The following is a 61,735-nucleotide window of genomic DNA, read 5'->3' on the forward strand; positions in this document are numbered from 1 at the left end:
GCAGAATATATTGTTCATGTAATCTTAAAATTTATGCCCATTTTAATTATGCTTAGCAAGCATATGTCACTTCAAAATATTCCATAAAAGCTTGTTATTTTTTCTAAAACTAGTTCAAATTAGGAGTTGATGTTTGTGGTGTGTATATTATATACTTTTCACATATTCAGTTTTTTTGGAATTTATAATAATTCTAAATTCCCATTAAACTGATATTCACTGAGAATGCAAGACAGGGTTGCTTTATCATAGTTACTTATTTCATTTTTGAATTAGTTTTTCAAAAGTGTGAACTGAATGCATTGGATATTTAATTGAAATTCAGTATTTCAATCAACCTAATTATTTTCAATGTATTTCAAAGTTAAAGGTATTTTCTGTAATATTACTTTTATATATTATATCAAATAGGGAACCTATATTCTGTATAAAGTTATTTTAACATAATGAAGGAAGTGCTGTTATCAGGATCTGACTAATATGTATAGTGTTATTTATTGTAGTAATAATGGTGTATTTGTTTTTTTGTCAAAGAAATATTTTTGACAGTTTTGTATTAATTCCTCTTTCCAGACCAAATCCTGTATGGCCTTAAAACTTTTGGAAAGGTGATGCAGCTGTTTCTGATTTTTTGTATATTACATTATTATTTTTTATTCATTGGAAACTAATGTAAATCAGTATATGTTGCAAGTTTGTAGACAAATTTCATTATTGATCTCAACATTTAAATGTATTGTAGACTGATTTTGCAGCTGTTTCTTTTTTAATGTTATCAGACCAGTGGTTAGTGTTTGTGCTGTTTCTTACTGGACATGATGTGAATGCAGATGTTTTAATGTTGTAGCTTGTTGGCTTACTCAGTGACTTTTTTGCTTCATTTTTGAGGATCTCACTGTAATATCTTGTCAAATAAAAAATAATAGCTTCATTAGACTGGAATAATATGCAGATATTGTGTACTTGTGTAACACAAAATTTACATAGTCTCTTACTAGGTGGATTATCCTTTCCACTGCCTATTCGGAAAAGCTGAATTGAAGCAATTGAAGTTCTTTTCAAATTAGGGGCTCTATTAGTTGTTTTCAGATAGATGTGTAAGAGTTCTTAAGGTCATCTCTGCCGTATGCTTTTTCAAACTTCAAATAACATGGCCTTGTAACATGGTATTTTCTTATAACATGTAATACTAATGCATTAGTGCTAATCCAAATGCAATACATTTCATTAATTTATTGTACTATTTATAAGTTAGTTTCCTGCTATAGAAAGCATAATTAAGCTATTGACTTGACATAATTATGTAAATATATAAGGTGTTACAATGAAATGTTCATTGTTTATAAGTATGTCTTCAAAGGATAAGATTATGGACACCCCTATTTGAGTAACTTCATTCATATATATGTGTAAGAAAAAAAGGGGGGGGAAGAAAGTGAGGGGATACCAGATAATTAATAAAATGTGCAATAAGAAATAATTACAAAATTGACAAAATAAGAATGTTGCTACACAACTTGCAAAACTGGCCTCTCATGAGCTGCCACCTGCCAGGATTGTTAATAAAATAGCAACATGTCTTCTTTTCTGATGTAAACCATAAGCCAAAAGGTAAAAAGCAAAAATATAAATAAAAATTAGAATAAAATATTGTTACCAAAATAAAAATTACAAGGATTAAAGGGGGGGGGGGTTTGAAAATGGCTTGTGAACTTTACAGTTTAACACTATGAAGATGAGAAATTAAAACTGGAATTGATAACAGAAATTTGTAAAAACTTTTCTATCAGTTTTGTAATTATTTATTTCGTATTATGTATATTTTATTAGTTATCTTCTGTCTCCCTTCTATTACTATCTGCCTATCTCACTTTTTTTTTACCCTTTGTTGTCCATACTCTGCTTAGGTTTTGCATTTGCTGCAGTTGACTGCACTAGACTACTTCCCATCTCTCTGTCTTATTTACACTTTCTTGTTATACTATTCAACGTATATATTTTACATATACAGTATATGTATAATATGAAAAGCCTGGTGCATGTCACTTCTGTGTATAGTCATCATATATTAAATGTCAATGACACTAAGGAATCTATCCGAGCACTTTTAGCTAGAAAATAAGTGTGCTGCACATTGCCTCAAGTTTTAAATTGCTTGAAAGTCAGACGTTCATTTAGGGCTCTGAAGAGATGTAAATCACTTGGTGCAAGATTAAGAACATTCCAATTGTAGTGCCTAAACAACTCAGCTCATTAAATGGCCTGGCATTAGCAGAGGCATTATACTGCACCCATTTCATCCATACACATCAACCAGTAGTTAGCAATCAATTTCTGCTGGTCTGTTACTCTTAAACACAGAAATTAGATCATGCTGCACAATGCTATATTGGCCTGCCACTTTGAAAGTGGCAGTTTTAGGATGATCCTCAAACTCGCAAGTGTGGGAAGATGGGAAGAAGGCATAGTCTTCTTGTGCTATTAACCTCCACAAGATCAAGGAGTGCTGATGAAATGTGGTTTGCCAGAACTGGAACTGTTTCAAAAGCATCTGGTGCCTGAATTCCAAATTGTTTTTGTCACATAATTTTACAGCAATCTATAGGGATCAGCAGCTAGGAACCAGATCTGGCTCTTGTTTCACAATGGTCATTATGATTGGGTGTAATCCCCTAAAGCAGTTCAGTGGGTTATTCTATTGCCTGGAAACTTTCTAAAATGCCAAAGCATTAGCAGTGTGTCGTGATGAGTGCACTTGCTGCATGGGCAGATGCTTGGAAACAAATAGCAAACAACATATGCTTGGTTCCTTTGCTGAAGCAAATGTTTGCTCACCTTTCCTGCAAATAAAGAGCACATTTGTAGGTCACATGATTATTGTCACCACTGCAAGGCAGCATGAATCAGAACGCTGCTTTGTTCTCAAACTGGAGCCTCCAAAAGAGAGAGAGAGACTCTGTTTTTAATTTTGACACACTTATCATACTGGGTCAACATGTGGTCTTCCTTGTGGTTTCCTTCAGTGACCAAGAATGAGTTTTCTTGGATGAAAACTGCATGGAGTGGTTTATGGATGAATTGTTTGTAGTCAAGATAACAGTGAAGTGTGATGGTAGGAATATTCATTCCATCAGGCTAAAATACACAAATGTCAGAGTGTTTACCGGTGCATTATGCCTTCATGGGGGGGGAGGCAAAATGGAATTTGGGGCCCTTAGTTCAGCTCTGTGTTCTTCTGTCACTCAACATTTAATGTTCTTACACTCATTAAAATCAAAAACTGCCGAATTATTCTGCTGCACCTCAGTTCTGCTTGGACATTCACTCATGACTGGTACATAAGATCGTGGCTATGTTCTCCCTGCTACTATGCTGCATTAAGCATAAGGGCACCAGATAATTTAAGGCAGCCTTTATTTTTTCATTTAACTCAACTATTTAAGGAAGAACTAAATATATAAGGCACACTGCAGCTTATGCACCCTTAAACCCCATCACACACATTAAATATATAATTTCATGAAAATCAGTAAAACCATTTTTGAAAAAAAAAACAATTTTTCAAATTAATCTTCAAGTAAAGTTCACTGATCTTAGCAGGTAGAAAGTTCGGTTTCCAATAAAAATCACAAAAATATTAGTAAAAAATAGCAATGAGTTTTTGAAACCTCCCTCTGATTGGAGCTAGGCAGATGTCTTTTTTGCCTATAGGATAACATGCCACTGGTGTTTGCACACTATTTCAACAGGTATGATGGGTATTTTATCCTTCAGTACCTTCTGGCCATGCCAATGAACTGGGTTGTGTATAATGATTCAAAAATTCTTGGCATTTATCACAAGCTAAACATTGTTTTTCTTGACAGCTTTTCCTATTTGTCAATTTCTGCTTTCCCCTCTATATATTTCTCACTGAAAAAACCACAACTTACCAGGGTCCATTTTGCCATTAAAAAAATAATTTTCTGGCCAGAATATATGTAGCTTATGTAAGTTATTAAAAAATATAAGTTGGTTTGGTTGCTTTGTTAACTTTGCCAAAATCACTTACAGAAGATGCCAGGTGATGCCTAGATGGTAGTAGTGACCTACCTCCTCATGGTGGGGGTGATGGCCCGTCCCCACCACGAGGCCAAATGGTCGATAAAAAATGTCTTATTTTGAGTTGACTAGTTGGGTCTTTGACTAACATTGTTTTGTTATAAAATCATTACAGTTGAAGAATTTTGTTGAATGATAACAGAGTTGCATATGAATGAAAATCCACGAGGCAACCGGGATGAAAGCTCACTCAAATGACAGATGGCCAGAATATATGTGGGAAGAAACAAAACGCTGAATTCAAAACATACCAAAAGAGGTAAAGTGAAGACTACTGTTTCAAATCTGAACAGCTTACCTACTCTTGATGCTTTAAGAGTGTTCAAAGGTGTGCTTGTGTGTGATAAATTCCATTCCTTTTGGCAACCACAAGTGTCAATGCTTTCATCAATGCATAACTATTGCAGATGTATGTGATCGAGTTTCCCCTTCAAATTATCTCCCATCAAACATGATGGCTATCTTGCCACCTGCTGGATACAGGGGAGAACACAGCTGAAAGGTTTTAATTTTGCTCACCTCTTTGCATCATTATACATTTCTGCTCTGTAGTTGAAGCTAAAATAGGCCCATATTTTGTAGATGGTTTGTACAATCAAACCATCTATGAATTTAATGGGTGCCTGAAGTGTTATTGAGCAAACAGTACAGACATACCAGAACATCACAAATGGATACTTTCTGAAGCTGCACTGGACAGGGAATCATACCTTCAAATGCAAGGTTATAGAGTGGATTCCGTATGGGAGTGCAATTTGATGAATAAATAAAAACAAATGCCACTCTTAATAAACTTTCAGATACAGTCATCCTTACTGAAGGTTTAACTCCTAGAAGCAGTCTGCACTGAGGAAGAACATATACATTATCATGAGGTTGCAGAGGGCGAAGAAATCCATTATCTTGGGTTCTGTTCTCTGTATTTTTCCCATTGCACTCAGAAGTTATTCTTCAAAACTGATTACACACCTGGTGCATACTTTGGTATTTACCATGCATGGGTTGTAGCACCTGATGAACCCTTTTTACTGGTTCTGCCCTTCAGAAATGGTAAACTTAATTTCTCACTATGTGGGTGTTGCACTGATGAATTGTTGCCCCAGTATCCTCATGCAGATCTGTTCACAGGAATATGGTGCATACCTGAAGTCAACCTTGCTGTTTTCCGCAGTTATAAAGTGATGGAACTTTATGAAGTTTTGCATTTTGCTCAGAAAGTTTGCAAGTTATTTGGGCAGCATATGGATACCTTTTTCAAACTACAGCAAAAATTATATTTCCAAAATAAATGTAAAATTTGATTTTTCAACTTGTGGCATTTTTTTTTTTTTTTTTTGCAGAATTAAATTACTATTCTTTAATTAATTACAGTGGGACATGCATCATTTTAAAGAAAATTCCACAAATATTTGTTGTAGCTTTTACAGATTTCATTCCATATTTATGACTGAGAATCGTGAGATCACGTAATACATTCTCATACTGCTTAATATCAACGTGTTTCCAGATCCAAGTCATTCGAAAACGAGAAAGTCTCAGAAATACACTTTTCAAAATATTTGTCAGACCTTTTCATTTCAAAATATTTTATCAAATTGTTCAAGGCTTCTGTACATTCTGCAATATTTATTTTAGGATTTTGCAACATCTTACTAACAATGTTGACTTTATTTAGAATGTCATACTTCATGGACTAATGTACATTCACACATGAGGAATTCTTTAGGGAAGTGGAGGAAAGAAGCTTATTAAACTCTGACAGGGAGCTTAATGATTTTTGTAAAACTGAGAGCAAAGTGGAGGAGAAATTGTTAAAGTTAAACATAAGAAAGGCACCCAGGGAGGATGGGATCTATCCAGTAATATTAGAGGAGGCTGCAAAGGAAGTAAGCAAACCATTAGCCATAATTATGGGAGCATCCTTGGACTCAGGGGAGATCCCATGGACTAGAGATGTGCAAATGTGTCCTCAGTTCACAAAGGGGGATCAAAGGGTGACACGAGTAATTACAGACCTGTTTGCTTAACTTCTGTTCCGGGGAAAATAATGGAATTGCTGGTTAAGAAGCATTGCAGTATTGTTATGTTTGTTATTTGATTTTTAGGAGCATTAGCAACTAAGGCCATATTGCTCTGGAGATATGCGGTGGTCATTCCCTGACCTTTCCATATTTGGTGGTCATGGGCTTGAACCCCGGTCTAATCAAGAAGTGTGTGCTACACATTGCAGGATCATCTAGATAAGACTGCAGTAATAATTCAGACACAGCATGGGTTTGTTAAGGGAAAGCCTTGTCTGACAAATTTGATTGGATACTATGATGTGGTTACACAGGAACGATGCAAAAAATAATTTTGATATCAATACTTGGATTTCAGGAAAGCTTTTGATGCTGTTTCACATGGTAGACTACTGTTCAAATTGTAGCAGTATGGTATTAAGGGCAAATTGCTACAATGGATAAAAGGCTGGTTGAGTGGGAGACAACAGAGTGGTAATCAATGGATGCTGCTCTTTGTGGGCAAATATTATTAATGGTGTTCTCTAGAGTTCAGTGTTGGGCCATCTATTGTTTTGTATATTTATCAATGATACTGATAAAAGTATATCAGGCTTAATGTAAAAAATAATTTTGATATCATATACTTGGATTTCAGGAAAGCTTTTTGATGCTGTTGCACATGGTACACTACTGTTCAAATTGTAGCAGATGGTATTAAGGGCAAATTGCTACAATGGATAAAAGGGTGGTATGCAGATGATGTAAAAGTTGGCAGAGTTATTAATGACAGAATTGGCAGTGTGCTACTGCAACAGGATCTAGAAAAGTTGGGCAGATGGGCTGAGAAATAACTGAAGTTTAAAATTGACAAATACAAAGTACTGCATATGGGTAGAAGTCACCCAGAGAATGTACCAACTGTGTGGTACTACACTTAGAGTGGTAAAAAATGAAAAAGACCTGGGAGTAATTGTGCAGTCAGATATGAAGTTTTCTGAGCAGTGCAGACAGAGCAGGTCATGTGGTATTGTCAATAATATACAAGACTTTTGCTAGTAGTAAAAAGGAGGTGATTATCCCTTTGTATAAGACAATGGCCAGGCCACGCCTTGAGTACTGCGTACAGGTCTCAAGGCCTCATTTTAGTAAGTATGTAGAGTTGCTTGAGCAAGTACAGAGAAGGGCTACAAGATTTGTTAGCAAAACTCTTACCAAAAAAGGCTTAAGTTCTGGAAATTGCAGTGTCTGGAGACTAGGCACCTGCAAGGTGCCTGGTCTCCAGACACTGTGATTGAGTTGCATAAGGCCCTTGAATGGGTGGAGCAGGGTCAATTCTGATGAGATTGTTCTGCTTGCTCAAATTACAAACAGTCTCCAGACACTGTGATTGAGTTGCATAAGGCCCTTGAATGGGTGGAGCAGGGTCAATTCTGATGAGATTGTTCTGCTTGCTCAAATTACAAACCTGAGGGGGCATAAATTCAAATTGAGGAAAGAGTTGTAGAATAGAAGAATAGACAAACTTCCATCTACTAATATTTTACAACAAAAATAATATATACTAGTTGTGTATATATATATACTAGTCACAATTTACCTTTCACTGTTTCCTAATGTCCTTATATAATATACACTTGAATATCGGCCTTTTTCATTCGAAGTAAATGAAACATTATTCACTTGTTTTTTCCCAATTTCCACTATCCACTTTCTTGATAAAATTTTGGGCCAGTGACAAGGATCCTTGATAGCTTCTCTGGGTATGTTTTCATCTACTGCTTCTGATTTTACACCTTCAATAGAAGCATAATTTTCTTGCTACACTATAGGTTGTCATATTACTTTATCAACATCGGAAATTTTCTCTGATTCATCACCTTTTTCTGCATGTGCAATAGTTGTAGTAATTTTGCAATACTTTAACAGGTTTGATAATAGAGCTATTAAGTGCTCGATATTTCCTATATTCTATTATATTATGAAAACAACAGGGTTACCTTTATTTTTGATATAGGATGCTTTTCCAACCAACTCTCTTAGTCCAACACTAACAATCCTTTGTGAAGGCGATATAAATTTTACAAAAAATGTGGAACATCTTCCTCACTGTCAGAACAATAGTGTTCAGACCCCTCAATATTGAGCGCTCAACCCAACTTCTGTCTTCAAACACCTCTGCCAGCAAGGAAACCATTACGTAGATTGACATTAAATTTAAATTTTGAAGGTTTTAAATTTAAATTTTGAACCTTTTTGCACCTTCAAAAATATTTTGAAGGTGTAAAAAGATAAATGGATATGGACCGATTATTCTCTTCGTTCCTTTAGATTGACATTAAAATTAAAATTTATGGGTCTAAAAAACTTAATGAATATGGGGCGATTATTCTCTTCAGGAATGAAGAGAATGTTCTGACAGTGAGGAAGAGTTTCCACATTTTTTGTAAAATTTATATCGCCTTCACAAAGAATTGTTAGTGTGTTGGACTAGGAGAGTTGGTTGGAAAAGAAGCATCCTATATCAAAAATAAAGGTAATCCCTGTTGTTTTCATAATGCAATACTTTTAACATACTTCCTTCTTGTTTTTTTTTTTTTTTTTTATATTCTGTTGCACTTAATTTTTTCCTCAGAAACATCTTACCTGGGTAATTAATCCAATCATTTTTTTAATGATTTAAAAAATTAATATTTTTTGTATTTTGCTCTAAGATATTTGAGAAATTTTAACTGACTTTTATTTAATGAGTTAAAAATGCTTATCTTTATTATTTGTGCTAATTATAAAATTTTACTACTATTAAATTAAAAAAGTTTAGCGATAAAAGCGCTTTTCTAAATGATAATATTCTGTGTTCTTATACGTTGTGTCCATGCGTCTCTTTAGTCTTGACTGAATCCACCTTTTGCACAACACACCAGTACTTTGTCTGCAACTTGGCGCCACAATCATTGAATATGTATTTCGCACCAAGTATGTAAGTAACAATCGATACAATAATAGACAACATGAAAAACAAAATGCAGTAGTTATTATTATTACTAGCCATATAGTGCATGGAAGCCTGAGGCTTATTCTGCACCAGCCAAAAAAAAATTTCCAATTACCCTGAGAGAGAGAGAGAGAGAGAGAGAGAGAGAGTCAGAAGTAGAAGAGAATCACCAAGAAAGAGAAGAATGATGATACCCAGCTCAAGACCCTGGGTGTGTTTTTGCTCCTATTGATATAAAATGTATTCACAGAGGCTAGTGCTGATTTTAAATCTTTACGGGATTTGGCGCCTGCGTGTTGATCACGCATTCCCTGCCACAGAGTAGTAACATATCTTACTTCTCTGTGTTCTCTGCACTTTTGAGCAGCCGTGTTTGTAAAACAGAAGTAAGATATGTACTACTCTGGCTTATGGGCTCCATCTTGAAGTGAGTGTGCTAGCGTCGGTGTACCCCAGGATCAAACTAACCCACGTTGGCTGAGATTATTCCTGATTTAAATTTTTTGATTTTGAAGAAATATGTTAAAGTGAATTGTCGTATTTTCAACATAGTCGTGTCGAATCCTCTCTTGAAATTTCGTACACCGTTACTGGCAATTAAAAGAGATGATTATATGCAAAAAAAGAAGTTAGCTGCTTGTGCTAACTAAGACACAAAATCAATAATAAAAAAAAAAGAAAGCAGGCAAACTGCTCACTTTGTTGTTGCACCGAGCGAACATATGCTTATGTGCTGAGCCAGATTTAAACTTGTGACCTCTAAACTGCAACATCTATGAGGCCGTTCACTGTGACAATATTAAAAAGAATTTTTAAGATGGAACGAGGCCCCTTGTAATATGAGGCCCTAAGCTGTAGCTTGTTTTGCTTATGTGTTCGCTCGGTGAAAGATAAGCATGATATAAACATTTTATATCATTCTCGACTATATAAGTTTGATGATGTAAAGACGAAGCACATTAATCTTTTCATTAAACCTTTTGAATTTTTCATGTGTATGGGCAGCTAATTTTTTGCATGTTATCTTTTATTTGCGGAGTTATGGGTTTCTACATGGTGGTGAAGGTTTTCTTGTCATATAAAATAACATACAATGTAAAGCCTTGCAAAAACATTATGTATTTTTATATTTATTATTAATATTTATTTCATTATTACTGGGATGGTAGATTCTAGATTATTACTAAATTGCTTTTGTTAGCGTTTATTAGCAGTGAATTTAAGATAAGTAATTGATTAAACGTACGTTTCATCGCTGTCACATGATAAACTTGATTACAAACACTCCCATTTTACGGAAATGAAATCTAACTTGGTAAGAGTCCTGTTTTGTGCCTCCCACTAATCTCGTTTCTCTGCTCTACCCCTTTTCCCGCAGCCCTACATCCTTTCTAAACTTGTCAAGTCCTTCCAGACCAAATCATCTTGAAATGCTACACTACAGTATTAATTTTCAATATGAAGTTAGCGTTTGCTTAACATTACGGTGGAAAGAAACCACGACCACAGAAGCTCATATCATTATGAGCAATTAGACTGGTAAAAGTGTTTAACTAGGGTATGACATGTTAAGCAATTCTCTGGAATTTTGACTTGTTCGAGTTTGTAGAGATGGTAGTTTAATGTCTCTAGACTGATGAATTTGAATTATTCTGCTGAGATATCACAGTTTTATAGGACTATGCCATAACTCGGTGCTGCTTTGTGTTTAATCCAATTGTAATGTACTGTATTTTCTTCATATTATCAGTTTCTGGTGAGAATTTTATAATGCCATGGTTTTCACCTACGGTCTGGATAGCATTCGTTCAAAATGATTTTAAAAATATTTTCATATAATAAGAAACAGCTGTCTAAACTACATTCTTTTTTATTTATATACATTTAAACAGGTAACATTTGGGAAAATATTAAAAACTAGCTCAGAAATTCAGTATTTAGATCCTATAAGATGATTATTTAAAAATCGTCATTTTCCTTCGATATTTTTTCATTTAGGCATAAATTCCTGTTTATCAGACATATACAAGAAATGCGCAATGATATTTAAAAAATATTCCGTAGTTACAAAATGTATCAGTTTATCTCAAATATGTTTATTCAGCAGCATGAGTATGGACAAAGAACACAACTGAAAATAAGCGAGTGTAGAATTTTTCTAGTCATGTGCTTTGATTATTAATGTCACTCTGATTATCAGTTATACAGAGTTTTTATTTTAAATTTATAACGAAGCCTTAGACAAACTTTGGATTTTTCTTAAAAAACATGCTTCCGTGTCATCTTCGTCAAGGACAGATCGTTGGATCATTACTTCTCCATCCCAGGGTCTCATTTTCATTTTGCTTCTGCAGCCAGCGTATTAAAGGCTGGAAATACTCTAACATTGGCTTTGTATCCATTCGATTAGTTCCTCCTCTAGTTATGATTCTCATGGATTCTTGCCAAGGGCGTGAACTACCAAGCTTAAGAACATTGCTGTATAAAAATAAAAATAGTTCTCTTTTAAGTCATTATAGAACAATTTTAGGCCAATTTTCAGTTTTCAAATTAATAACGATTTTCATTTAAGCAATAGAGATTTTCTTTCTGAACAACCTTTCTTGGTACGTATACATTCCTTGAAGATTGCACCTGCCACACATTCAAGTCTAATTTTAAGAAACTTTTGTTTTTTTTCCCCAAAGCTTTACTTATCAACCAGTAACAGTTCATATTTAGGATTATTGTGAAGCATACGATTCATACGGCTATAACGACTAGCTATGGGACTGTGCGTTTGGGAATGTGGCAGTTTTAGGTTTTGTCAACAGAGCACTGCTGTTCCTAAATTACCTTTGTTCATAAATATGTCTAATGAAGCTACCGAGTCGGTATAAATATCTGACTTCCTGCTTTTGAAGCGCATAATCATGGTATTCCCAGGAGAGTTGAGTTTATAAAAAATGTGTTATACCATTGGAAGGGATGACACAGCAGAACTCAGAGATATCGTTGGCTACTCTTGATTCGTAGCTGAACATATTCAGAAATTTGTATATGATATCATGACGAAATTTGAATAAATGCATTGATGAAAACAAATGGAAATGGACATGTGTTTTGTAAAGGGCGGCTCCTAGAACGTCTGTTCAACTCTGCCTCGTATCTCTGTGAAGAACAGTATCACTACAAATGGGCTAGGTATGTGTGTGATGTAAGTTTGTGCATTATGTGTGTGTGATGTTGTTCTGTTCTGGCCTCTTGGCTACCCAGAAGCATCAGTCACCTGGACAGATGATTCTGTGTACTCGTCCACACCACGGGAAGGTGGGCCAGTCCCAGTAAAACACATACCGTCTCAAAAGAGACTCTGACTCACCTGATGTTAAAAGGTGGACCAGGTTCCTCTGGGGACCCATTCCAGAGGAAGAGAAAAAAAAACAATCCCTGTGGTGTAATAATAAAAAAAAAAAAAAAAAAGATAAAAACAAATAAGGAATAAAAGGTGTCCTGGCTTCAAAACCCGAAACTCCTGAGTGCATTGTTCCAGTAATTCACGAGTCATCAGTCGCCAAATGGGACAAAGCTCTATCTGGATTAGCTAGAATAAATTTAAATTCTCTCAACCCTCTGATATTCGTCATAAATGAAAAAAGTGTTCCGGAAACCCATCTTCCACAAACTTTTTATAACTCCAATGCTCATATTATTGTTAAAATGTTTCACTGGCAATGTTAAGGACTTTCCCAAGTTCATACGCTTTAATTCTTCTGTTTTCTAAAATTTTCTTTACCGATGACAGTTGTTTCAGAGTTGATTGCTTCAGATGGCTAAGCAGATTCACTCCCGTCCTTTTTCGAACTCTGCCGACCATCTTGCAATAGTAACGTAACTGGGCTATGCTTCTCCTAAACTGGTCATTCTTTCATGGATTTCTTTGGCATCGTTCCCCCTCTTTGGTCAAAAATTTGATTACTGAACGGTGCTCGATTTTTTGGGTATTCATCCTATTTCCACCTATCAACATAAATATATATATATATATAATTTAGGAACTGCATAAGACATTAACATGCAATTTTTTTTTTATTTTTTCGTGTTATTTTATAATGCCATTAACAATTCTATAAAAAATAACCTATTTATTAACACATTTTATATACCCTGTTCTCTTTGACTTCCACTGGTATGTACGAGAACACAAGCACTGGTCGTCGAAGTATTGTACCCCGAAATACGTAAGTTTATTTACGAGGGGCGTTCGAAAAGTAACATGACAAATAGCCCTGAGAGATAGGTATTATAGAAATAAGGTACTTTATTTCAGAAACGCCGACGATTTCAAGACTATTTTAAAGATACTCTTAAAAATACCCGACTAAATAAATAAACTCGACATCTGACCCAAAGTGACGTTAGTAAAGATGTTTTTTTTTTCTTTCTTTCTTTTAATCTTAGGATACATAAGTCGGACGGCGACGGAAATCTGGTGGACAGGATGGATGATTCATCAGTTCAGTGCCTCAATCAACCATTCTCGCGATACATAGTCCACATTGACATAATCACCCTCATATTTTTTGCTTAAGATAACATAGTAGTAGTGGCATGTCATGCAAGAAAGCAAGTGTATGAGCTTATGCAGCGTCAGCCAAAAAAAAAAAAAAATCGCACCATTCCCTCCTGTCCAATTCTTCCTTAAATTTATTCAACCTATCAATTTCTACAAGGGCAGATGGAAGTTTGTTCCAGCAATTAACCACCCGCTGGCTAAAGGCAAATTTCCGCACATCTATTCTACATCTGTCTTTTCTTAATTTGAATTTATGCCCCCTTAGGTTCGTAATCTGAACAAGTGGAAGGATCCCATCAGAATTCAGCGTGCTCAACCCATTCAAGGCCTTATACACCTCAATCAGATCACCGCGCAGGTGCCTAGTCTCCAGCCACTGCAATTTGCAGAACTTAAGCCTCTCTTGGTAAGAGGATCCCTTCATTCCCCTCACCAATCTTGTTGCCCTTCTCTGCACGCTGAAGCAAATCTACATCCTTCCTAAAATGAGGCTTCCAGACCTGTATGCAGTACTCAAGGCGTGGCCTAACCATTGCCTTGAGTACTGTGTACAGGTCTGGAGGCCTCATTTTAGGAAGGATGTAGATTTGCTCCCAGGTCTTTTTCATTTCCTGCCACCTTAAGTGTAGTACCACACAATTGGTACGTTTCTCTGGGGTTACTTCTACCCATATGCAGTACTTTGCATTTGTCAAGGTTAACTTCAGTTGCCACTTCTTAGCTCATCTGCCCAAATTATCCTGTTGCAGTAGCACACTGCCATTACTGTCATTAACAATCCTGCCAACCTTTGTATCATCTGCAAACTTTAACACTAAGCCTGATATACCTTCATCAATATCATTTATAAATATACAAAACAACGTTGGACCCAACACCGAACCCTGTGAGACTCCACTAATAACAATAATCCACGAAGAGCAGCACCCATTCATTACCCCCCCCCCCTCCGTCTTCTCCCACTCAACCATCCTTTTATCCGTTGTAGCAACTTACCCTTAATACCATTCTGCTCCAATTTGTACAGTAGTCTTCCATGCGCAACAGTGTCAAAAGCTTTCCTTAAATCCAAGTATATGATATCAGAATTATTTTTTGCATCCAGTTCCTTTGTAACCACATCATAATAACCAATTAAATTTGTCAGACAAGACTTTCTCTTAACAAACCCAGGCTGTATCTGAATTATTGCTGCAGTCTTGTCTAGATGATCCTGCAATGCATCTTTAACCATTTGAAAAATAAGCTTAATGCTCTTTTGACATTCGATCTATATTCTGTTCAGTTTTGACTCCAAAATGGCAAAATTCAGTAGCAGACTTTGTTCAAATTGAAATCCATGCTGGATAATGGAAACAGCGTGATTTCAACGGCAAAATTATTAAAATTGAACCGAGCCTGTGTGCAAAAGCACTTCGTTGTTTGTATCACAAACAACGTGTACTGCAAGTCTTTCGTACACATATTTTCATAGATAATGGTTATTGTAATTGTCATCTAGATGTCTCCATTCTCCTCCAAATACTTTAAAATCTTTGTGACAACCACCAGTTGACTTTTCTTCACCTTCATTTGTTTCCCCTACTTATTTTTCTGAACAATCTTACTTCGTGTGCATTCCTTAAGATTATGCCCGACACAATATAATGTCCAATTTAGAAACTTCTTTTCTCTGAGCCTGAGCCTATCAATCAATAACGGTTCATATTTAGGTTTATTATGATTTTTTTTTTTCTTTTCCTGTTTTTTAATTTCATTTTTTTAACATACTATACCTTAAAAGCTTTCCGGCTGCTTTGGACCGATAAATATCGCATTTGTGAAGAGGTCCCTTATGACCGGCTGCATCGCATAGCGCCTTATGGAACTGGAACTGGATGATGTAACCAACAAAATATCTGCAAAAATGAAATAAGACGAATTCCTAAACCTGCCTTTCATTTCATCAATAAAATTATTGAGCAAATTAGCAATGTAAAATTTTTGAAAATTACAAAAATAATGTATACACAGTCTACAATAATTAAAATTATTACAACTACACTTTTTAGCATAGGACTTATTCTACTTACAACGAACTCCCCACTCCAACCAATTTTTCCTTTTTTCTGTTTAGAATAAAAATGAAATCTCCTGTATTTGTTTTTAGAAAGATCTCGATATTTTCATTTTATTGTTTTAAATAATAAAGGTAAAATTGTCTTAATTTTCTACAAATGTTAATTACTTTTCTTGATGAGGAATTAACATTTAATAAAATGTTAATTTAATTAAAAATTTAATATTTAATAAAATTCAAAGTCCTCTCTCTCTCTCTCTCACACACACACACACACACACACACACACACACACACACACACAAAGTGCAAATATTTTTCAAATTGGCCTGGCGTTTTTGCATAAACAATGAATATAAATACAGCATACAGTTTTTCTCTGATCAAAGTACGCTATGGTATGATATTTCTTAAAAAATGGAGCTATTTCAGTTATTTTATATTTTTTTTATGTGAAAACATCTTTGGCGGCACCTACTAAATTTTTCGAACTGAAATAAAACCGATTGGTAACGAAAATGCGAAAGAAATGACTTTCTCAGAAATGACTCAAATGACGCTAACTCAGTCACTAATGTTAATTAGGTAGAGTAAGTAGCAGGCGTGTGTATTAAAAACTTACTTTGTTCATAACTTCGGTTCTAGCTGTTTGATTTTAAACGGTTTTGATTTTCGTCAAAGATGTTTTCACATAAAATAAAACATCGTTCGTATGTACAGGATACACAAGCAGTTTTTTTTTGTAGTTGAGAAAGTGATTTTTTTTTAGAATTTCACTGATTATGATCTTAATCAAATCGGCGTATTTAAAACATTAAATGTCCTGAAGTAAAATAATCGTTTTTTTTTTTTTTTTTTCATGTTAAAACTCATTTTTCATTCAACAAACGTTCATACGGAAATGTGAACTATCTGAAGTACTTACTATATTTTAGCATGGATTGGTTTTATTGGTACTCAGGATGGTTTTACAAATTAAATTCTAAGTGTATGGAAAATAAATTTATATGGTAAATACAAGACAATATTGCCTTCGTGGGTAGCACAAGTTGGCATAATCACCGTCTTCCCCACACCAGACGGAAAAGACCTGAGTTCAAATACCGTTAGTAACACGGTGAATTTTTATAGGGCTTTTTCACAACGTGCTGAATTAGTCTGTCTCAGGCCAGCGTGGCATAGTTTCCCCTCCGGACATTCGACTTATCTGTCCAGCATATAGCATATAGCAAACACACACACACTCACGCACACACACACACACACACACACCATTTACAAACATATTTTATACGGCGCAATTTGGCATAAGTTGCGGATGTGCCCAAAACCCTATAACATTCACAAGACAAGATTACAAGCACAGATTACATTTTGGGCCATTACAATGCAAAATTGGTCATCGATCTGATTACGTGAGTTTAGTAATCCATGAATCTAAAATTTATAAACTTTAATAGCTGTGTATAACATAAAATCATCAAAGAATGTTCAATTACCTGATGTACGGCATATCTGCTGGGATGTGGTATTTTGCGCCTGGGTCGAAATCTTTTTCAGTTCGCCTTACAGGTGGGCATAAACCAGAGTACTTCAATCTGCATGGAATAGAATATTTCAATCAAAGTTCTTTCACATTGTTCCATTATTTTTATGTAATCTATGACATGCATTCTTATAAAATGACCATCTGTAAACCCAACTAATTTAATAAAAATATATGGGGAATTTGTACAGAATGCCTTCCAGACCAATAAATTGAAAAGTATTCTTTATATATGCTGAATGGACAGAATTCCTGGTTCCTGGGTAAAGCAACGCTGTCACCTGTCTCGCTAGGGTACAAACCCATCGCTTGGCAGGTATATAGGATCACTGCATTCACATAGTCGGTAATTCGATGTCAATGTAAAGTGTATTGATGTCTAACGGAACCAGGGGTTCCCCCAATCTCCACGTTGCTTTCACTGTAGGTGTACCAATTCACTGGGAAGGCCAGAGATTTAAAAGTGTGGATTTTGTATATGTGTAGTGTTGTGTATCGTTGTTCATCTGGCCGTTTAGCCGCTGGACCCTTACTGAGGCCCAACTTTGCTCACACTTGGCCTTGTGGAGGCAGACCAGGTACACAGAATGAAATTTTATTCTGGCAGGCCCTGCCACCTAGTTTTCTGAGATTTCAGTGACTAGGGCCAAAAAAAAAACGTCGGTAGGGGTGAGCGCTAAAATTAGGAAACCCAATTGAGGTTTATGCGGTTTAATTTGGACAAAGTTAAGTTTTTGCAGTTTGTGTGGGGTTATACGCTGGCGTATTAGGCAGAGTAGGGGGAGCCTGAAGGCTGGGGGAAAAGACAGAAGTATGGGGACGATAGAGAAGGCGACCCCAGGATTTTCAGTGAGGCAGGCGTGTGCCCCACCAGGAGAAGAATAAGGGTTGGCAGAGGAGGAGAGAGAGAGACAAGACTGTCTCCTCCTCCCCACCAGGGGAAAGGGAGTAAAGGTACCGGACAAGGGAGCCCGGTACAGGCATTGACAGTTGAGAGCGCACGAGAGTCCAAGCGATCTGAACCGGATCTTCTTTGGTGATCTTTTTCAATATAGGAATCAAATCCCAGTCGCAAGGTCATACATGAGCAGTCTCGTCCTGTGGTTGGTCATGTAACCTATTCAGGTCGCCTGTTGTGCATGTTATGAGGATGCAGCCTTGGGTCCTGGTGATATCATTTTCTTAGTTCGTGCGTTGGTCATTTGGTTTAGTCATCCAGCTAGTGGTCCAGTGCGATTAATTTGTATCCAGTTCATGTCAAGTCCTGTGTCGGTCTGTCTCTGGTTCAGACGTAGGCCTTCCTGGTTGTCAGTTCCCTCGTGAACAAGGCTAAATGATGGTCATTTTCGTGGTTGTGGGTTTTTTGGTACAGTTTTATTGTGTATTCCGGTTTTCTCCAGTCCTAGTTTTAAGATTCATCATCAGCTTCCGGGTGCTGTGCATGGTGGTTTGCTTTAAGTGCTTGCCTTCTAGCAAAGAGTTTCTGTGCAAAGATGGTAAGGGCTTTGTATTCATATTCTGAGTCGAGAAGATGCTGTTCCATGTTCTGCAGAAAGTAGGTGATAGCAGTGGTGAGCATGCATCGCAAGTCCTCATAGTGGTCACAGTCATACATGAGATGTTGCCATGTCTCCTTGTGGCCACAGAGGCAACGGGGATCCTCAGTGATTTGGAAGCTAGATAGTTTTGCATTAAATGGCCCATACCCTGTGAGCAGAAAGGTGGCGTGGAGCCCCGGTTGGAACGAAGGGGTTTTGAAAAGACTGTTTATGCTCGGGAGGAACTTCTTGGTGATTTCCTCTTTAGTGGATTCTGTCCACCGATCCTGCCATTCCTGTCGGAGGTAGTCGAGCAGTCTGGTTTTTTCAAGCTTCCTGTTGTTGACGAGATCCAACGTGAAGTTATAATAGTACACGGTATTTCTTTTGCCATATTATATGTCAGGGTGCATCTAATGATTTCGAAGTCCAGTGGGAGGGCTCCAGCCAGAACCTGGAGTGCGTGCGTGCTGACTGTGGAGACAGTTCGTGTGATTGTCAGAATTATTGACTGCTGGATACTGTCTAAGGTTCTTCTATTTACCACTGTGGTTACCTTTTTGTACCAAACTGGTGAAGCATATGTGATGGCCGAGAAGAAGGTAGATTTGTAGTAGAGGGACAGGGTCCGCTTGTTTAGCCCCCAGTCCTTCCTGGTCACTCTTGCGACCAATGCAGATCATTTCCTTATCTTTTGTTTAATGTAATTTAGATAGGGCTGAATAGACAGATTTTTGTCAATGATGATTCCGAGATATATGATTTTGTAGTGTCTTGGATTTTCACTTGCGGTTGTCTGGCAAGGTCGAGTCTGCTCTTCAGGAGTACTAAGCAGGTCTTACTTGGCGAAATCCGCAGGCAATGAATTGTAGCCCAGTTTTGCAAAATACCTATTGCGTGGTTGGCTTTTTCTTCGATCTGCACTCGTGAGTCAGCAGCAACAGTTAGTATCAAATCATCGGCGAAGGCCTGGGCACCTACTACTTTGCCAATATCAAGGGCCGGGAATTCATTTAATCATATTCCATAACAGGGGCCCTAGAACAGAGCCCTGTGGGCACCCCCTGTGGATTTGTCTGGTTAGCTTCCTATACGGTGCATGTACTTAGATTGTTCTCTGTGTTAGGTAACTCCTGATTGTGTTATACAGGTTTAGAGGCACTTCAGCCTGCCTAAGTCTCGCGAGGACGCTCGGCCACCAGATGGCGTCAAACACCCCGCAAAGTCAATACTGATAGCAAGAAGATATTTGGTAGTACAGGCTTCTACTTTATCCAGTAGTGTCTTGAGAGCTTTGATCGTGGATGCTAGGTTTGAATCCAAATTGCATTGTGTTTGTTAGGTTTGCCTCTTCTTAATAGTGGAGTAGCCTCTTGTGCAGCATTCTCTCGAATAGTTTGCTTACAACTGGGAGTAAGGCGATCGGACGGTAAGACTCTGGATTTTCTGGCTGCTTTGATGGATTTTTCAATTTAAGTTTGATGTTGGCAATTTTCCAGTCATTAGGAAAAGTTCCTTCTTGGAGGCAGGTGGTATATAGCATTAGTAACAGATCCGGGGTGTATTCCACCATTTTCTTCAGAATTTCCGGTTCAATTAGTCTGGGTCAGGACATTTTTGCTTCTGATTTGCATGGCGGCCGCATGCAGCTCATCCACAGTGAAGGGTGTTTCTTGTTGGTCAGTGAAGTATTAGTCATTTTCTTGACAGATGAGCAGTTGTTCCGGGAGGGTAGGAGTTACCTGTTCCAGGAAGATGGTGTTTAGGATATTGGTCACTGAGTCATCCCACGTAGTGGTCAGGGAACCCAGCGGGGTCATTGTTACTTCTGTGACTTCTCCTCTGGGGTGTCTGTTAGTGGCTACTTTATAAACCATTCCCCAGGGGTTAGCGTTCCCTGCTGTGGAAACAAGATTTTCCCAAGTTTTGCGCTTGGTGTCCTTTATTAATTTTGTATAACGATTCCTTGCGTCTCTATACCTGTCCCTCATGGCTGCGACCTCAGTGACCGGCCAAGATCGCCAGGCCTGTTGGAAGTCCTTTCGTCGTCTCATTACTTCATTTCTCATATTTTCAATGGGATTCTCCTTTTGGATTTTCTTTGGGATTTTCCTTTTCATTGCCTGTTCGCTAGCTTTTATGATGATTTCAGTTACTTTTCTTTGCAGGTTATTTGCCTCTCTGGGTCGGCTCGCAGTCTGGTAGTGTTCCCCAACCTCAGCAGTGAGTTTTTCCTTGAAAGTTTCCCAGTTTGCCTTATTAACTGCGAAGCGGTTTAGTGATGTTTTTGTCATCAGGGTTCTACTGAGTTGGTTCTGTATTTAGTATGTAATCACTCTGTGGTCGGACGTGGTCGAGGAGTCTTGGACCGTCCAGTGTTTAATGTATCAGGCAACATTCACAGTTTCGAGTGATACATCTATTGTGGCCTCCCACAGAGTGTTACAAAAAGTTGGCAGTTGGTGTGGCAAGTTGAGGATCTCAAATATACTGTTTGCCAAGTGATCTTACAGGATCTGGCCATTTCTCGTGGCTCACCTGTCTGGGGTCATGCTGTGCCAGGCCGGGGAGCGGCAGTTTACATCTGCCCCTATGATGATTCTCTGATTAGGCAATGTGTTCAAGAGGGTCTGGAAATATCTAGTTGCGAGGGTTATATCCTCCCCTGGCCAGCAGTACAGGGACACCACAAAGAAAATGCCCAATGGGAAGATAATATGGGCACAAGCAGCCCAGGCCGTGCATAGTTGAGATATTTGCATTACTGTAATGGCTGGGTTTTGGATAATGATGGCCGCCCAGGGGATATCTTCGTCAGTTTGAACGATCTTGTAATTGGCTGGATAACCTCGTACTTTTTTAACATGCGTGTATGGTTCGTGTGAAGGATCAGTATGTCTGTGTTTTCCTCGTTGACTTTCTTTCGAAGTTGCTCGACCACTGCTCGAGCTCATTGTGCATTGACTTGCATGATTTTTAGCAGGGCTGTATTATAGTGTTTATTCACCATAATTTATTCTTTGTTGGAAAAAACTTTGTTTTGAGGTAGATAGGGCATTTGGGGTCTCTGATTGAGTGGTTATGCTCCAGCTTTAGTGTTTTGCAGTTTACGCAGGTCAGTGGTTCAGCCCTGTTTGGACAGTTATTATATTCATGCCCTTTTTCTGAGCAGTGGTCAGAGGTGGCAGCAACCTGGGTGCATGTATGGGAGGTGTGGCCATACCGACAATATCTATAGAATTTGGGCACGGTCACGCGCTCCCAGAAGTTATGACTTCCCCATTCTATGTAGATCCTGGATTGATGAGTCAGTGTTTGCCAGGCGGCTGGCGCAATCTCGACAACCCAGTTTTTGTTAAGTTCCGATGTTCGATTTCGTTGAGTACTTCGGCTGTACACAGCCTTAGGTTCCTGATCTAGCAATGCTCCTGACAGGTTTGTGGTATATATTCCCTGTATTAGGATTTGTAGATTTCTTTGTCTACATTAAAGATAATAATTGATGGTCCTTTCCGCTTTGGTAGCTCTGCAGTCAGACCCCATGGTAGTTATCTTGGTGTTGGTCAGAATATTCTCCATGTCTTTCTCTGTCTCCGTTTCTATGACAATACCTACATTTCTTGTCTTTCTTATTGCCTTAATCTTGGTGGTTTTGAAGTCATCTTTGAGGTTCAACATAACTTTGTTTTTTAGCTCTTCGCTGGTCTCTGTAAACCCCAAATTTGGTCTTATCACTACCACATTTGGTGTTTTTATCAGTGAGGGATTTCCTTAGTTGGGCACTCATGGTTGTAGTATTTGCAGTGTTTGAATTCCTCGGCGCTTGTGCGTATGTGGGAGCATGCTGTAGCATTTGGTTTGCCCCACATTCTAGGTATGCCTCCAGTTTTGTCGAAGCTTTTTTCCTTGCCTTGTCAGTCTGGAGGAGCATGGTCTCCAGTTTTGTCCAGAGGGACACTATCTGCCCCCTGATGCCAGTTGTGACCCTGTTCGATTGGTCTTTGGAAATATCTTCCAGGGCAGTTCTAAGTATCAGGGTTTTTTCCAGGACAGTGCCCTCAGGGAGGGTCGGATCCAGGGGTTTGTCCTGGTGCTTTGGGTCCTTGCTTTGGTGGGGTTGCACGCTGATTCCATCCTGCACATCCCTGAGTTCAGTTTTGCTCCTAGTCTCTATATTGAACTTCGGCACCGTTTTCTTGTTCTTTTTCTGAATAATTGGTTTATCTTCCACGTTATTCGTATCATTCTCCTGCTCGGGCTGCGTTCGCTCATTCGGCTCGGCCGTGATTTCGGTTTGTTTTCCACTCATTGTCAATATTGATGGTAGTTTCCACGAAGTTTGCAGAATTCCGGACTACCTAGGTGAAACGGTTAATCGATGCTTTTAACCCAGTGGGTTAGGAGCGGTGAAATTTGGCGCCGAAAGACGCCAACCACAATTCTGTGGTGTAATTTGGTGCCTATCAGCAGGCTGGCAAAGTTTTGGGCTTAACCGCTTAGTCACGTGAGGGGGGGAGGGACGCCCAAGAGGAAAAATGCTCGTAGGAGGGACTACTTTCCCCTTAAGTTTTCAGGGGCGCTGAATTCGATGGTGAGGTCGAAATTGCAGGAAGATGCATTGGAGAAAGGTTTGTATCTTATCATGTAAAGTCTATGGTGGAGGGGGGAAGAGCACCTGGAACATCGTTTATCACTAGATGCAGGAAAAATGTTACTCGTTTGAGAATAGTGGGACGATGGAACGCGGTGAGAAGCAGGTGGTCGCGGAGGTCAATTGATGCCTGAGGTGGTATAGTGCGACAGAACAGCGTTCACTAAGGGAGGCTTAAACGGCAAGTGACCTTCAGCTATAAATGTATTCACACAGGGGGTTACCCTCCCCAGTGAACAGTGCAGTTCAGCCGTGGTAGCAACAGGAATACGTGTTTGCCACACTCTCCAATTCTAGAACAATGCCGCCAAGGTGGACCGACACATTGTAACTAGCGTTGGATACAAACGAGTTGAAATGCACGAAGAAGGCCCAGAAAAACAAGAAACTGATCTCACCACCATGTTCCTCTTCCTTAAAAACCCTTGTATGGCAATAATCCAAAAGCTGGCACTATTTTAAACTGATGAAAACTATCGATATTCACGGAGAGATTTGCAGCACGTGTTATCAAGAAGGCAGCCATTACTAAATCCCCTTTCGATGTCAGTATGGATAAACGTCATGAGTTAACCGACTTTGAAAGAGGGATGATAGTGATCATAGTGGATGCCCGACGCATGGGTCACTCTATCGCGGAGGTGGTACAGAAATTACACTCTCCCCGTTTGTCAGCATCAAGGATCAATCGGGAATATACCATTTCCGTAATAGCATTACCATCGTGAGCAGCTCTGTGGGAGACGAAAGGTGGTGGATGACAGGGCCGGCTTAGGCTGTTGGGGCCTAATCGTCCCCGCGCTTGACAGAAAAATTAAAATTAAACGAAAAAAGAAAAAAAAAAGATAAATAAAAAGAGAAGGAACAAGTTTTTTTTTAAGTTAAAGGACTCCTGTGAAACCCAAAACAATGACATTTTTTACATAGGTTTAGAAAATATGATTAGCATTTTATTAATGAGTACAAAGGACGCAGACAAAAATAATATTGTTATTATTATTATTATTTATTTTTATTTTTTAATTCATAATATGTGAAAAGCAAAGTGTGTATAATTTATAAAGGTGTGGAAATTTTGGCCAATGTCAGTTTTTACACAGCCCTTGAAATATCAAAAGTAATTAATTTTCATACATATGTACCCAGCTTTATGTATATGCCAGACATAAGGTGGGGTATACATGTAGGAAAATTAATTACAGTACTTTCGTCTGGTTCCCGCTGTATGGCCGAGCAACCCCTCTCGCCCCGCCGAACGCAGTACGCATCGCTATAAAGTTGTATTGTAATGTTGGTGTGTTTTTATTTGAATAACTGTGCTCCTTATGTAAGTAAGTAAAATTTATATTATTCTTCATTTTATTTATTGAGTTGGAGCTGGAACGCGACGAAAGCTGGAACCCAGTGGCATAACTATGCCAATGCAGTTGCATTGGAGCGAGCTTGAAAGGGACCCCGCGAAATTTGGAAGACATTCATTTCTCGAGGCAATTCACGATTTTCATTCATAAACGAACAAGTTTTTTAAATTAAATATAACACATTCTTATCGACCCAGCGGCTGTCCACCACCCGAGTATTGATTAGACTGATTCCAAGCTTATAGAAATATTAGTAAATAAAAGATAGTCGTGAAATATTCAGCAAGACCAGTGTCAAATATAAGTATACATCACAGTCTGATTTTATTTTATATTTTTTGTGTATATGCTTACTCTGATTGTTGTCGTAGAGTATGGTAAAAATATGGTAAAAGTTTGTTGGGTAGGGTAAACATTTGTTTTATTTTACAATACAGATATTTGTCGCAGTCTGGCTATGGACAGTGTTGTCGTTTTTAACGCGTATCGCGCTAGATTTGGCTTTCTTTTTTTTTTTTTTTTTTTTTTCTGAAACGTAAAACTGCAAGGACTAGAATTGAGTTATTACTATGCTAACAAGAGACACATATGAATTGCCCATCCTTTGATCTTTATATACGTCGTTCTGAACCTGACCAGTGTATTGGGATGGACCCTTTCAGTAATTAGCGTTTATCCCGTGTTGTTTAGAGAGGGAATAAGCAATGACTAGGCAAAGTAAATCGTCTACTTTGGTTACTACAAAGCATTAAGTTTCGTTAAATTTATGGTTTTGAGGTTTATTTTCTATTTTCACAAAAACATTCTACCCTTGTCTATTGTTCTGTTTCTATATTGCCATGGGGGATGTCTTTGTGTGTGCGCGATGCAAGGAGTGTATCGAAATCAGGCAACAACTCAGCGTTCTTATGGGCCTATATGAGAGCTTGAAGGACAGGGCGGCTGCCCTCGAAGGAACTAAATTGAGGGGCCCATCAAGCTCTCAGCTGCCCACATCAACGCCAGAGCTTGCACTTGGTCATCGTGAAACACAGCGGCAACTCCCAAGGCAGAATGCGCTGGTCCCAAAGGAACTAGTAGTTCTTGGTGACTCTATTGTCAGGGAAATGGGGAACATGCTTTGTAAAAAGGATAGGTGGAACAGGACCAGGGTATGTCTGCCAGGGGCAAAGGTTGATGACGTTGTAGAGCAGATATCATCTTTTAAGGGCACAAAAGGTGATGTAGTTGTACACGTTGGCACTAATGATATCAAGAGTAGGAGACCGGCAGAATTGCTTAACAAGTACAGGTCACTGTTGAAAAAAAGCCGTGAAATACGGTTGAATTTGAAAGTGTCTGCAATTCTGCCCAGACACGATAGGAGGGAGTATATGATGAGAGCCTTGTCGATCAATTCGGCCCTGGAAAGATTGTCCAAGGCTTAAGGGGTAGAATTTTTTTCAGCCTGGACTGTACTTGTTAACAGGAGAGATTGCTTCTAGAGGGATGGGATACACTTAAATAGAAAGGGTGCAAGAATATTTGCTGATGCTATCGAGGCAGTGTTAGGTGGGTCGGAAAACTGCTAGCTTGGGGGGATACAAAGACGAGTAGATTAACAGTAGCCACTAGCAGAGGTGAAAGGTATTCTTGCACTGCTTCTATTGGAATGAGCAGAAGCCTGAAAAACAAGATTCAGGATATTTCAGAGACTGCTGGGAGTCATTGCGGTACAAGTAAACACATGGCTTGTGTTAGGGTAGCTAAGAATAGAAATAGGTGCATGTATACTTGCGTGTACACCAATGCTAGGAGTTTAGTAAATAAATTTGATGAATTTGAGGTATTGCTCAAAACATCAAAGGCAGATATTGTTGGGATATCAGAGACTTGGTGCCACACAGATATAAGGAATGCAGAGCTGGAATTTGGGGAGTACAACGTCTACAGAAAGGATAGACTAGATAGGAAGGGAGGAGGTTTATGCTATTAGTTAAGAAATACATAAAATCCAAGGAAGTGAAGCCAGTGGACATCGCTGGACAGTGCAGTGTCGAGTCAGTTTGGTGTGACATAAGCATTGGGAGATCAAAATTGAGAGTAGGAGTGTGCTATAGGCCTAATGACTCTGATGAGTATAATAAGAAACTGTACAGGGAAATAGCGTGGGCCAGTAAATCAGAGAGTCTTATAATGGGAGATTTTAATTTCCCAGATATTGACTGGAGTTTGGGGGCTGGTCACTCACACACTAGCAAGGCTTTTGTGGTTTTATTGGATGATTGTTTTCTGAATCAGCATGTTCGGGAGGCAACTAGAGGGAGGAATACTCTTGATTTGATTATCAGTAGTGATTTTTCATGCATTAAGAATCTGCAGATAAATGAACCACTAGGTGGCAGTGATCACAGTGTGCTGAAGTGGGATTTACTCAAAGAGGTAACTACCATTAGGGGTAAAGGGAAGGGTTATTGCTTTCGTAAAGGAGACTACGATGGACTGAGACAGTATTTAAATTCTATACAGTGGGACCAACTGATGATGTTACCAACAGCAAATGCAAAATGGGAAGCATTCAAAGAACTTATCTTGGAAGCTACTAGGCTTTACATACCAACTAAGAAATATTGTTCAAGGTTTAGGCCTAAATGGATGTCAGATGAACTGATGAGGCATATGGCAGAGAAGAAACATGCATGGGATACATACAAATTAACACATGACACAGAGCCTGTGATAGATACAAGTTGATCTGTAACCAAGTTACAAAGGAGGTTAGGCAGGCGAAGGCAGAGTACGAGAAATCTTTGGCAAGGGATGCAAAGAAAAACAGCAAAGAGTTCTTTACTTATGTAAACTCTAGAAGGAAGGGGATTATCAGATTGGTCCACTTGATATCGATGGGTCAACTGTTGATGATCCTGCTCAGGTAGCTAACAAACTAAATGAATATTTTCCATCAACATTCACACATGAGGAGTTATTTAGCGAGGGGAAAGCCAGGGGTGTATTCAACTCTAGCAGTAAGCTAGAGAATCTTGTAATAACTGAGAGTAAAGTGGAGGAGAAACTGTTGAAGATAAACACAAGAAAGGCACCTGGGGTGGATGGGATCTATCCAGTTATACAAATTTGTATTAAAGGAAGCAGCAGAGGAAGTAAGCAAACCCTTAGCCATAATTATGAGAGCTTCCTTGGACTCAGGGGAGGTACCCGCAGACTGAAGATATGCAAATGTGACCCCAATTCACAAAGGAGGATCAAAGGCTGACACAAGGAATTATAGACCTGTGAGTTTAACTTCTCTTCCAGGAAAATTAATGGAGGCACTAGTTAAAGAAGCACTGCATGATCATTTAGACAAGACTTCAGTTATAGCTCGGACACAGCATGGTTTTGTTAAGGGAAAGTCTTGCCTGACCAATTTGATTGGATACTATGATGCAGTCACAAAGGAACTGGATGCAGGGAATAACTTTGATATTATATACTTGGATCTTAGAAAGGCTTTTGATACTGTTGCACATGGAAGACTGCTGCACAAATTGGAGCAGTGTGACATTGGAGGCAAATTGCTGCTGTGGATAAAGGGGTGGCTGAGGGGGAGAAGACAGAGAGTGGTAATCAATGGACACTGCTCATCGTGGACTAATGTTATTAGTGGATTCCCTCAGGGCTCAGTATTGGGTCCATTATTGTTTTCTGTATTTATAAATGATATTGATGATGGTATATCAAGCTTAATGTCCAAATTTGCAGACGATACAAAGGTAGGCAGGGTTGTCAAGGACACTACTGACACTATGCTGCTGCAACAGGATCTGGAAAGGTTGAGCAGATGGGCTGAGAGGTGGCAAATGAAGTTTAACATTGACAAATGTAAAGTACTACACATGGGAAACAGCAACCCCAGAGCAACGTATCAACTCTGTGGTACTACACTGACAATGGTAGAGAATGAAAGGGACTTGGGAGTGGTTGTGTAGGGAGATATGAAGTTCTCTGAGCAGTGCAGACGGGCTGCAAGAGTAGCTCATGGTGTATTGTCAATGATATATAGGAATTTTTCTAGCAGGGATAAGGAGGTGATTATTCCCTTGTATAAGGCAATGGTCAGGCCATATCTAGAGTACTGTATACAGGCCTGGAGACTTAATTTCAAGAAGGATGTAGAGCTGCTGGAACGAGTACAGAGAAAGGCAACAAGATTAGTGAATGGAACAAAGGGGTGCTCTTACGAAGAAAGGCTTAAGTTTTGTAAATTACAGTGTCTGGAGACTAGGCACCAGCGAGGTGATCTGATAGATGTGTATAAAGCATTGAATGGTTTGAGCATGTTCAATGCTGATGGGATTCTTCCTCTTGCTCAGAATAATCACCTGAGAGAGCATAAATTCAAATTGAGGAAAGACAGATGTAGGATAGACGTGCGGAAATTTGCCTTTAGCCAGCGAGTGGTTGGTTGGTGGAACAGACTTCCATCCCTTGTCGTGGAAGTTGATAGCCTAAATAAGTTTAAGGCTCAGCTGGACAGGTATTTTGAACGAACAGAGGGGTGAAGTGGAAGTGGGTTTTTTTTTTTTTTTTTTTTTGGCTGATGCTGCATAAGCTTGCTTTCTTGCATCAAATGCCTCTACTAATGCTAATGCTATTCAGCCAACAGGCCCGGACTTTGTCGCTGGTCATGAATAATACATTTTATAACCGTTTTATGTGTACTGTATCTGTTCTGTTCTGTTTTCGTTTGTGGTGGGAAAATTAGTTGCAAAGTTAATTGAACGAATCACTTGAGAAAAGAGAGTGGGAAATGACACAAAAAAATTTAGCCAATCACAAATGTTCATTTGCTTTATTGGCAGAAAAAGAAAATTCTGCAGCTCTTATTAAATGTGAGTGAATTTATTATTCCAATTTTCATAAGTTTACATTATGGACATGCACAAATTATGAATAGTCCATGACGTCGGCGATCGTCAAGTGTTATATAGTTTGTAGTAATAATATATGTTACTCATTGCTATAGATTTATTTTATTTTATTTATTTATTTTTAATACTATTCTTTGTCTGAGCGGGTATCACAATGGTATCGCCACCATCGTTTCCCCACACCGGGTGGAAAAGCTCGAGTTCGCATGTCGATGGGGCGAGGAACTTTAATGGGCTTTTTTCACTCTGTGGCTGTTAGTCGGTCTCAGGCGTAGATAGGTTTTTCCCCAGAAACTGGGGTTTTTTTTTCCAGCAATAACAGCCAAATCGACCAGAGAACACATGCAATTTACAGACAAAAAAAAAAAAAAAAAAAAAAAAACCACATGGGTTGATGTAATCAATTACGGGAGACCAATAAAATATTTTTTTTCGGAAGCCCCTGTAAGAATGACGCCTCAGACGACTTCTCTGTTAGCTCGTGCCTTAATCCGGCACTGATCAGGAAAAAAGGTCCCTGACAATTACACACGTCTCCAGCGGAACGTTCCCCAATACGCCAGTCGGTGTGTATGAACATCTCATAAAATTAATCAATGTAAAGAGCAGTGCCGGAGAAAATTTGTACAATGTACTGAAACAGGAATTCGAAATACTGTATTAGGATTAGACAACTAATATCCAACAAAGGTTATGACAATGGAGCTAATATGAAAGTTTCAGGTGTTCAGGCAGGACTTTTACAGGAAAATTCAAGGATTTTTTTACACCATATGCTTCTCACAGTTGCAATCTAGTTCTAGGGGATATGGCCAAGACTTGTCCTGATGCAGTGACATTTTTTGGGACACTTCAATGTCTGTACGTGCTCTTTTCAGCATCAAATTTTAAGGTATCAAATGGTCATTTTACAAAAAATGTGATGAAGGTCTTTGTGCAATGCCTCTCTGTGAAACAATGTGGGAGTGTCGAATGCAGTGTGAAGGCTTTAAGGTATCAAGTTGGTGATTTCGATAATGCGCTTTTGGAAATAGCATGAGAAGCTGCCCAAGAAAGAAGTGAAGCTGAATCACTAGCGAACCAGATCAAGGAATACAAGTTTCTTGTTTCATTAGTATTTTTGCATGATTTTTTTTGTGTCACGTAAATAAAGAACTGCAAAGTGATTCTACAGTTCTTGATACAGCTCTTTCTTCTTCATTTAAAAACCTTCTGCACTGGATGTCAAAGTATAGAGAGACTGGCTTTAAACAGATCTTGGTGCCACAAAAGAATTATTATTATTATTCCCCGTAATTGATTACATAAACCCATATTTGTGTCTATAAATTGCGTGTGTTCTCTGGTCGATTTGCCTGTTTTGCTGGAAGAAAAAAAAAAAATTTTTTTTTATACTTATCTTTATTTTTTATCTTTTTTTTTATACTCCGGCATGACCACCAAGTAAGTGGAGTTTACAATAAATCAATCAATACAAATGTTAATCGTATTTAGCAGTCACAGGCTTTAACCCCGGTCTACTCATAGAGTGTGTGCTACTGCACTCGCGCTCCTGACCACATGGCTAAAGCCCCAGTTACTGGGGGAAAAAACCTTGCTATCTACGCCTGAGCCCGACTAACTCAGCCACGGAATGAAAAATTCCTATTAAAGTCCCTCGCATTATCAACGGGATTAGAATCCGGGCCTTTAACCCCGGTCCACTCAAAGAGTGTGTAGCGCAGTGGTATCGTCACCGTCCACCCGGTGTGGGAGGACGGTGACGATACCACTGCGCTACTCATGCAGACTAGTTGGTGCCACAGAACTTGCGACAGAATTGGAAGTATCTCCAGAATTTCGCACAATATTACAAAAAAGAAAGAGGCACTTCAATTACCAGCCTCCTGATGAACCTATAACAAATCCTAAGGAAGCTTACAAGTTAAACTGCTTTAATAAAATCGTAGGCAAGACTTTGCGGTCTCTAAAACCGCAAATAAAATAGCAGTTAATAAAACATAATAATCTTTTTGGTTTTTTGAGTAAATTTCTAAGAATTCTAAAGGACGAGTTAAGAAAACATGCTGCAGATTTAGAAATCTCACTTTCAGATGCTAAAATCATTGAGGGCAACGAATTGGTCGTCTGTGAAGGTGGCAAATACTGATGGCCATAGGGAAGCACTGAAACCAATTCTTCTAGAATCGTGCTTCGAAAATCCTTTAAATATTTTAAAAATTTCTCGCAACTAATGAAAGAGCCACTGGATTGCCGAATTTATTGATGTCGCTAAGAACATTTTTAACGATCCCAGTGACTGCAGCGTCTGGAGAAAGAAGCTTTTTCCAGATTAAAGTTAACTGAAACATAATTAAATAATAAATATTTAAATTAGAAATTATACAAATTATTTAATAAATCATTTGATTAAAACATATCTAAGGTCGACAACGCTTCAAAAGAGACTCACCAGCCTTGCTATCGTATCCATTGAAAGAGGCGAAGCAAGGAATTTAAATTTTGAGAAAGTTTTCAAAGATTTTGCTAATAAATGGGCAAGAAAAATTTCCTTCTGGTTAGTTTTGTTTGTATTATCAACATGTCTTAATATACAAACATGTTGATAATACAACATGTTTGTATTATCAACAAGGACACCACTGACGCTATGCTGCTGCAACAGGATCTGGAAAGGTTGAACAGATGGGCTGAGAGGTGGCAAATGAAGTTGAACAAATGTAAAGTACTACATATGGGAAACAGTAACCCCAGAGCAACGTATCAACTCTGCGGTACTACACTGACAGTGGTGGAGAATGAAAAGGACCTGGGGGTAATTGTGCAGGCAGATATGAAGTTCTCTGAGCAGTGCAGACGAGCTGCAAGAGTAGCTCATGGTGTCTTGTCAATGATATACAGGAATTTTTCTAGCAGGGATAAGGAGGTGATTATTCCCTTGTATAAGGCAATGGTTAGGCCACATCTTGAGTACTGTATACAGGTCTGGAGGCCTCATTTCAAGAAGGATGTAGAGCTGCTGGAACGGGTACAGAGAAGGGCAACAAGATTAGTGAATGGAACAAAGGGTTGCTCTTACGAAGAAAGGCTTAAGTTTTGCAAATTACAGAGTCTGGAGACTAGACACTGGCGAGGTGATCTGATAGAGGTGTATAAGGCTTTGAATGGTTTGAGCATGCTGAATGCCAATGGGATTCTTCATCTTGCTCAGAATAATCAGCTCAGAGGGCATAAATTCAAATTGAGGAAGGATGGATGTCGGATAGATGTGCGGAAATTTGCCTTTGGCCAGCGGGTGGTTGGTTGGTGGAACCGACTTCCATCACTTGTTGTTGAAGTTGATAGCCTAAACAAATTTAAGGCTCAACTGGACAGGTATTTCGAGCGAACGGAGGGGTGAAATGGGAGTGGTGTGTTTTTTTTTTTTTTTTTGGCTGATGCTGAATAAGCTTGCTTTCTTGCATCAATATGCCTCTACTAATGCTAATGCTAATGCTAACGTCTGGTCAATTGTTAACAAATTGTAAGAATATAAAAATAATAAACAATTATTAATAGTTGTTTAGGTTTTTCATTATTTCAAAATATTGAATTTTTCAAGGAGCCCCGCCGGCATGCTCCAATCGGGCTCCGCATTTGCTAAAGCCGGTACTGGTGGATGAACGTGGCCGTCGACGTCTGTTTCAGCTAACCGGAGAGCGACAGTGGCACAAATCACCGCCGACTTCAACGAGAGAGGTGCCAGAAACGTCTCCACCAAGACCATCAGACGATCATTAGCCGCAATAGGTTATGGGAGCCGCCGACCCACCAAAGTCCCATTGCTAACACCACGACACAGGACTCTACGCCTCAACTGGGCGAAAGAACATCAGTACTGGACCTTGGAGAAGGGCTTCTTGGTCCGATGAGTCCCGTTTACAGTTATTTCGAGAGGAAGGGTGGGTGCGTATCTGGCGGAAACCGCAAGAAGCTATGCACCCGTCATGTCAACAAGGAACTGTTCAGGCAGGTGGACGGCGGTCAGTAATGGTGTGGGGCGCGTTCAACTGGCACACGTTGGGACCATCCTTGCAGATCATCTGCATCTCTTCATGGTCATCGTGCACCCACAGGGCAATGGATTCTTTCAGCAGGACAATGCCCGCCCCACAGAGCCGCAGTGACTAGATCATAGTTCGAAGAGCATTCTGCAGATTTTACCACCATGGAATGGCCTCCTCGTTAATCAGATACGAACCCTGTGGATCATCTTTGGGATGCTGTGGAAAGGCCCGTTCGAGCTTTGGATCCTCCACCCAGGAATGCGACGGAATTATGAACAGCGGTGCAGCAAGCATAGTTGGAAATACCTGTGGAACGCTTTCGTGGACTAGTGGACTCAATGCTTCGGCGTGTGACTGCCCTTATCCGGGCGAAAGGTGGGCTTACCTGTTACTAGGTAGGTATTCTATAATTTCTGTCCAATCAATGTATATTGCTTACTCGTTTTGCCTCTCTAACATGCAGCAGTAGAAAACTGTCATCCAATAAATCCACAAAATCTTCCTAGTATGTATATATATAGAATTTGTATAAAGTTCGTTATACCAAAATGTTTAAAAAATGCATTCTTGCGTTAGAGATTAGTTTTCTTCCTTATATGGCACGGAAACCATTTGACATTTGTCGGCAAATTAGGAAAAGGATTGGCATCAGTAAGCAGGCGATGAACAGCAAAAACAATAATCGAATACGTCTTAAAGGTATGATATTTTTTCCTTTTTTTTTTTTTTTTTTTGAGTAATGTATTAACGTTTGTACACTGAATGGAAACTTTATTAGGTACACCTATCTTTTCACCGTTTCATGAAATGGAGCGTTCCTTCAGTAATAGTATCACATATTCATACCATGCTAATAGGTGGAAATATCTGCAGCTGATGTATGTGCAATTCAAAGTGAGAATAGGAAAGTTAAAAGATTTAAGTGGTCGAACGCATTAAAGTCGGCGCAGACGCGTGAGTTTGAATATGTCGGAAAGTGCAACCCTGTTGGGTCTGTCACGTACAACTATGTCTCGAGTGCCTCCAGTTTGGTCCAATAAGTAAATAAAATCCAGTCAAGGTACGACGATTTTGTAGCTGAAATAGCTCATTTATGCAAGAGGCCAACGGAGCCTGACAAGACCTTTGCAGAGTAAAAAAAAAAACCTACTGTCACTCAAAAAGCAGCCCGGTACAACAGCAATAACCAACGAGGCATACTGACAAGTGTCAACCGGCAAGTTGGGGTCGAGGTTCCCACAATGTTACACTGCCGCACAGGATGGGTGGCGGCGGTGTAATGTTGTTGGGAGTATTTTCGTAGTGCACATTGGCCCCACGATGCCTGTGGAGCACCACAGGTTATTTAGAAATTGTTTCTGATAGATGCGTCCAACCAGGACTGCAGTGTATCCATCTGCGAATGGGTTCTTTCAAAGGATAATGCGCCGTGTAACAAGACAAGAATTGTACAGAACTAGTTTCAGAACATGGGAGTGAATTTAGCCTAGTGCGGTCGGTGGTTTCCCACTCACCAGATCTCATTCCATCTAATCTCATTCTAATTGAGCACCTGTGCGATGAGGTGGAATGAGCTCTTCGGAGTAGAGATCTGCAACCATCCAATTCGCAACAAATGTAGCAAGCAGTTGAGTCAACATGAACAAGCATCCCTGTGGCACTTTTTGACACCTAGCAGTGTGTGCCAGAAGTAGGCTATTCTGAAGGCTAAAGGGGAGGAGGACCCACTCGCTATTAGTTAGGGGTACTTAATAAAGTTACCACTCAGTTTATTTACTTCATCGCTCCTAAAGTAATACCGCTATTACCTCATTTCCCACCATTTCCTGTTCATTGTCCGAGGACGAAAGGCACCACTGAAGAGTTTCCACCTCCACAGATCAATTATGTAAGCAGATGGCACAGGAATAACTTTGTTAAGCGCCATGGCCATTAGGTGGTTGAGATCGCCCTCTGTTAAAAAATATCAAAATCACATGGATTATTAAATAAAATTGGTGGTAATGATTGCTACTGACAATGTTTTTATATTATTAGTGAGTGAAAAGAAAAAAAAAAGTTCCAAAGTCTTCGCAGGTACTCCGCTACATTACCCGCTAAGCTTTGCTCTCTCTCTTTCTCACATGTGGCGTAGGCCTGGGTTCGATTTCAGTTGCCTGTTGAAGTCGTGAAATACCGTACGTTCCGGCATATAAATGAAGTATATCATATCTTACCCACTTTTTTTTTTTTTTTCTGTAGTCATCTTTCGCATCTCCAGTAGCGGTTGGTGTATTACAGAAAAATCTGTATTAAAATCACTGTCTATTTTTTAATTCAATTAGGATGCCATGGGCCTCTCTTTGTCGCCTGTATACAATGTATAGAGAATTTCACGGCTGCTCGGACCGTAACTCTCAAGTCTTCCCCCTCCTCTCGTGTTTTTAACTACTCCTCTTAATGTATAAGTAATTTAGAGATTACTTTTTCCAAATGCAAAACCTTGCATTTTCAGTATTAAAATATAGGTGTAACTTTTGCGACCAAGCCAATCCAAATTGCTCTGTAAGAGGACTGATTAGAATTGGTCATTGGTAACTCTCCTGCTCTTGATATCATCTAAAATTCTAACGTCACTCTCTGTATTCTTTTCTCAATGTTATTTAATAAAATGATTGTGCTTAAGAAAAAAGAAGGTGCATATAAGCACCATCCTCCCTACACCAGGTAGAAAAGGCCGAGCTTCGAATCCCATCAATTACGGGAGGAATTTTTATTATTATTTTTTTTTTTTTCACAACGTGACTGAGTCATTTGGCCTCAGTTAAATAATGCAGTTATTCTTTTGTAATTGGAACCAGATTTGTTTTTTTTTTTTTTTTTTTTTTTTTTGTATCGATTATTTCTAATCTTATGGATCTAATACTTTTCATTATTACTTCAGATAAAATGTATCAATTTGATACTTTTAGCTATTTAAGCTCTTTTACTGACAGCATAAATTTTTAAGGAAGTTCTGTTCGGTATTAAATTGTCATTTTATATAAAGTTCCTGTTCAACATTAGCTAACCCATTTTGGCTAATATCAAGATTATCCAGCAAATGTTCAAAATGTGTTTCCTGAATTTTTACTCGCGTGTTGGATAATGTCGAAAGATTAATTTTGACAATATCCAGTTTCGGTATTTAGCCGTAACATGTATATCGGTTTTGTGTGTTCCAAATTTTAATTCTCAGTGGAATGTCTAGATATAAAAAGAGATGTGATGTGGAGACATAGAAATACTTACTTAGGTCATCGGAAACTTCTTCCAACAGACCAATCTTTTTCAAGTGTTGAGGTGTGGAAACAGAAAGAACTAGAGTATCTCCTATTGCTTCAGGGAATCCTATAAGAATTAAAAAAAAAAACTATTAAACAATTTTCTCATTTACTTCCCTTCTGCCTCCGTAGCTGAGTGGTCAAGAGCTGGAGATCTACAGCACGTGCTCTTTGAGTAGAGCGGGGTTCAACCCCCTGAATGCTAATGCTAACCTGCAACTAATGGCAGTTTATAGTCCATTTCTCTCAACATGAATCGTTGGAGAGGCAGGATTTGCTAATGCAGTTTACCTTTTTTTTTATGCTGTTCGATAATTAAATTATATCAATGCTCTTGTAACATTCAACAAATACTCATCTCTTTCATATTCACACAAACATTGGTAATTATGAGTAAATAATGCATTACATGATCTAACGAGTTTATAAACTGAAAACATGATTTTTCCAAAAAAAATAAAACAAAAACGTAATCATTAGTGAAGAGTAGTATAAAAAGTATTTTTTATGTTACTCTTCACTTTTTATCCAGGGATAAAATTGCTTTTATCCCTGGATTGTTTTGATTCGCATAGCAGTCACTGGATCCCAGATAGGAACGTGGTTTGTTCATGACGTCGCTTGACGCTTGTTAAGGGCATTGCACGCTCTTAGACGGTAATTCAATCATCCATTTTATTTTCCTCCTAGGGTCGTTTATAACACCTTTTCTACTGCGCCGATCAGTCTTGCCATGTTAACCGTTTGCTTTGTATGATTCAATCCTGCAAATGTAGAAGCACGTCAGAGTTGTGCTTGAAAACTGTCAGATAAATCTTACAATTCTTTCTAGTTGGGGCAATTTCATTGACGATCAGTATAATGATGCTTTCTGGAATTGCGAGGGTAGTGATAGTAGGAGTATACAGCAGAAAGTTCCAAGAAAATAAGGACATGTCAAACCTTATTTCTCATCAGACAACTCAAGAAATACAGTATTCAAAAATTCTATTTAACAATGGAATGGGACTGGCATGACAAATTTAGAGCAAAATTCAGGAAAAAATCGATACGGAACGAAACCTCAAAAATCTGGACGGACTCATCTGGACGTCTGGTTAGCAGAAATAAATTATACACGCTTTGTTCCACAAGAAATTAATATTCAATTTATTTACTAACTGTCTCACCTTCGTATATATTGAACCTAATAAAATGTTAAGAAATATGATTCTCTTAATGTAATAAGTTAGCTTTCATAGTTCTCTGCGAGCTGAAACAAATGGCGTACTATTTTGAGAGAAGTGAGTTCTAATTGATAAATGCATTTAATCAATCTTCTTCTAGCATAAAAGATGTAATAATAAATTGTTCTCCTGGCCTTTTTATGGCTATGCGACAGAAAAGGGATTCTTACCAGGATTAGCTCCTTCACGAAAGATGAATAGCTGATCCACAAGCTGTTGAAAATACTGGATGTGTCCCATCTCATGATGAATCGCAATAAGGAATTTCATCGAAATTTCGGTGCATATTTTCGTTCTGCAAATAAACGTGCAACAGGTCAATAAAATCGTCTGAATAAAAGCCAGTAATGTGAGAAATGTGATAATAATTAGAAACACTTGACGAAAAAAAAAACAAACTTTTAAATCTTGATATACGAATGACATTTGAAAATTTCGTGGCCTGAATGTGAAGTAGTCTAATAACTTTTACTTTTTTAACATAGCCCCTTTGAAGTCTATACACTTTTGCTACCGATGCTGCAATGCGTTGATTCCAGCTGCGAAGAAAATTTTTTGCTTGGACCTCTAGGAGGCATTCACTGTAGCAATGACGTCACTGTCGGTGGAAAAATGAATACTATCCAGGCATTTTTACCGTTAAATTAGGAAATAGGTGAAAGTCCGATGGAGCTAGATCAAGTGAATATGGGAGATGGTCCAAGATTTCAGAGCCGTACTCATGCAGTGTAGCCGTGGCGACGAACAGACTTGTGAGCAGGCGAAAATCCGTCTTGTTCCTGGTGAACAAGACTGATTTGCTCAGTTTTTCTCGGCGTTTGTCTTTGATGTTTTCATGCAAACTCCTCGCAAAGTCTGCGCAGTATGCCCTGTCACTGTGTGGCCTTTCTGAGGGTAATCCGCTAGCAACATTCCATCAGCATCCTAAAATACCGATGCCATCACCTTGCCTGCAGAGGGAATCGACTTGGCTTTCTTTGGAGGAGGAGAAGAGCTGTGTTTCCACTGTTCACACACGCTTTTGTTTGAAAGCGATGGACCCTAGTATTATTCATGGTCACAAACTTTTTAAGCAAATTTGCTGGATCTGCTTGAAAACGATGCAAATATTCACTTAACCAATCTTGTGCGTTTTTGATCTGCTTTCAACAACTTTTGGACTCATCGTGCTGATACCTTTTGCATTGCATGAACCTCTTATTACGTGGTACACATATTCAAAAGAGATACCCAAGGAGCTAACAGTTTTGAACTTTTCCTTTTTAATCACTCATCATCAGATGAAGCACACCGCAAACAACTTCTGGAGTGATAGACGTTGCAAGGCTTCCAGATTTTACAGGTCTCTCTCTCCTTCGTTTAAATTCTTTACCCAATTCTTAACCATGGAAGAGGAATGGGCATCCTCCCTCAGTGTTGTAACCATAACCTCATGAATTGTCTTTGACGTTAGTGCCTTTTTTCCCCCTCAAATATTGGATGACAGCTCAGTGACTGATTTTGTCAATTTCCTCATTTGCAAAATTTGTTGACTTCAGGACCTCTAATTTTAAAAAAAAGAAAACTCCATTATTGAAACTGCATGAAACTTGGGTTACTATTTGAAGTGTTATAAATTAAGTAGAGAAATTTTTAACATTGTATCGGTACTCTTTCATACTCGTTCCACAAACGTTTCAAAAGTTCCTCGTAGAAATAGAAATTAGTAAAATACGCTGAATTAATAAAATCAAGTAAAATTTTGGCAAAAGTCTAATAACATTAAAATTCCCTGATCGTAGAAGAAACAAAACTCAGTTTTGGTCCTCCCTATGACCAAGTTATAGACTTCTACTAAATTCAAAAATTCAAGCCCGAATACGAATTTCAATATATAAATCCGAAATTTATTCATTGGCTGCTTTTGGTATAATTATATAAATTTTCCCTTTCGTGCTAATAAATTAATTAAATATTTCGTGGTAAAGTGTTGTTTATTAAGTTTTCTTATTGGCAGCATTTCTACGTAATGTCCCTCATAAATTGAATTTGTTAAAGTGCATAAACATTAATCAACTGTATTGGGAATAGCAATGGAAAAATCTAACGTTAAACTGTTTCAACTTGTTGTTATTCAAACTGAAAGAACTTACCGGAAATCCTTACCGTTGCTGAAATCCCATGAAGTAGCGTGGCACACAATTTTTCGATCTTTGGGTTCTTCGAAGATCGAATAATGCCAGAATTCTGGGGTCATTCTTTTGAGGCCTAAGGAGAGGAAGAATTCTTCGGCTATCTTGAACATGTCAAGGGGAGTCAAATTCTGAAAGAATGGTAAATAAAATGCAAAAGCTAAATTATTAAGATATGTTATTGTTTCTTGTTGTGTGGCAGGAGCGTATTAAGGTCGGTTGAGGTCCCGGACGCAGAAGAAAATATTGGGCTCCTTAAAAAAAAGAGAGAGACAGAGAAATAAAAATACATGTTAACCAATTTTTTAAATAAATAAAAAATATTATGTGCTATTAATGTTTTATTTCCAATAAAATTTGAATATAATATATGTATAATATAATTAATAACAGCATAATAATAATCACAAAGTTTTGAACTAATATGTTCAACTAATTTGTTGGGGTTTTGCGTGGGCCCTTCAGAAGTCGGGGCCCAAGGCGGGCGCCCGGTGCGCCCGCCGTTAAATCTGCCTCTTTTGTGTGAATAAATAAAATATTATTTAAGGCATCGACTGTTTTGGTTAATGTGCGCCAGAGAGTATTGTACGCCATTTCGTATGGTTTGCCATGTTTTATGTATTTCGACAACAACCTGTTGATGCTGAAAAATCCAGAATAATTCAGGGGAAAATTTTATTACTCTCCCCATTTGAGAGTAATAAAAGAATATTTTTACCCTCTCCATTTAAGATTGTTTGACTACTGCTATGACCGAAGAGGCTTTTAAGAATTCGTTCAATTTCAGATGGAATTCGAACCCATGTCCCTCCAACGAGCCCACTTTATTGGAACAGAATACATTGAGACATGTATTAGCGTTCTCATTTAAAACAGTTCAAGAGAGAGAGAGAGAGAGAGAGAGAGAGAGAATATCAAAATTTTAAATACACTATTGTTTATTTTGAAGCAAAGCAGTGATTCTGTCAATCTGGGGGAGGGGTCAGTAGAACCCTATTCGGGGCGTTGTGTTGGAAATATTGTGTCATCCCACACCACTAGTTCGCTAGCCCAAGATTATAGACAGAGGTTGTCGGTTGATATTTGAGAGGTTGATCGATGACATTTTTGAAAAATGTAAAATCAGTTCATGCGATTTGAAAATAATAATCACAGTTATTGAAATGATTATTAATATTTCGAAACTATTAATACTGAAATTATTTTACTGTCGATAGGATTCATTAAATTATAATATGTGCAGTATCTGCGAAATTTGTCGAAGAGAGAGAGAGAGAGAGAGAGAAAATTAGTGCCAAGAGGGTAGTTCTTTCACTCGCTCTCTTTGTGAATACTGTACTCTATTAGGTGAGCCTAATAGAGTACAGTATTCAGAGCTGTTGTTAAGCGAAACGTGGACTGTCAAAGTGAGGGCAAGACAACTAAGTATCACAAGCGATGTCGTGTAAAATGGAAACTGGTAAGTTGAGGGAGCATCTATTGCATACTAACAAGGAATTTATAAATGAAGCACTAAGTTATGAATAGGGTACATTGGAATGCAACGCACTGCGTGGTATCCTTTGCCAGATTGGTTATAGCAAGGCAGAAATTCCACTTGATGTTTTAATTAAGATATTCCTGAAAACTTCCAGGAAAACTAATTTCGTGTTGGTCATTTTCCTGGGAATTGTGTGCACTGACAAATCTCGATTCTTTCTGTGACATTCCCTAGGGGCTCACATCTGGTGAGTTCACATCTGGATACCATCATTCTTCTCTTACTTGGTGATTCCCTTCTATTTCTGACTCTCTCTCTCTCTCTCTCTCTCTCTCTCTCTCTCTCTCTCTCTCTCTCAGGGGTAACTCTTTTTTTTTTTTTTTGGTTCGTGCAGCAAAAGCCCTAGGCTTCCTTGCACCATATGGCTAACAATAATAATAATATTCGAACAGCAGGAACCATGTATACAAAAAACAACAGAGAGCATAGTTAGTTCAAAGACACAGACTAATGGGAGCGAGAGTGTCATGATCTAGATAGTTTGTTTCTTTGGAATCGTTGGTTCCTTTGATACAATTCAGGAACGACTAACAGCTGTGAGATGTCTGAAAACTGCAGATCAAGTCTATTCACTAATGCCCCTATTACGATCACTTTAGCTTGTAAATATACACTTTTTTTTTTTTTTTCTAACAACCATCCGTATCATCGTGGTAAACACGATGATAGGGATGGTTGTTACTTGTTGCATATGCCACATCTCTTTGATCTCCTGTCTTATTCTTGTACTTCCTGATTTTTCCCCAGGGAAAAAATCAGGAAGTACAAGAATAAGACAACCTATAACTCTGCAGGTTGACAGTGTTGGGTACCGCTATGTCAATCAGATAGGTAGCCTTTTCCTTCTTTTCCACAAGGGTTATGTCCAGTTTGTTGTGGGGGATTGTCCTATCCGTTATTATGGTGCGGTCCCTGTACAGCTTTCGGTTGGGGTCTCTAGTACTGCCTGGGGTTCGTACTTGTAGTACGGTACACTTTCTTCAATTAACTGGTATTTCCTTGCTGGCTTCTGATGTATTATCCTGGCTACCTGGTAGTGTCTATGAGTGTACTGAGTCTGGGTGATCACCTTGCATCCCACGGTGATGTGTTGGATCTTTCTGAGGCAAAGTGGCATCGTCGACATGTGTCATCGAACAGTCTGGGCTCCTTGGCGATGTATTTTTTATAGTTCCTGGTGTTGATTACCTGGTCTTTGATGGCGAGCATGAATCCTCCAGTCTCGGGGAAGAGCGTTCCGCTCGTGAACCATGCATTGGAAGCAATTTTATCTATGTGATCTTGATGGAGATCATTAGCATTTAGCATTAGTAGAGGCATATGATGCAAGAAAGCAAGCTTATGCAGCATCAGCCAAAAAAAAAAAAAAAAACACTCACATTTCATCCTTCCGTTCGTTCGAAATACCTGTCCAGCTGAGTCTTAAATTTATTTAGGCTATCAACTTCCACAACAAGGGATGGAAGTCTGTTCCACCAACCAACTACCCGCTGGCTAAAGGCAAATTCGCGCACATCTATCCTACATCATTGTAGTGTCTGCCATGGAGTGTCTTCTCTGCTCATCTTTCTAGTTTCGTTTGTACCTCCTGATTGGGGGGTGGGACTCGTCGCTTAGGTTGAGTGGGGGATACCGCTTGTCTATCTTCCTCCTTATGGCCTGGTGGAGTGCTGCTGTGTGTTTCTGGAAGTAATTCTTCAGATTAACTATCGCTGTCTTCTGTTGCTCAATGAGGTCTATTAGGCCCCTTCCTCCTTCTTCCCCGGCAATTGTCAGTCTCTCCACGGCATATTTCGGGTGGCGTTGGCGGCTCTTGGTCATCATTGTCCTTGTCTTTTACATGATACCCTCCAGCTCGGTGTTAGTCCAATCTATGACCCCGAAGGAGTATGTTAGCACTATTATTATTATTATTATTATTATTATTAGCCATATGGTGCAAGGAAGCTTGAGGCTTATGACGCACCAGCCAAAAAAATTTACATGTTACCCTAAGAGAGAGAGAGAGAGAGAGAGAGAGAGATGAGAGAGAGAGAGAGAGAGAGAAGAATGATGATATCCAGCACAGGACCCTGGGTGTGCCAAGCCCGTACTCACCAAATGTCAGCCCCTGGAGGTAGGGTATATAAGCTTCGCTGATTGTGGCTGGAGTAGGGTTGATATTTCACTACAGATCAAAAATTAATATAAACATTTTATATGTAAAACATTTTACATTTCTATATATTTACATATTAGTAGAATAGTTATACAGTTAAATTATTTTAAATTAATTATTGTTTTTTGGATTTAAATATAATTAAGAAAGTAGAACGTTATTTAATATACTCTATCATCTATAAAATTAGTTATTAACTAAACACCAAAATTACCTTAAGAATAAACATTTTTCTGTTAAACGCAAAATTAATTTAGAAATTATTCAAATTAATAAATAATGGTTATTTTTATCGACAGATGTTGCCAGATACGTGGCAAATATTTATATCTATCCTAGTGATAATTACATCGACGCTGTTTCTGTATTCAAACTTATAAAGCGAAAGCTGAAATTTGCATTTTTCTTATTTGCTCCTAGGCGTTTGAAGGTCTTTACACACTCCTCATTATATATCCGTTTAAGTTATGTTTATATTCATTACTGTTTAGTGACAATGTTAAGAACTTAAATGTAATTCATTGATAAAAAACTGTATATAAATAAAAATTTAAAAAAAGTGGCATCATCACTTACCTTAGCGACCATGACTGGCGTAACGTCCACGGATGGTTTTTTTGGATAAGGCTTGATGAAGTCGAAGATATGATCCCAATTTGAACCGAATATATGTCCTTTATTAAAGAGAGAGACAGACAAAATTTCGGTAATTGAATTTATAGCGTATAGGTAATGGAGTCATCCTAGCTTTTTTAAAACCGACTGGCTTAGATTATTCTTTAAGAGGCATAGCAATAAGCATTAAATGCAATTAAATTTTTTAAATAAAATTTTAACAACTGGTTCTGTCGAACCGGTGTAGACCAACCAGGGTGACTTCACTGCTTATTTTTCTCACAAAAAAGAATCGATTTTAATCAGTAGATACATATGATCAGGAGTGATCTCAGGTAGGGCCTAACGGGATTAGAGTTCCCCCATATGATCAAAATGATGTGGATTTTAGGGGCTAAAGGATTTAGAGCTCCTCTCATATGATCAAAATGATGTGGATTTTTTTTTTTTTTTACTGATGCATAGTGATTAAAGCTTAATGATTCTTCACAATATGTCTTTATTTCCCCCACCTGCAGGATATTTCTCAAGGTGGTTTCAGAGGCAGTCCCAGGCATGGGCGCCCGGCAGAATATTTCTCAAGGTGGTTCATGTGGGAGTAAATTTTTTGTTCACCAAATTTTCATCAAAATAAATTAATGAAAATATTAAAAATTATGTATTACTTCGAAATCCAAATGTGGTGAACTTGCACCATGCTGTCGGCGCCCATGGTCCCAGATTTTTCCAAAAAAAAAAAAAAAAAACCGTGATTATCTTGAGGCCTCAGTGTCCGATTTAGATAGTCTGACTGGCGCATATATTTTTAATTGCCTTTATAATTGCCTTTTTTCGAAGTCCCCGCCACCTTGGGGCAATGTAGAAACAACACCAGTGAACCTTGGTAAAATCTGCCGCGGCTTCAGCTATCAACATCTGAGTCTGAGGCCCTTGCTCTCTTTATATTTGCAGTAATGCTAAGATACGAGTCTAAAATAGAGAATGGATAGATAAAAGGAGACTGATTTGATGGAAATAAAAAGATATTTCCAATACTCGTATAAATGATTCGTAAAAAATATATGAATTTTATGGGCTAGTAAAAATTTATAATCCTTAGAAAGTCGCAGATGGGGGTTTGGACAGCTAGCGCAGTTTAGTGGGATCGCGAGGGATCTCTCGCATCATTTGAGTGAGAGACTACTTTCATATACGATTACAATATATGCAAGTCATAGAGTTTACGAATTTATGAATTTAATTATCATAAATATTGCCAAAAGCAACACACGCATACGCGCACGCAGAGCATCAAAAGGTGGAGCAACGAGCCACTTACCAGCGATGTGTGCAGGTATTGGTCCATCTTTTCGGATCTTATCTTCTCCATAAAGTTGGATGAGCTTTTTTCGCACGTAAGCATGCAGCTGTAAATAAAAAGGACGCAGCTGGTTCCACAGAATTTCGAGGTCCTTAACGAAAGTAGGACTCTCATAGTCATCTCTTCGCATATCTCCCATATCAGAAAAACCTTGGAAAAACAAGAAGCAAATACAAATGAAAAAGCTCTTACAACAACAACAAAAATCAAATGCCAATAAATAAATCTTAATGAGTAAAATTTATCTAAAAAGATTGTTTCAGAAATTAATATTTAATCAATGCAAGGTTGCTCCCCTTTACAAATTAAAATGGTGTGATGTTTAAATGTATAATCATGATACTCTGCGAATACATAAGATGTTAGAATGAACTTATTTTTTCTCGCATCTTATTTATGAAACGACGAGAGTGTATCATGGCCAAGCAAAATCTAATCATTTGTTCAGATATCGGTTCTCAATGCATTGTTAACAACATAAAAATTATAATATTGCTTAGTTCATCTGATACTGAATTGAATAAGAAAATAACACTGCCCCTAAAAAAAACTCGATGCCCCTTAAATATGATAAAAGTGTATTTAACTTTTTATTATATTTACAGCTAATATTCCAACTGTAATAAGAAAAAAGGATACTTCAGATGTTGTCAGAACATTGTCCGTTTACTTAGAGGAATCGAATATAATAAATGCACAGCCTCGACAAAATTAACAGAACACGTAGAAAAGTTGTGTAACTCGTGCAGCTTGCGATGAAGTGGGACAAAGTTTGGTATGGTGGTGTACAAAGAATAACGATGAAATGAGGAGACAGCGAGAAACTTCAGATAGGTATAAGGGATATTTATAAGGACACTGTATACGAATTACGAAAAAGGTCACATTACAGAAGTCGATACAAGATGCTCAAAAATATGGTCACATGACATCAGTATGGCGTGTGATCACCTCCAACAGCTAAACAGGCCTGACAGCGGTGAACCATGCTCGATATAAGGGTGTCTATAAGATTCTGTGGCAAAAAATCGCGGAGTTTGCTATCTGCGTGCAATGCGATGCCCAAGGACATCCCACACATGCTCGATCGAATTTCAGTCTGTGATCGTGCTGGCCACGGCAGTCGTTGGATATCTTCAGTTTCAAGATATTCCTCCACCACTTGAGCTGTGTGTGTGTGCAGTGCCGTTGTCGTGTATGAAAAGAAAACCTGGCCCAACCGCATCCCTAAAAGTCGCACATAGGGTTCGAGGATCTGTTCTCGGTACCTCTGCGCAATTATGATGCCCCTATCAAAAACATGAAGAGGAGTGCGGCCGTTGATCATTATTCCGCCCCACACGAGAACATCGCCTCCACTGTAAGTGTCCCTTTCTCTGATGTTGGAGGGATGATACCGCATTCCTCGTTGTCTCCAGATAAAATAACGTTTAGAATCTGTTTGTAGGCTAAAACGGTACTCGTCAGAGAACAGAACTGGACCCAATTTTAACGCGCTTCATCGCAAGTTTCACGCGAGTTACACCACGTTTTCTACGTGTTTTGTTAATTTTGTCGAGCAGTGTAGTATTAGCATCATGCAATTACTTTAAAAAAAGTATGGTTGTGGCTTAGATTTCGTGCACTAGTGCATTTATGGAAACAAAGCTGGCTAACCCAAGAAAATAAAAACAAGCGTTCATTTTAACTTGGTATATTTCAACCAAAAATATTAGCATAATTAGCACTTGCCCACACCCATACGACATCATGCTATTATCTCCTTTTTTAATACGTACCATTTATGCTGGCCACTTCATTGAGAATTTTTATGTACTCAATGTATTTTTTGCGGAATTTCCGTCCTGTGGCGTTCCTCCAACCTACCCAATAGTACTTCAGTTCGTCGTAATCAATAACTTTTTTAAAAGCTCGCCTCATTACTGCAAGAAAAAATTAACAGATTTCACACAGTGAACTGCATAATCTTGAATTTTTTTGTAAAAAAATAGATTTTCTTTTAAAGAGTTGCTATAAAAGGGCAGCAGTTAAAAGACAACAAAGCAAATAAAATACAACCAAAGAATTCATTAACAAATTATGATTAATAAATTCATTGTCAATTAAAATGGAATTTTCTTTTTCTGGGTCAGAGAATGTTCATTTTTAATTCTCGGAACAGGTGAATAAAATCTAGAATTTTGAATTAGAATTAATCTTGCAATAAAACTAGAATCTTGGGATAGAAACTAGATGGACTAGTTGATCGGAGGACTTCATCTAATAACTTATTCTATACAAGTCATACATGCAATGAAACAAGCAAGGTGGTTGCATATGCACCAGTGAAAGATAAAAGAAAATTGGATTTAGCTTTATCAACTGTAATGTGTTTCACGTGATAAAGATTGATTTTGAGCACGATATTTCGTATTGAATTTTCTTCCCCATCCCCTTTCAAATTCCTGTTTGTGTCACGAATCACGTGTAGAATTTTTTTAGTCCTGTCTTATGCATGTATGGCTGTCAGAGTTCACAGCTAAGGCAAATGAGTTTTCAGTATCTTAAGTTGTCGCCAATATGCAATGACAAAAAAATTAAATAATAATAATAAATAAATAAAATAAAATGAAAATAAAATTATTCAAAAACAACAATAATCCTTTATGCTGCATGGAGTAAACATAATAAAAATAAAAGTATAATCCACTGTTCTGCAAACATTTAATGATATACCGTTACACCACTTAACATGAATTACATCGCAAGCAAAAAGCAGATTCCAGGCAATAGAATATATTTTAAGTAAGTCTGAAGCATGTGTTTAATGTCTTATTCCCAATAAAAATAAGCATAGTAATTAATTAGTCCAAACTAGAGTTTGGACTGATTGCAGTTATTAATCAGTCCAAACTAGAGTTTAAACAGGCTAAGAGTTGAAAACTTGCTTCTTGCCCTAATGGTAGCCGTGCATTCTGGTCTTTTGCCAAAGCTATTGGCCGCAACTTTTGCCCATCTCTGCTCCCACCTCTGTCCAAACCAGATGGTTCTGTTGTCACTTCAGCCAAGGATAAAGCTGACCTGCTAGCATCCCATTTTTCTTCCAGCTCATGTATTAACGATCTTGGTAAAACACCTCCCACCATTCCCAACACGCTCCATTCAATGTCTCCTGTGGTCTTCCGTCAAAAGGATATCAGAAGGATTTTGATGAATCTTGATGCTAAGAAAGCTGCAGGTCCTGATGGTATTTCTCACTTGTTCTCAAAACCTGTCCTCCTGAACTTACTTTGCCGCCTTTTTTTCACTTTCTTATTCCAAAGATGTTTTTCCTTCTGCTTGGAAATTTGCTCATATCCAGCCAGTTCCCAAAAAGGGTGAGAAATCCCTCCCATCCAATTATCACCCCATTGCAATAACTTCTACTCTTTCTAAAGTAATGGAGAAATCAATTAACCGCCAACTCTTAAACTACCTAGAAACCTTCCGTCTGATCAACGATCACTAGTATGGATTCCGTCAGTGTCGATCCACTGGTGATATTCTGGCTTATGTTACCCATTTATGGACTAATTCAATGGAAAGGTTCGGTGAAACACAAGTAGTTGCTCTTGACATCTCAAAGGCTTTTGATCGTGTTTGGCATAATGGTCTTCTAAACAAGCTTCCATCTTATGGTTTGCCAACTGTTTTTAGTAATTGGTTATCCAGTTTTCTCTCTGATCGCTCACTGAGGGTGATGGTAGATGGCTCTCTGTCTTCTAACTGCTCTACTAATGCCGGTGTCCCCCAAGGTTCAGTTCTTTCCCCCACTCTTTTCCTCTTGTATATTAATGACCTTCTTCCATTGACTGGAAATCCTATCCATAGTTTTGCCGAAGATAGCACATTGCATTCCACTTTCTATTTTGAGAAACCTTGTCCTGCTCAATCAGCTTCAACTTCTCGAAAATCTGCTACCACTTCCTTAAATGCCGATCTTCAGGTAATTCTCCAGTGGGGCAAAGACAACTTAGTTGATTTCAACCCTTCTAAAACTCAGTCTTGTCTTATATCTCGCAAAAAGGATTCTTCTGCTCCTATGCTTATCTTTAGTGACACTCCGATTTCTAGGCAAAATGCTTATCTTATATCTCGCAAAAAGGATTCTTCTGCTCCTATGCTTATCTTTAGTGACACTCCGATTTCTAGGCAAAATGATATATCTCTTTTGGGGATTACCCTGACTTCTAATCTCTCTTGGCACAAGCACATTACAAATATTGCTTCCTCTGCATCTAAAAAACTTGGTTTTCTCTTTCGCTCTCGGCGTTACTTTTCTTCCAAACAGCTGCTCACTCTGTATAAATCGCAAATCCACCCTTCCATGGAATATTGTTCCCACATCTGGGGTGGTGCCCCCAAAACCTCTCTCAGGCTTCTTGATTCCATTCAGAAGAGGTCAGTTAGGTTAATTTATGATTCATCTCTAACAGTCTCTCCACTCGCTTTCGCATAGACGTACTGTTTCTGCTGCATGCCTCTTTTACAGATACTTCCATGGGCACTGTTCTTCTGAATTGGCTTCTATAATTCCTACTCTCTCTCTCTCTCTCTCTTTCAAAACAGTCCGAACACGTGCCGCCACAGCCAACATCCATTTACTGTCCAACTACAAACCCACAGAACCAACTTTTCATCTTCCTCATTTAATCATTCAACTGCCGTTTTCTGGAACAAACTTTCTTCATACGTATTTCCTGAAAATTAGTCTAAAGAAGTTCAAGTCCAATGTCAACAAATATCTTCTTTCGTCTTCTCAACCTCCAATCCAAGCACGGTACTAAGTACTATAGGTTCTAATACCTCTCGTGTTTGGGGTTCACATAAAAAAAAAAAAAAATTCCAAAAGGATTTTCTATTAACATAACTGTAATGAACAGATTTGTTTTTAAATCGCTCGCTCTCGCTCTCTCTCTCTCTCTCTCTCTCTCTCTCTCTCTCTCTCTCTCTCCATTACAGTTTTAACAAAACTACAAAAAAAAAAAAAAAAAAAATCATTGGTCTGTAAATTATATTATGTCTATAAATATTCCGTGGACGAATATAACATAAACAGCCATGCATCTCGACCAAGATCGAACATGTGAAGTAAAAAAAAAAATAATAATAATAATAATAATAAACCCCGATAAATTCCTTCCTTCTCGACGTAATTGGACAACTGACCTGTTCCGCGAGGTGGCATGGCAGTTACTTTCAGCACCATTGCAAATCCTAAGTCAAAGTTACTTCTTGATTTATGAGCCATCCCAAATATCATTTGTGTACAGTGATAAGCAAAGCAAAGAATCGCCGTCCTCACCACACCACCCAGTGTGGGAGGACGGCGATTAGGGGATTCAAAAAATTCTACCAGTTCTATTCTACCAATTGTGCTCACGAAGGCACAGGATCAATCATTGAACTGATCGTGTGATTTACTAATTGTCATGATCCACTTATGGTTTCTCTTAAAGTTGGAAAGAAAAATCATGAATATAGTTTCTCTCAAAGTAGGAAACAAAAATCATGAATGAGTTACCTGGGTCCATGTTCATGTTGTGAGTCTTGTTTTTTTTTGAATGGCTGACATAGAAACGTAACTGGGCTGTGCTGTGCACATCCACCATTTCTGCATTTAGTCGATTCATCTACAAAAAAAAAAAAAAAAAAAAAAAAAAAAAAGAGTTATAACAGTCTCAAAAGAGGCATGTAAGCTGTACTCCAAAAAATCAAGTCAATATTCATTTTTCTGTAATTCTACTGAATGTTTATTGCTTTCTTACCAACTTTGCTATTAGCAAGTAAACTTTCTTATTGTCGAAATATTTTAATTCCTACCTTCCCAGATTTAGCTCATCAGGTACATCATCTTTGTCCATTCTTCAAAAGATGGTGGCCCGAGGGGCTTAAGGCGGCTTAGAAGGTCGCTTTGAAAATTTTCAATTACATTGAAAGGCAATACACTTGTAAAGAGAGGGATCTCTCAGCCAGCATACATATTATTAAATTAAGTTAGAGGGTTTTATTCAATTAAAATACGTTCAATACTTTTAAAGTTAATTTTGAAATTTTTTTTAAAAGTCACCTTTTTCTTTTAGACTTGCGTTCCATTACTTCATCATCACACGGTAATTCATCCCACTAATCTATATACAGTAAACCCTTGATTTAAAGGACTACTAGGGGAGAAGGGGTGTCCGTTAATGCCGAAAGTCCGTTAAATCGAATGTAACCTGGGGGGGCATTTTTTATTGTTCTTAATGTAAAAAAAAGCTTTAATACAATATACAGTACTGTACAATATAAAATTATTAAATTATAATAAAGAATATGTAATATTCTGTTGTAAATATAAAATGTTGTAATTTGGCTTTTGATTTACGGATATCAGAAACAGTTTTTTTTTTTTTTTTTACGCCGTAAATTTCACAAACACGTGCTACTGAGACGCCTTGTTCTGATTTCTCAATTAGCTCTAATTTCTGTGCCACATTTAAGTTCACACGCTTTCTTTTAACTCCTCTATCACTTGATGTCATTTTAAATTGTAAGGATTGCAAAATTATTTAATAAATAAAGTCACAGTTCAGAAATCACAGAAACACTCTGTATACAACCTGACCACACGAGAGCTTGAGGCAGACTGAGACCAAAACAAAGCGAGTCGGTAGACCTGCAGTTTAGTGTCCCGAGTCCCGTTCAGCTCGCAAGTCACCGCCTGCTCTTATCTGTTATCTGTAATCTGGGAATACAGCTATTTGAACACGTTTTCAGAAAAAATAAGAAACAATTTCCTGACTACAGTCTGAATTTGATTATAAAAATAAAAGTAGGCAGTTATCAAAACGATAATGGAAATAGGTAATTATTATTAATTTTAATTAATAATAACACTGAAGTTTTGTATATCCTAAAAAAAATAACAATGGTCGATATTAATATGCACATTACTGTATTATTATTTGTCCGGTCCGTTAAATCCAAAATACGTTATATCGGGGTCCGTTAAATCGAGGGTTTACTGTATTCCTGTTTTACGGATATAATCCATATATTATCTACATATTATAATCTATTTATCATCTATCTATTATTTTTATTATAATCTATTTACTATCTATCTACTAATTATATTATAAATTATTTATTGTCTATATATTATCTATATTATATTCTATATAATCTCTGCATTCCTGCTCCAAAAATTCTTTCAGTTATTGACGGAATCATTCTTCGATGGCTGTGTTCGTTTTCAAACTGCATCCTTCAGAGCACCAAAAACATGACAGTCGCGTAGTGATAATTTTGGAAAAACGCTCAATTACATAATATTTGATTGTTTCCCCTCTGTTTTGAAGTAAGGTCTACATCGGGTTGATAACTTGTATAACTTGTGGAAGCTGGGAACTAAGATGATTCTTTCTGCTTGTTGTCCTGACAACATGAGTTTGATGTTGAGTTTGATTCAGTTCGGTTCAGATTTCAGTATATTGTTGCTAATGTTGACATGAGATTCTTTAAAATCTAACAGCAAAAACTCACAATTGTCGAAGAAAGTGGTCAGTACAGCCGCACTTCATGCATATTCCTGAGATTGACATATTTTTGCTGTTGGAGGCTGAGGATATTTAACTTCATTCTGGAAAACTTAGGCTTTAGTTTCAAATGATGTTTACGGTTTTTGAGTATTGTCATGCATAGCCACCAATTTGTTATGAATTTCTTTGTAGTATTTGACCTTCATGCGCGGTGATTCGTTTTTGACAGTCCAGAAAGGATCAACGGACAGAAAAATTACACACACAGTAACAACGAGTTTTGTTTGTTACGTTTTGAACTGTCATAGCGATGTGTTTAAACGTACGCGTCTGTTTCTTCTCTTGCAACCCCATTGAGAATTGTCACCTTGAAGGTGCTTCAATCGAACAACTCTCACAATATGATTCTTCAAAATTCGACTTTGAACATGTTATGAAGGTAGTTCTTAAGATGGCGAATTTTATCCATGCTAGGCCATAACAACACAGATTCATCCTGTAAATGAACTTCATATACAATACAGTGTCTTCTTTATGTTGCATTGGTAAGACGGCTCACTAAAGGTAAAATATCAGGACGATTTCAGATCTACTAACAAAAATAATCCATTTCTGGAATTCCGATAAGCTTGACGACTTTATTTAGCTTCGGTGATGGAATTCCGATAAGCTTGACGACTTTATTTAGCTTCGGTGATGATCAATGGCATTTCGTATTGATTTAAGATGCAAACCAGAGATCTCGTTCTTCAGCTTCAAGATTAATTCATAAAATTAATTTTACGAATATCCCTCCTTTTAAAAATTCGTCAGCTCGCAGAAAAAAAAAAAAAAAGTACAAGAAATGATAAAATTTTACAAGAGTCAAATAAAATCGAAATAACAAATAAAATTAAATGCAATTGACAAAATGTCCACTCTGAATTCCTAGAAAAAGAGCTTAAATATCATTTATCGAATTTTTGTGTGGTTAAGCCAATGGCTATTTTAATTTAAATCCATTTATTGAAATATAGATTAGTGAAATTTCAGCTCAAATAAAGTAATAAATAGATGTGTTATTGATACCGAAATCGCAATTTTTTGCAATTCAAGGAAAGATTAGTTGTTGTTGGAGTAGAATTTTAGGCACATCAGCGACTCAGCCCATATTGTGCTACATACTCACACTGACCAAAAAAATACGAACCTTTATTCAGTATCAAATCGGGCCACCTTTGTAACAGCAAGTGTGCAGTGTGGCATGGTTTCAATAAGGTGTTTTAGTACGTTTTGGTCAAATTGTAACCATTCTTCCTTTGTTTGTTTGTTCAATCCTACACTTTCAGGATAAAAGTGTAGCATTTCAGGGTGAAGTAGATCTAATACAAAATTCAGGTACTACCTGGATCACATTCGATCTTCCACCGGTATCAATGGACCTAGTCCGTGCCAACAAAACATTCCACATACTATGATACTATTTGTAGATGCTTGGGTTGTCTTAACGAGGAAAGCATGGTCAATCACTTCGTGAGGTTCTCGCCGCACTCTCTACTTACCATCAGTGCAAAACAAAATGCATCGTGATTCATCTGGCGACATGACTCTCTTTCATTTTTCCACTGCCCAATCACGACGTTCTCGGCACCAGTGAAAGTGGATTTTTCTGTTTTATTCTGAAACAAGTGGCTTTCCAATAGGCAGCTGACCTCCAATACTCATTCTTCAATTTCTTAGTCATGGTGCAGGTTCAAATAGGACAGTTCTGGGCTTGATTTAATTCAGATGTTATTTGCTACATACTCGATATCCTATTTTTTCGCACAGTCTTGCCACATTTATACCTTTGAAATGTAGAAGAACAACTTGCTTTCCGGTCATTAAAAACCTTCTGGACAGATGCTTTTTGAGAAATCTTTTGAGAAACCTTTGAAAAAGGTTTCTCAAAAGCATAATACCTTTTTCAAAGTCTGACAGATCACGCGTTTTCCCGCATGCTGGCTTCAGATTATTGTTCAAGGGCAGCTACACTGAAGCTGTGGCGGGAACAGTTTGAAGAGGGACATACACCGAACCATCCAACATGTCCACCGCTAGTTGACAGTTGAGGTGAACAGCGATTGCCACGTTCTATCCAGGACAACAGACAACTCACGCTCCCTCAATTAACGGCAGACTACAACCAGGATGCACAAAGTAACTGTGCGCCCTTCTTAACCAAACACCACGGGAGAAGTGACATATTGCCCCGACTTCAATCCCATTAAACATTTGTGGGATACGGTGGAATGCAACATTTGCAGTCCACGCCAGTGCCTCGCTTCGTTGCCGAACTCCGGGACGCCTCCCCCCCACCTCTGTTTAGCTAGTCCGGTTGCCTGAGGACACCTTTCGAGGTCTCATGAAGTCGATACCACAACGGGTAAAAGCAACCCAACAGGCTATTATGTTGTTATTGTAGTAGGATTTTAGGAGCATTAGCGACTAAGGCCATATTGCTCCGTGTTTATTGTCTGTAAATTGCGTGTGTTCTGTGGTCAATTTTCTGTTTTCTGGACGAAAAACCAGAATTTAGAAGGAAAAACCATGCTATCCTCCCCTGAGATCGACTAACTCACCCACGTTGTGAAAAAGACCCATAAAAATTCCTCACACCATTATGTAGGTAGCCATAATAGCTTGTTGGCTCATGTATAAGCTCATTTACATTATCTGCAAAATACTTCTTCCAGACTAAGAATTAACAAAATTGACATAAAATAATCAATATCATAAGCTCATTTTTGCAAATATTGCATTACGATAATATTTAATGTAACACTCTTGATTTAATGTTGGATCAGATCACAGGCACTGCATCACAGGCAAGCCATCTTCCTACTTACTACTGTATACCTCCCATATTAAGACAGGAAGTACGAACTGCATTATCAAATTTTATTTCTTTTAATATTTGGGAATCTCTGACCAACTTACCCATCCATGAAGCAACTCAGCTTTTAACAAAATAACTTAAAATTTTGACTAAAGAAGAGGTATACAAGAAGGTCACTTGGTTTTGTCTCACATCATCTCAACCACAATCTCTACAACACGTTCCAGACAGAATGCAAGAAACAGGCAGTTTTGCTTCTCAAAAATGAACAAAAGCCAACAAATCATGCCATTCCACAACTCTGCATCAGGGCTAATAAACCCAGACAGAATTAAATGTCAGAAAAATGTCAGATACAGAAACAAAATAAAACCTACAGAAAGCCGTAACCGAGTGGTCAAGCGCACGGGTGCATAAATACACGTGCCTTGAGTGACCGGGGTTCAATCCCGTGACCGCTAAATACGGTGCTGTTTCTTGTATTCTGTCTATCTTGTGAACTCCTCTGACCGTTTGGTCGTCCCGGAGTATTAACAAAAAATTTATTTATTTATCTATAAGATCCCAAATAGCTCAGTATCATCGCTGTAATCCTTGTCACTGAATTTCTAGACCAATTGACCAATCATGTCAACGTATTTCTTAGTCATTAAGTGGACGGTGGCAAGAAACCTCTTTTCGGCCACAGATAACCTTCGTTTTACAACGAATATCTGCGATATATTGCCTACTTGCACTTCTTAAATTAAGTTTATTAATTTAATTACAATTAAATCAGCTTTAATCACAATTCTGCGCTATTTCTTCTCATTGATCAGTACACCACGGACATTGCATATAAATCGATATAAATTGTATATAAATCAATTGTTCTATGGGAGCCGTGGCTTAGGACTGACAGTTTTCTTTATTTATTTCTTTTAATTCTTAAATTTCCAATGCTTAAACTAACCGTAATTGATAAGCGCTTGCCTTATTCTGTTTCTGTTCTGACAGAGCAGCACTTCCTAAAACGGAAAGAAATTTGAACCAACGCCTAATACGCGGTGAAAATCCCTGCCAAGCGAAGGACGTCACGTTTTTCCATTCCTCTTTTACGAACTTTGTAAATCGAATATCCTCTTCCATCTATAAAGAAAAAAATAATTAAAATGTCACTCATTTCATGCATTTTTACTTCCAAATTCGTGTGTCACAGAAAAGTTTGTTTGTATTAAAGAGTCCAAAATCATTATTGAACGTACTGTAAGTAACATAGCAACACAACTTGTTTATTTGGGTTATATATTACATTTGCCAATAACGGAAAGGTTATTAGTGATTACCAGTTTGTATAAATATACTCGCTGGGTAATTTATTAATGCAAATTTCGTGATAAACGTGTAAATTACAAATTAATTGTTAAAACTACGCCTCAAAATACCATTATGATGGTGTTCACTCGTGTTAACTCTATTATAACGAATAGTAAAAAAAAACACTCATTCTATTGATGGCTCACGAAACTCAAATTATATGAATGTAAATAATATTTTGTTTAATTCTAAAATAATTAAGAAAATAATATAAATTTAATACCTCAATATTCTACATATTTTTTTGTAATAGTAGTCTCTAATTGAAGACAATGTGATAATAGGTTTAAGTGTTCATGCTTCGTGCATTTTGCTGCTCAAGAACTAAAACGCCTTTCCCTCCGCTCTCCCTCCTCCCCAATGAAAATGTATCGAGAGTCCGTTTGAGAATATATCTCGACTGAGTGAAGAGCACCATGGCCCATTGTTTCTGGATTCAGCCATCATGCTGTTCGTGTGCATTCAAATGAGCTCTTTTTCTGTACGGTAAAGGGGGAAAAAGACAGCGCAACTTCGTATAAATGGTATACCTGGAAACATGCACTTCTATGGACTCAACAATTACGTGGAGGTAACACGAAGACCCCATCGAACAAGAGACAGTTTCCTGTTTTGGAACAATTGGTTCTAGTTTTATTTGTATTTTAAAATGTGCTCTCGTTATTTTGTTTGTTCTTTAACTTTTGAGCCAGTGTACTTCATGATTTGATTGATACCAGAATTTCCTAGAAAGGATCGATTGCCTCAAATGTTGTATACTCATTTATTAAAAAGTAGTTTACTGCTTCCGCTAAAAATAAGGCATTAAAGGTTGCCGAAACACAGCAATTATAATGTGCTACCCGCAAGAGGCTTTCGCTTTCGTACATAGACTAGAATCACCGACGTCCTACACCGAGTGGAAAAGGACTGATTTCGAATCCACAATGACACAAGAAATTTTTATGTTTTTTTTTTTTTTTTCCACGCCATGGTTCAGTTTTTCAGACTCAGGTGAGGGTTGCATAATTTTTTGTTCCGGAAACTCGATTTTTCCAGCAAACAACAAATCGACCACAGGACATACGCAGTTTGCAGACATTTCATATACGGCGCAATATAGCCTAAGTCGCTGATGCGCCTAAACCTTCCAACATTCATCTGATAACGGTTACTTCCAGGAGGATATTGCACCATGTCGCAGTTGCGGATCGTGCAGGAATTTCCCTGCTCAATCACGGATCTCAACCCAATTGAGCATATGTGCGATTACATGGAACTAATCGTTCGCCTGCCGTAGACCATTGCAAGGCAAATGCAGGATGAGATCGAGTCTGCATGAGTTAGCATCGATGGGAACACTTTCGTCACCTCGAGAAATCGCTTTCCCAAGAATTAAGGCTCTCTGAGGCTAAAGGAGATTCTACTCGCTATTAGGTCGATACCTCATAAAATAGCCACTCAGTGCATGTTATAACTGAGGGCATAAATTTTCCATCCATTTGTCGTTGCTTTTGAGTCAAAGTATCTAAGGCTATGAGGTGTAAATATGTTCGTATTTCTTGATAGGAATCGGGCCTGGGCCATTTCCGCACAGGATGGAATGGCAATGATTGTAGGGCTTTAATTTACTAGTACAGTATATTTTCTTGGTTGTCCGCGTGTGCTAAGAGTTCTTTTAACTTCTAAAAGATTCGCAGATTCATTGTGGATCTTATAAAATTGAATTTTAAATGAATTTTGAAGTGACTTTCCCAATTAATAGCCAATACCGTTAATGGATTAAATTTCAGTTAAAATAAAAATGTTTTTACTATCAACAACTGAATCGTTGGTAAACCCTCCGCTACTCAGCTTTAACTTTATGGTGACTATAAATATCTTTTTTTTTAGCAAGCTAAGTTAACGCGACGTAATGTGCGATAGTTTTCATTTTTAAAGTTCTACATGTATCAACCGAAATTTTCGTTACCATTTTATAAATTTATTGCAGTCGGAAAAAAAGAAATAAACAGAATGAATTTGATTGTCGATGTGACTTTCATGAAACACCCTGAAGACTCCTTTATATTCCCTCCTAGATATTCAAAATCTTGCTATAATTTGTCCAGTATTGTTCTGTTGATAAGCATTTGAAAACAACTGAAAGGTCCGTTGACAATAGCTTTTCTTTGGAGTTCTTTGAATAACTGGTCTACATCATAACAGAGTTTGAAATACTTCATTTAGCCAACGCTTTCGTCACCTCTTCACCAACATGGGGTCTGATGCTTTATATCAATGTACAGTTTGACTGCTAAAAACCAAATGTACCTTGATTTTCTGGACGACACACAAACATAACTTGTTATACAAAGTATTAGTATTATACATGGCAAATAATGCAAGGAAGCAAGCTTATATAAATATTACTGCATATTTTTTGATTCTTCTTCTTCTTAGGTTTCAATTACGAGACATAAAGGGAAAGGAGCAGAAAGGCAGAATTTTTGACCTGAATTTTGGATAAAAATATGTTTACACCGTGTCATGCATTTTACTCAACTATCAGACCGACAGACCCTGGTTTTCATAAAGTTTCTCCTGCCATCCCGCTCCAGTGCAAAACGCTGGCATATTATATGTGTGCTTTACTCTTCGCGCCCCAACCTACAGAAAAAAAATATTGAAACTATGAGAATGTAAATGCGAGCAAACCTAAAATCCACGAAAAAGTATCTATGAGAAAAGCTTACCATATTTTTTCTGTTTTCTTCTGTGAGATTAGTTTCATACTTCCATCTTGCCGCGAGTCCTTTTCTGAAGTATTCTATGGTCATTTTGTCGTGGTAGGTGACGTATTTTCTTGCTGCCGTTTCGTCTGTATTAGTTCCGCTAGGATACCTGGGATCTGTTTTCCATTTGCCCTTCGATTTTGCGTAAACTACCAAGAAGAAAAGTAGCAGTAGAACAAAGTGTCGACCTGAACCAGTTGACGGAAGCATAACTTTCACGAACGACAAATACACAACTATCCTCTCTGTTTCTCTAAAGTCAGTTACTCAAAAAAGGAAAGTGATAGCCACCGCCTCTGTCAAGTAGTGAACTGTAGATGCTTAAGGTGAGGCAGCTTTATTGGCTAAGCCAATCATATCTCTCTCTCTCTCAGAGAATTTCCTACAGCCTTATGGAGTGAGGCACGATTTCATTAATGCATTTGGCGGTCAAACATGATATAAGAATTTCTTTTTTGTTTTTTTTTAATCAGATGGTTTTTCCTTTGGTGTCCCAACACTTGGTGGAGTGTCGTGAGTATTATATCGGAGGAAATTTCATCGTTTATTTCAAACGATCCCCTCTAACTCTTACTTGTCTGAAGTCCTCACCTGTACCTCTTTTAAAACTAGAATATGGATACTCATGGGCTTTTGTTCATTGTTTCTAAGCGATAATTAAATGCGTGCCCAAAATGTTCAACCGCAAACATCCCAGTAGCTATGAATTACTCTAAACAAACATTGCTGTTTATTCGTGTATGTCCTTATGAAAAGTTTCTAGGTACACCAATAGTTAGTATTTCACACCAATAAATGAAACTATTGAATTGATATTCCACCAGGTACAAAAAAAGGTCGCGATCCCTGCTCCATGACCATCCAGTTTATGCTTCATAGATAGATTAGTGCACCTCGCAAATATTCAGAATCCCGAAGCTGCCTAATCCGTCTTTATCACTTATTCCTAAACACATCTTTGTCTCTTCAACACATTATTATTTATGACGATCGGATACTTTTCTGCTCTCCTCGTCATCCGAATAGAGGTAAACGATTAGTATTCAGACCTTGCGTATCAGATGTTTATGTGACAGACAATGACTACGATAAAA

General features: G+C 38.0%; 1 protein-coding gene across 1 annotated transcript; it reads right to left on the reverse strand.

Annotated features, from left to right (window-relative positions):
• Positions 1-11,384: 11,384 nt before the first annotated feature.
• On the reverse strand, positions 11,385-60,686 carry LOC150089749 (angiotensin-converting enzyme-like). Its single transcript, XM_090390089.1, has 13 exons — positions 60,603-60,686; positions 57,505-57,660; positions 51,677-51,785; positions 47,913-48,056; positions 46,093-46,284; positions 44,736-44,833; positions 40,423-40,592; positions 38,461-38,585; positions 37,033-37,131; positions 35,571-35,715; positions 17,210-17,308; positions 15,427-15,549; positions 11,385-11,574 (listed from the first exon to the last, which is right to left on the reverse strand). The coding sequence occupies exons 1-13, from the start codon at positions 60,684-60,686 to the stop codon at positions 11,385-11,387; spliced, it is 1,734 nt and encodes a 577-aa protein (XP_090246215.1).
• Positions 60,687-61,735: the final 1,049 nt, after the last annotated feature.

This window comes from Mastigoproctus giganteus, chromosome 2 (genome assembly GCF_048544385.1).
Source record: "Mastigoproctus giganteus isolate SK-2022 chromosome 2, ASM4854438v1, whole genome shotgun sequence".
NCBI classification, from domain to species: domain Eukaryota; kingdom Metazoa; phylum Arthropoda; class Arachnida; order Uropygi; family Thelyphonidae; genus Mastigoproctus; species Mastigoproctus giganteus.

Bases quoted from the DNA above. Each gene is read 5' to 3' on its own strand.
- LOC150089749 (XM_090390089.1), bottom strand. From the start codon at position 60,686: ATGACCATAGAATACTTCAGAAAAGGACTCGCGGCAAGATGGAAGTAT. The intron at 46,285-47,912 runs GTACGTATTAAA...TGTTTTTCCAAG, and splicing joins TGAAGTGGCCAGCATAAATG to GTTTTTCTGATATGGGAGAT. The intron at 17,309-35,570 runs GTAATAGCGGTA...TATTCCATGCAG, and splicing joins AGGAAATGGTGGGAAATGAG to ATTGAAGTACTCTGGTTTAT.